General features: G+C 41.8%; 1 protein-coding gene across 1 annotated transcript; it reads right to left on the bottom strand.

Annotated features, from left to right (window-relative positions):
* Positions 1-30,309: 30,309 nt before the first annotated feature.
* Positions 30,310-59,675, bottom strand: MAL2 (mal, T cell differentiation protein 2). The gene is made up of 4 exons (XM_060611205.3): positions 59,426-59,675; positions 45,876-46,046; positions 35,619-35,774; positions 30,310-32,574 (listed from the first exon to the last, which is right to left on the bottom strand). Exons 1-4 carry the CDS (start codon positions 59,555-59,557, stop codon positions 32,503-32,505), a joined length of 531 nt encoding a protein of 176 aa, XP_060467188.1. The 5' UTR covers positions 59,558-59,675; the 3' UTR covers positions 30,310-32,502.
* Between the last annotated feature and the right edge of the window lie 12,414 nt (positions 59,676-72,089).

Below are 72,089 nucleotides of genomic sequence, written 5' to 3'. Positions count from 1 at the left end.
TGACAGATTCATATTATGCGTGTGCTATTCTCTGAGTCAGGACACTCTTCAATCCCTCTTAACCCTTCACTAACCTGCTCACATTGATTTCTTAGTTTAAACATATTCCTGAGAGAAGTTGAGATGACCCTCTGTATTTATTTCCTAGGTATGCTACAACTAATTACCATAGATGTGGTGGCTTAAAACAACAATTTATTTTTTCACAGTCTGGAGGCTGGAAATTTGCAATCAAGGTGTTAGAAGAGTCACAGTCCCACCAAAACTTCTAGAAGAGAATGCTTCCTTGCTTTTTTCAGCTTCCGGGGGGTCCTGGCATTTCTGGGTTTGTGGCAGCTCTTAATTTTCTGCCTTCAGATCTTCATGTGGTTCCCTTTCCTTATCTCCGTGTCATCTCCCTGTTTCTTCTCTTCTAAGTACACTAATCATTGGATTTAGGGACCACTCTAAATCCAGGATGATGATCTCATCTTGTGATCCTTAATTATGTTTGCAAATGCCCTATTTCCAAAAGCCATATTCATAGGAACCAGGAGTTAGGGCTTGGATACACCTTTTGAAGGAGACACAATTCAACCCAGTCCACCCCTCCATGTCTAGGTAAGTGCGCTCCCATATGTCACCCATAAGCATTGTGCTTAGCTCCAGAGGAACAATTTTTATAATATGTTTTAATTGCTTTTGCATTGTCTCTAGATCACTGAGGGCAGGAATTGGGTCTTTACATTCCTCAATACCTAGCCTGGTGCCTAGCACATTAGTGAAAAATCAGTAACCATCATGGAATAAAAATCAATAGACAGAAACATCAAGAAGACACATTTTGGGCCAACATAAGGGTTTAGGGAAGACGTCTGGGATATTTTAAAGCTAGTTACAGTTTGAGCTGGTTACGTTAGGAATCAAGGGAATAGGGTTAATCAACGTGAGAAAATTGTTCTTTTGCACACAAAAAACACCCTATAATACAATTTTACTGTACAAATATAATCTCCTACACCAAAACTAGTCTGAGTGGGAGAAACTAGAAAGAGTTACTTTCCATAATAAGGTAAGACAGAATTGACTATTTTTAGATGTCAGTTCTGGACATTCAAGGTTGGAAGACAGAGAGAAGGAGGGAGGGAAGACGGGAGGGAGGGATAGAGAGAGAGAGAGAGAGAGAGAGAGAGGGAGGACTCATAGAGAGGGTGAGAGAGGTAGTGAAAGACCAGAGACTGAGGAGAACGGCCAGTGAGAAACTGAACCTGTGTGTTGACCAAGTGACTTCATAACTGTCATATCTCATAATTGCTCTCCTTCTGTGACCCCACCAATTTACAATAACAGGTTTCATAAATGGCTTTTAGTAGTGGGTGCTTTGAGAAATGAAATATGGGCAAGGCTATCACATCTGGGGCACAATAATGTGACAAATGAACAGCTGCCTCCAAAAGTAAGATAATGAACCCGGGTGGTGCATTCAATGTGAGCAGGAATCTAAAATCAGAAGGTCCAGGAAGCCCAGTGAACCCACAGATCATCCCCCAGACTATTGTAAGAAAACTAAAATTTTCAAGTATGTAGGATGGAGGCTTGAGTCCTTTTGCTTTTGCATTAATGAAAACTGATGTCCAGAAAGTTTCATATTAGCAGCTTAGAGACCCTTGAATTGCATAAGTAAAAGTTTTTTTTTTTTTAACAGCCTGAAGTGTCTTTAGATGAAAAAGAACTGAGTGTTTTGGCATCATAAGTGTATAAGCATGATCCAAAAGAAAGCTTGGCAGGGACATTGTGTAGAGAATTCATGCTTTTGATTTTTTATATCTATCATCCATGTTGCTCTACGGAGCAATGATTTTAAGATTCTGAGGTTCACTGTGATCAATATATCTCTCTTTTTAGTTAGAATTTTTTTATACAGTTCAACTCCATACACAGATAATCTATGGTGAGTGGCTTCAAAAAATTAGAAAGTTCTGTCCTTTCGTCTACTTAAATGAGATGTGAGTTTCTATCTCATGTGGCCCAAGGTTGTGTTCTGTCCATGGTATGTTCATTCTTACTGCATTTCTTGTTTGTTCTCTGGAGTCTTCAGTGGGTTTGGGATCCACATGCATGGAAGCCTGGGTAGCTATTCCTCCCCACCCCAGCTACCATCCTCTATGAGCTTGTTATAAAGAAATTCACAGTGTTCTACAAATTCTGGCTGGCATTCAATGCAGATTTGAATTACAGCTCCAGATGGAGACACCTACATGAATCTACAAGAACGACTAAGGAAAACAAGTAAATGTCACCACCGCCTTCTATGTTAAAAGCAGAATGGGAGATGTAAACAGGCCATGTAAGTGGCATCTCCCCACATTGATATTCTGTGCCCACCAGAGCTGCCTTGATTATTGCCTAAAGTTTACACTATAGAAATTTATCAAAGAATCTTAGCAATACAAGCAAGATGGCAAATTTGCCTTCAGATGTAGGCCCTGCTATTTGTTTTTATTTGGAATTAAATAAAATTGGACTTTCTTTCTTACACTCTTATATTGGTTTACTGATTACCTAAATCAAATGTAATCTCTGAGACAGCAGGATATTGGTCACCGCTGTATTCTAGTGCCCAGAAAAACATCAGAAACATAGCAAGAACTTGTAAAATGCTTGTAGAATTGATAAATCGTGCTTATATTCCATAAATAAGGACATAGATTATCAAAAAGGAACTGACTGAAAACTGACTAATCACACCAAGAAAGAAACACAAAGAGTGAACGTGTAGTTAGGGTGTGGGAGGAGTGGCCCTGGAGGAGACCTAAACCACGTGCAAAGGCAGAAAAAGAACATCACAGGCAGAGAACGAACTCTGGAAGTCCAGAGAAAGAAAAGGCTTTAGTTGCTCTAGGAATTCAAGAGGGTGGTGTGGTTGGAGCAGAATGAGCGAGAGGAAGAATCAGTTAAGTTTAAAGGAGGAGGCAGGAGGCCAATAGTCTCCACTTCTCTACAGAGGCACAGTGTTCTCCAAATGCTGGCCCGTCTACTCAGTGCAGTAAGATATCACTGAAGAAAACTCATGATCTGACTTAGGTTTTTAAGTTTATTCTGGTTGGTGTGTGAAGATAACATTAGAGGTGGTTAGGGGTATTGGGAGGTCAGAGAGGGATGATTGTCACTTAGATTAGGGTGGGTGGCTTTGCAATACACTTTGGAGAGAAAATGGAACCAATTTACTTATGTATTGGAGTCAGGGGAGGGCAGGGAGAAGGACAGAGAATGATGAGTAACTTTTCTTCCTTTAGCTTGAACAAATAGTGGTGGCTTCTTGAAATAATTTGTTTGTTTGGGGATGTGAGCAATTACGAGCTTTGTTTGAACTATCTATTAGAGGGGTTAAGTGCATAGCTGAAGATACGAGCTGGAGCTCCGTGGGGTACGGGTTGGAGGTGTAATTTTGGGAGCCATCAGCATCTGGATGCTATTTTAAACGAGGTACTAGATGAGATAACTGGAAGATAAATATATATAGGGAAGAAAAGATAAGCTAGGGATGAGCCCGGAGTCACTCTCTCTAGGAACCCACCTTATGAGAGGTCCTGGCCACACCACATGGAACGGTAAGTCAATAAGGGTCTAGTCAGGAGACAGAAACCACACCTGTTATCAGAACAGGGAAAATGTAATGTAGGTAATTGTCATCTAGTAGAGGTGGTCAACTACTAAACGAAGAAAGAGTGGATTTTCAGAGGCCCAGAAATAGCAGGTGCAAACCATCATCTCTAGGATGAGAGAAGGAATTTCGGACTAGGAGAGAGTCCTGTTCCCCAGTGCTGAGATTTGAACTTTTTAGAAGCGGTTGTGACTACCCCAGAGACACAGCTTGTAAGTGGCAAGAAGCTGAGAGAGGAGGGTTGAGGAGCAAGCTGGGGCTGCCCAGAGGAGGCCCTGGTGGTAGCACGTGGCCGGAGTGCACAACAGAGCTACAGCTCAAGCTGCCGGCTGCAAGTACGCCAACGGTGGCCAGGGGCAGAGCCTGATCTGAGGGTGGATCTGGAGCTTGTCCACAAGGACCATCAGACTCTCAGGCTGCATGATAACAATGGAGATCACAACCCTGAAGAGAAGTGTCTTCTTGCCACTGTCACCCAGGGATACCAGGGTCACTCCAGAGCCCCCTGTGAAAAGCCTGACGTTTCACTAGCTGGCAATGAAGAATTGATTGCAGGGTCCAGTTGCGGTATCCCGCCAAAGGGCAGGGAAAGGTAGATTTGGAGCTGAGAGACAACACACTTAACATTGGCATGAGAAGCCACGCGTAGATGCTCCAGGAGATAGCCCCAGCTGAGCCCCGCGCCCCCCCGGCTGACAGACAGCCTGAACCACCAACCATGTGAACGATCCATCCTGTTGGCTCACCCCAGTTAAGCATTCAGATGATGGTAGGCCTAGCAGATATCTGACTGCGTCTGCATAAGAGACTGTGAGCAAGAAACATCTAGCTAAGTCCAGTCAATCCAGAACTATGAAAGATGATACGTTGTTTTCAGTCAGTAAGTCTCGGGGTAGTTTGTTATATAGCAATACATTAACTGGAACAGAGGGAGGCGCTAACTGTACAGAAGGTGGCTGAAAGACCGTTTGATACAAAGACAGACCAGAAGTGTCCATGCAGGGGTGTCTGGGTGGTTCAGTCGGTTAAGCATCAGACTCTTGATTTTGACTCAGGTCACAGTTCCATGGTTTGTGAGATAGAGCCCCACATCTGGCTCTGCACTGATAGCACGAAGCCTTCTTGAGATTCTCTCTCACCCTCTCTCTCTCTCTCTCTCTCTCTCTATGCTCCTCCCCCACTTGCGAATGTGTACTCTCTCTCAAAATAAATAAATAAACATTAAAAAAAAATAACCTCAAAAGCCACACGTGCAGCATCAATTTTTTCCTGGGGCTTGGACATACACATTCAACTCCCCATTTAACATTTACACTTGCTTCTTCCCAAACTGTTTATGTCCAAAATTGAAGTCATGAGCTTCCCTAACCAACTTCCTCCTCTGCTTGCCCTATCTCAGTGAGTGCTCCATTGTGTACTCAGTTGTCCAAGCCAGAGTCCTGGGGGTGACCATGGATATGTCTGTCTCTCCCATCTTTCGCATCCAGTTCTAAGTCCAGATTTATTCTACCTTTTATTTATTTTTATTTTTTTTAATGTTTACTTGTTTATTTTGAGAGAGAGAGAAAGTGAAGGGGAGGGGCAGAGAGAGAGGGAGACAGAGAATCCCAGGCAGTCTGTCACTGTCAGCGCCTACACTGTCAGCGTCTACACTGTCAGCGTAGAGCCCCATGTGGGGCTCAAACCCACGAACCATGAGATCATGATCTGAGCCGAAACCAAGATTTGGATGCTTAACTGACTGAGCCACTAAGGTGCCCCAGATTTATCCTACCTTTCAGCATCTCCTGAATCTTTCTTCTTTTCTCCATTTCTATGATCATTACCTAAGTCTGAAATAGTTTTGTCTCTTGCCTGTGTTGCCTCACTAAACTCCCAAATGGTCTTTTCATAGCCTGTATTAACCCGGTTGTAACCAGTCCGCCCCCAGCCTGCCAGTGTAGTCTTCAGATGTTGCCAACGCAAATCTGTTGCACCTCTGTTAGAAGCCCTGAAGTGACTTTCCGTTGCTTCCCTGGTCAATATTAATGGTTCTCAGATGTTCCAAGTGGCCTGCAAAGATTTTCCCTTTATGGTTTCCTCAGCCTCATGATTTCTCGGTTCCTCACACCCCTCATTTATCTTTATACACTATCATCCTATCAAGGGTTTTAGCTTTTTTTTTTTTTTTTGCCTGAGACACTCTTGTAGATCAGATCAGTTGCCCAATCCAGACTAGGTTAGGTACATTTATTCTTCTATAGAGTGAACTGTTCTTTTCCATTTATGAATTCACTGTAATTTCAATGCATTATATTATCACTTGCCTCCTCTGTTCTACCAAAAATTCCATGAGGGCTGGGAACATGTCTGTATTAGTCTGTACTATATCTCTAGTGCTAACTATAGTATGTAGCATTGAATATGGAATTCAAGATTAATTGATGAATTTTTAAATAAAAAAGGACCTATAAATATGAGAATTTAAGTTTTATCATTAAGTTGCTATTTCAGACTGTGCCCATTTAAATGAAAATTCCACTTATATCCTAACTGGGCACGATGAATTCTATTTATACCAAGTATTAGGAGAGTTTGCAAATACCATCTTTGGTAAAAGGAATACAAATAAGAATGTGAAGCTTCTTCCCCTTATTCTAGGGCTAGAATAAGGCTCTTGCCATAAAGTACAAGCTCTTTGTCTCAGAAAATCTTTTCATTAGGCCTCACTGAAACAATATTGTACTCTTATTAAATGTAGAAATGACAAGGGAAATAGAAAAATTATCATTCGGCAAAACTAACAGCAATAATTTTGCACATAAGAACACTTGATAAATGTTAAAATTAGTGAGCAAAAGTGTGTGACTAAAAGCATATTTGTATGAAAAGATGCTATACATTATATGTCATCAGAAAGATGCAAATTAAAACAACCATGAGATACTACTATATACCTTTTGGAATGCCCCAAATCTGGAACCCCGACAATGCCAAGTACTGGGGAGGGTGTGGAACGACAGGAACTCTCATTCATTGCTAGGTAGGAATGTAAAATGGCACATTTTAGAAGACATTCTGACTATTTCCTACAGGACTAAATATACTATATGATCCAGTAATCTTTTTTCTTAATACTTACACAAAGGACTTGAAAACTTACGTCCATGTGAAAACCTTCGCATGAATGTTTATACCAACTTGATTCATAAGTGCTAAAATTTGGAAGCAACCAAGATGTCCTTCAGTAGGCAAATGGATAGACTGTGGTACATCTAGAAAATGGAATATTATTAGTGTTACAAAGAAATGAGCTATCAAGCCATGAAAAAACATGGAAGTAGCATTAAATGCATATTAGTAAGTGAAGGAAGCCAATCAGAAAAAGCTACATATTTTATGATGCCAGCTGTATGTATTTTGGAAAAAGACAAACCTGTAGAGACAGTAAAAAGAGCCATGGTTGGGTTATAGAGGGATGAATAGGTGAGGCACAGCGGACTTCTAAGGCAGTGCAAAGAGTCTGCATGATACTATAATGATAGATACATGCCATTATACTTTTGTCCAAACCCATAGAATGTACCCCACCAAGAGTGAACCCTAAGGCAAAGTATGGACTTTGTGTGATTAGTAGGAGTCAATGTACGTTCACTGATTGTAACAAATACCCCTCTGTACCAAATACCACTCTGCATCACTCTGGTGCAGGATACTGAAAATGGGGGAGGTTATGAATGTGTAGAGTAAGGGGTATACGGGAAAGTTCTATCTTCTCCTTAATTTTGCTGTGACCCTAAAACTGCACTATACACATAAAGTTGTGTTTTTTTTAAGAAAATTATATTTGCATGCTCTCAGAATATTTCTTCATAATCTAATCATAAATTACAATGGGGGAAAGCATTTTATAGCAAAGAACTCCGACAGGCACCGTGTTAACCAGTGATCAAAGTTGACGTCACCAGTAATCAGGCATATCAACATAGTGTCCACCTGATCTGATGTACTGAGAAAGGCACGGCATCACTTCTGTGACATCCTGGCCCAATTTCTCCTATCTAACATGAGGAAGTCTCAGACAAACCCAAACGGAAGAATATTCCACAGAATAAATGACCAGTATTCTTTGAAAATGACAAGGTAAAGAATAAAAGAAATGACTCATAAACTGTCACTAATTGGAGGAGACAGAGGAGATGTGGCAATGAAGTTCAATGTAGGATCCTAAATTGGATCCTCCTGCAGAAAAAGGACATAGTGGGAAAACCAGGGAAATTTGAATGAAGTTTGTAGGTTAGTTAAGAGTATTGTATCAATGTTGCTCAGGTCATTAACTTGCAGTTCATGAGTTTGAGCCCCACATCGGGCTCTGCACTTGACAGTATGGAGCCTGCTTGGGATTCTCTCTCTCTCCCTCTCTCTCTGTCCCTTCCCTGCTTGTGCTCTCTCTCTCTCTCAAAATAAATAAATAAACTTAAAAAAAAAAAGAGTATTGAATCAATGTTAATTTCCTGGTTTTAATAATTGTACTATTGTTATGTAAGATGTTAACATTAGGGGAAGTTTGGTGAACAGTATATGTGAACTTGCTTTACTATTTTTTGCAACTACTCAGTAAATCTAAACTTATTTCAAAACAAAAAGTTTAAAAAAAACCACACGTGCTCAATCTTCTTAACTGGACTGATGAGCAAGATCTTTTTGCTTGACATTTTCAAATACCTATTATGTCTTTCAAATTCTCTACATCAGAAGTTTTCTCTTTCCTAGTTTAGATTTTCTATTTAAATACACTCATTTTCCTTTTCTAAATGCCACCTATGCCTCTTCCTGCCCTGATGTACAGCTACTCGTTTTTCAATTGTCCTCTCATTTATACTCTACAGGGAAGCCCTCCTGATTTATATATCACCAATTTCCTGCTACATGGAGATCCAAAGCCTCTCCATTATCCTGCATTCATAGTATACCCAAGTGCCTATGGGTGAAGTCACCAAAGCCTTAGATGGTATTTAATCTATCTTCAGCCTTGTTTGAGTGGTTTTCAAAAATAATAATGTCAAATTTGTAGTCTCAAAATTTTAATCCCGGGAACAAAACAAGCCCAGGCTGGTATCCTGACCTTTTATATGGCAGCTTTCACCAAGGAATGCAAAGCATTTTATGGCATTGAATTGTGGTCATTAGGCCTGGCAAGTTGGGCAAGAGCTGCGAGGCTTATTTTTATGAAGGGATAAAATACTCAGCCCAGAACTTGAGTGCTTCATCCAACACTTACAACAAACTGGCAGCAGGAGAGGCAGTGGAGTCTGTCTTCTGTCCTTCATTTTCCTGCCTTCATTTAGAACTCCAACGGCTCTTCCTTTTTTGAGATTTCTTATTTGCCAGTTGACAGGCCGGAGGCTAACTGAGAAGTCAGCAGAGAGGTCATTGCTCTGTCGAGTCTCCCAGCTGTGGTTGCATGAGGTGGGGAGGTAGGTCATGGCTTTGTTGGTCACTCGTGCTGAACAGCTCAGGTCCTCTACTCAGAAAGTAGGCTTTCAATTCATGTTTGCAAGTCGTTTGTTCTTGTTCTCAAGGAGACGGACTATTTTTCTTTTCTCTTCTTTGGTGAAGTGCACTATATTATAGGCACTACTTCAAAGGGAATGCTTGGATCGGGCTACACTGAAAAATCCCCAGTAACCTGCCATAAATTTAAAACTTTTCAGTACAGTCAATATTTTTCAAATGCTAAAGATAGGAAATGTGGCAATTTGAAAAAATTCAGCAAATGTATTCCCCATGGAGAACTCTTGCCTTCTCCCCACTCCTGGCTGCTGGCTTGTTCTAAGGAATCTTTCTTATCTTAAAAATGTTGACCATAGGAGCGAGCCAATAGGAGCCAGCTCCCAGATTGGAGATCTGGATATCTGGAGTGGGAACCCTGGGATTCATATCTGAGTAGATGTATCTTTGTTCATTTCATATCAATTCGGTATACTGAACTCTTTTAAGAAAACATTAGTGCACCGAGGATCCTGAGACTGCAGATACTGTAACCTAATAACTCCAAGGCAAATAACTTCTCACTTTAAAATAGAGGGTTAATATTTCTCTCCACCAGAACAAACCGTATGAGAATAAAGTAAATCTATCAGGTGATCATTGCAGAGATGTAGTTTCTTAAATCCAGACCAACTGGACGTGGGTTGAATAAGAATCACCCAGAAATTTTGCTAAAAATACAGATTCTTTAGCCCCAATATCTGGTAACCCAGTTCAGTGATTCAGATGCATAGCCAGGCTAGGAAATCATTCACCTTGAAGGAAATGAAAACTGAATCATATCAGTGGGTTACAAGTTTGGAAAACAACTTATTTTTTTATCCTTTCAATTACCCATGTACCCATTTATCCTCTCAACATGTATTTATTAAACCTCTATATAAATGCCTCCTTTATAGTAGGAATGGAACTATGTACTAGGTGTTTAATTACAGTAAAGAAGCATCCAATCGGAGGGGCAGATGTACAAGAAAGCAGATGTGCGTGTGATCTATTAAATGTAACCCTAGGGCATGCACATGGTGAAATGGAACCAAAAAAACCATCACTGAATCTGGCCTCAAGGAGTTGGGGTGGGGGGAATTTCATAGAGGAAGTAAACTCTGATCTGGGTTCTAAAGGGTAGCTGGGTGAAGAACAATTGGTGAAGAGAGATGAGATAATGAGAAAGTGTGTATTAAGACCCCAGAAGTGAAAATACTATGATGTAGGGATTTCCAGTAGCTTAGTACAGCAAGAGTACAAGAAGGCCATGGGGAATTGGTGAAGGGTGAGTAGGAAAGTAATGAGCAGGTCATGAAAGGCTCTCTAGTAAGAGATCACATGTCCTTATTTACGTGGGACAGTCCTCATTCATGCCTCTTGTCCCAGGTTAATTTTAGTAGCCTCCCCTTCTCTTTCAAAAGAAGATACATTTTTAAAAAGTGTATCTTATTTGTTTATTTATTTATTTATTTAGGAGCAGGGGAGAGGGAGAGAGAGACACAGAGAGAGAATCCCCAGCAGGCTGCATGCTATCAGCACAGAGCCCAACAGGGAGTTTGAACTCACAAACTGTGGGGTCATGACTTGAGCAGAATTTAAAAGCAGACGCTTAATGGGCTGAGCCATCCAGGCACCCGAAAAGAAGATACATTGTATGGTTGGCCCACTTATAGCCATGGCTAAGGAGTCTGGCATTTTGGTCAGAGGAAAACATATTGTCTTTGGAAGGATCAAGCAGGAGAGTGAGTTGATCTGATTTTTGGTTTGATAAGCTCACCTAGCTGCAGCACAGAGAATAGATTGTAGCCGGACAGGATTGGAGTCAGGGATATTGTTTGGTGAGTGACTATAGGAATCCCGGCAAGAGCTGTAATGGGTTGAAAAGAAAGGATGGCTGTGGGGGTGAGCGGAAGGAATGGATTTCAGCAACGTTAAGAATCAGACTGGACTTACCACTTAACATGTGATTGTGGATAAGTTACTTAATTTTTTTTCCCTCCATTTGAATGAGGGGCTATAACAATTCCTCTTGGGATTCTCCTAAGACATAAAAGAACAAATTTAGCACACATCCTGTGAGGCCCTCATTAGTTGTTTTTCCTTTTCCTGCCAGCCAAGGCCCTCATCTCCATAGGGCACTTCCCAGCTCCACCTCTGGTGGTCTCTTCTGCATCTCCCAAATTAGGTGACGTTAATTCTATTCTCAATTTCCTGGTGCTTCTATCCCTGCCTCTCATTCCCTCAATGCCCAGACACCAGGTGGATGTCTCCAAGAATAGCTTAATTTTGTTGGAAGATGTGCTTATGATTTATAGTTGCTTGAAGGATGCACGTATCCATTAAAACAATGACAGCAACAAAAACCCTATCAGGCTTTAACTTAAAAACATGCCTCAAAGGCTGTACAGGTAAGCAGTCTGACCTATGGACGTGGTAGCTATGCACCCAGAATTTTCTATAGCAGCCAGTCATCTGTCCTAGTGTTTTCGGTTTAGGAAATAAGGTGTCTTTAGGGACACCTGGGTGGCTCCGTTGGTTAAGCGTTCGACTTGAGCGCCGGTCATAACTTTGGTCCATGAGTTTGGCCCCGTATCAGCCTCTGTGCTGACAGCTCAGAGTCTGGATCCTGCTTCAGATTCTGTGTCTCCTTCTCTCTGTCCATTGCCACCCCCACCCCCACCCCACTGTGCTTGTGCTCTGCCTCTCTCTCAAAAATAAATGAACATTAAAAAAATTAGAAAATAAGTTGTCTTTGAAGAAAAATGACAATTTTTTTTGGGATCAGCTTCACCCTCTACTATAAAACACTTCTTCCTTTTCTTTCTCTCCTTTTCTCCACTCCTTCTTCCCTTTCATTTCTTGTCTACATCTTTCCCTTTTACTCACTTTCCTCTTCCTCTGCTGTATATATGTTTGCCTCTAATGACACCACCAGGCACCTTGACCTCTAGTTTGGCTTCAAGATTTGTGTGTGTGTGTGCGTGTGTGTGTATATGTGTGTGTGAGAGAGAGAGAGAAAGAGAGAGAGAGAGAGAGAGAGAGAGAGAGAGAAGAGAAGAGAATCTTAAGCAAACTCCACACTCAGCACAGAGCCTGATGCGGGGCTTGGTCTCATGACCACAAGATCATGACCTGAGCCAAAATCAAGAGTCAGGTGCTCAACCGACTGAGCCACCCAGGTGCCCCTTTGGCTTTAAGGTTCTTTATAACCCAGCTTCTCTCCATCAAGGTAGACCCTTTGTCCAAGTCAGTTTCTTTCCCAAGGTATGGCATACTTTCCCCCTTGTCAGTGTTTATGTGAAGACTTTATCCACCAAGCCCTTGTGTCTGAGTTGGCTCTGCTGAGCTGAATTTCCATCTTCTTCAAGAAGCACTTTCGTTGTCTACTCCAGTCGTGGGTTGATGCCCTCCTTTTCACCTCTGCCTAATTCCTTTAGCACCAACGATCTGAATCTGCAACTCTTACAAAACCTTTTATGTGTGCATGTCTGATCTTACACTATGTCGATAGCTCCTGGTCAGGAGATTTTTGTCGTACAAACTCTTATGTCACCCACCAAACCCAGCATGAACTTTACACACAATAAGTTATCGATTTTTAATTATATGAGAAGTATAGAGAAAAGCTCCTTATTATTCCCTTTCTTAAAACTAGGCTTTTCTTTTCACTAGGCTTACAGACACCATGAGTATTCTTGTCTGTCAGTAGCAACCAGTGGTCTTATCTTCAGAATTTCTGGTTTGGGAAGTTGGGAAAGGTTAGGGTCTCACATCGAAAATACGGATATGAAATGCTTATTATTCCTGTATTCTGAGTTTTCATAAAGTTAATTTTTTTAATGTTTATTTTTGAGAGAGAAAGAGAGAGACTGCATGTGCCTGAATGCGCCCTTATGAGAGGGGAAGCGGCAGAGAGAGAGGGAAACAGAGGATCTGAAGCTATCAGTGCAGAGCCTGATGTGGGGCTCAAATTCACAAACCCTGAGATCATGGCCTGAGCCAAAGTCGGACACTTCACCAACTAAGCCAACCAGGCACCCCTGAGTTGTCATAAAATTAAATGAAGCAATGTATTTATGGTTTCTGTTCAACTTATTTTGTGAGTACACATAGATAGATGGGCAATTGACATATTGTTTTAAATAATTGATCTTACCATGGACAATATCCAGCCTGATATCTTTCCTGTTTTCCATTAAGACTGAGTCACTTCTCCTGCGGGCAGTTAGTGTTTGTCCTTAAACTTAGGGCAAACTGTACTCCTGGTTCATCTCTAAGAGAAGGTCCAAGGTAAAAAAAAATCATAGAACTCATTCTAGTACCCTAGAATTCTGGATGTTTGGTTTTTCCTAATTTGTAGAGACAGTTTAACAGTGTATGGTCATTGGTGAAGCAGTTCCTGATGAAGTATTAATGTTTTTTAGATTAATGTTTTTTGGATCATGAAGTCATGGTTCATGTTGCTTTTCTTAATGGAACTTAATGGAAACTAAACAAGTAGAGAGAAGCCTGCTTATTCAACCTTATCTAGAATAGCTAACATTTGAGCACAATAACCTTCCCCTTCTATAAATAATCCTTTAGGTGAAGGAGCATATTTGCACAGTTTCATCCTTCATTCCTTCACCCTCTCATTCATTCCACAAATATTTATTGTTTGTACACTATGTGGTGGTCACTGTTCACAGCTCTGGAGATATAGCAGTAAACAAACAAAAAAATGATCTCTTCACTTTAGGTGCTTATACTTTAAAAGGGAGAGACAGACAAAAGAGTTAATAAATAGGATGCATACAATTGTTATAATAGCTATGAAGGAAGTTGATAGGATGATATGAGAGAGAATAATGGGGCATGGAGATAGGATGAGCAGTGAAGGTTCTTCTGAGAATATCATATGGACCAATTTGCAAGGAGTCATCAAAAGAGTCTTCTAGATAGAGGGAATGGCAATGCAAAGGCCCCAAGGCATGAAAGAGTTTGACAAGTTCAAGATAGAGAAAGGAGCATGATATATAGCTAAATAGGCGTTAAGAAAGAGGAGAGTGGCATAAGGTTGGAGAAGCAGGCAGCCAAAGCCAAGAATGAGAATAGAAATGAGTAGGCAGGTGGTTTGGAAGCTGAACAAGGGGACTGAAGTCTCCTTTCAAAAGAAGATGTGCATAATCAGTTGCTGTTGGTGTCTTTAAGCAACCATGTCCTTTTCTCCTAAACCTGAAATTGCCTTGCGACTGGCTCATCTCATCTGAGTAGTGGCACATGAGCTGTCTTCTTCATTGATTTTACTCAAGAAAACACCCTGTTTGGGAGGCCTTTCCATATGCAAAGGAGATAACTATTCAATAAAAAGGGCCTAATTTGGCATAGACCAACATGTTAAATATTACCCACTCTCCCATGGGCTTTTTAAGATATCAAAGCTTCCCTTTGGTCTATAAACTTATGTGGATTTGAAGGTAAATTTAATCTGAAAGTTTCTGATTCATTTACATTTAGCTCATATCATGTCATTCTTTTACAGTGGTTTGAAGTTTACGAAACCTCTTAAGACTTATTTATTTAAAAAAAAAACTATGTAACATAAAAAAAAAACACCCTTGTAACTCTTCTTGTTCTTAAGAACAAGAGACGATGATTTTATAAACACAAATAAACAGAAAAGCCCAATGCCAGAGCTCAGTTTGCAACATTAAAAGTTAGGATGCTTGCATACGTTTCAAATTAAGCAAATGGAGTCACACACCCAGCATAAAATGAGAACATCGGACTTTGGTAAAATGTGCAATGCTATCATTTATGTAGAGTAGAAACTATAGCGTATTATCGAGACACAAGTGTCCCTCTGTGTATTTCCTCACTTCACCTCAATTCCGCAAGTTATTGAATTTCAGAGATTCCAGAAATACCAGACCTTTAGAAAAAAATCATCAAACCACAAACAGACAGTATTTGAAGAGGCTTTATAAAAGGTCATTTTATGTGGTAAGGAATTTTTGTTTGCAAGTGACAGATAATCCACTCAGAGTGAGCTTAAACAGAAGAAGAAATTAATTGGTTTATGTGACTGAAAAAATCAGAGGTAGAAGGGGTTCAGGCATGGGAGAATTTGGAAACTCAGTGTCATCAGAACACCCTGTCTTTCCACCTCTAGGCTCTGGCTTCCCTTCTTGGCTTCATGTGATAGTCAGATGGCTCTAAATAACTCTGGGCCATGTGGTCCCAGATGCCACTGAAGTCCAATGGGGATTAAAGAGTGCACATATGCCCTCCTCTTGGTAATTGTTCCAAAGCTTCCCAGATCTCTGTCCGACTGGTTTGGGAGTTTATTTCTGTGACTGGCCTGGCTCCAGTTATTTGCTACCCATGGAATTAGGGAGTTGAGTACATTTGCTTGAACCACAGGGATAAAGATGTGGAAGTGATATCCCAGAGGAAAACTGGAGAGTAAAATAAATAATCCAACAAACAAAGCAAACAAAAGTGTCCACTACAGAACCTACTGCACCCATGCATCTGATGTTTGGCTCCCTTGAGCTGGGGAGGTGAAATAGCAGGCTGGATTGAAGTCCTCACTTGGTCATAAATTACCTAGGCAATGTGGCCAAGTCCCCTCATTTCTCTGCCCCTCAGTGTCCTTGTTTCTACAAGGATGGGGACTAAACACAATGCTCTCTCTGAATTTTCTTCCAGCTCTGAAATGGTAATGATCCCAAGCTTGCCAAATAAGAATGGGAAGAGTCTCCTGGCCTAAGATTTCATGGAAAAGAAAACGGAAGCAGGCCCAGGTGCAGGGCAGAAAAGGGAGCCAGCAGACCCTGGGCCATAGAGCGAAGGAAGCAGAGAGAACGCTCAGGGGAGTGAGGTCAGCTCTGGGACAGGACATCTCTTTGCAAGCTGAGGAGCACCCTCCAGTCTCTGCTGCTATACTCGGAGTGAATGCAGTGGCACAGTGGTGATAGTTGCCATAGAGAGGGACAAATAGACTATTGTTTAGTGCAAGGACTTGATTTCTGCCAGAAAGTTTCACACTCAAAATAAATATTATATATGGCTCCCATCAGAAGTATCTAATCTAGAAAGAAGAAAAATGTCTATTTTCTGAGGTGTTTTAATAAAGTGCTTTAATTCTAGATGTCCATAATCTCGCATCGTATGTGTTTTGGAATTTAATTATTGAAGGGGGAGAGATTTTAAGAAGCAAATAAAGAACACGTGCCATGTATTTTATGACCATAAGTGGGGTACAGTACAGTACGTTATAATCATCTGTATCAATATTTCTGCAGTCAAACATATGAATGTTCACATTAAGAGATAAATAAAGACTAAAAATAACCTCTTATTTGTCCAGGTCAGATTCTTGAAACAAAACAAAACACAGTTTCCAGAGCTGTTTGGAGCTTAAAGTTGTGGATAAAGTACTATGGACCTATAGGTACATAGGCACCTATAGAGCGGACTGAGATCATTTTGGATAAGACAAAGGAAAGACCTGGGATTTTGGAATGTCACAGAATGAATTGAATTGTTTTTCTTCATGTCAAGGGACCTAGAATTTACTCTCCTGTTTTTTTCCTCAACACCCAGTCTCTAGTAGGTGTTCAGTGACTATGACATAAATACTTTCTACCTAGTTTGGCTGCTTGGCTGTGTTCTCATCATTGCTTTGGAGTCTCTACGGAACAGCCAACAACAAGTTCATGCCTCTACAGCATTTGATGGGTTGGTGACTATTCCTAGGTCTCTCTTTCACTGACTATGTCAAGCCACGTTGTATCTAAACCTCTGGAGAGTGCCCTTTGGTTTCTTTTTTGGGCTGTTTTTCCTCCACCTGCTTTGATGTGCCAGTGTTCTCATCCCTTTTCCCTCTGTACATTTCTCCATGGTGAGCTAGAGATCACCATGGCATCACTGACCACTTGTATGCTCACATATCCAAAGCTGTACCTCTCTCTAGCTTATATGGTTCTTCTGAGATCAGGACTTGTCGTTGGCAAGGCATTTCCAAATTCAAACGTGCGAATGAGTTTCAAATAGAATTTATTACTTTCCCTTTCCCCCAACTCCACTCCCATGGATTACTTTAGTGAAAGGTATCACCTTTTATTCAGGTGCTCGAGACAGAATCCAGCTCCATCAATTACACCTAGTTTATATCTTCCCTATGCATTTTTTTTCTCCATTTTTACTCTGCCACTATCTTATTCTAAACTCCATCATCTCTTGCCTGGATTTGTTCCGTGGCCTCCTAACTCAATTCTCTGTTTTCAGTTACCACTTCCTACAATCCACCTATTCTGTCAGCATTCGCGAAATCTTTCTCGAGTGAAAAATCTGATCAAGTTATGACTCTGCATCAAATCTTGTGGCTTTCCTCACCCTCAAGATCAAGTCCAAACTTCTTTACACAGATGCTAAACTCCAAGTGGCCAAACCTCTAATTTCTAGACTCATTTTTGGCTCTCACTCTATGCCCCAATCACAGGAACTATTTGTGGCTCTCCCAACACACTCAAGCCATTTTGCCTTTTGCTCCTCTGCACATGGTGTCCTTACTTTCTAAAACTGCTCATCCCCTCAAATGCCTAATTAACTTACGTTTGTAATTCAGACTCAACTTAGAAACCTGCTCCCTTAGCAAGTTGTTGTAGTCATACCCACCTGGGATTAGTGTCCTCTCTGCACACCTACAGCACTCTGCTTCTATTATGTAGTATAACATGCTTTCTGATGTCTATTCTCTTTCATAAGATCGTTAGCTCTTTGTGAGCAGAGGCCAAGAAACTCATATCTTCATTGCCTAAAAAAATGCTTGACCCATAATATCCCTCAGTAGATTTTTGTCAAATGGAGGAATGAATGAATGAATGAATGAATACACACACACACACACACACACACACACACACACACAGGCTCCTATAAAGCATTCTTTTTTTTTTTTTTTTTTTTTACTTTCCTGAAATGTTAAATGTTGGCTAATTAACTCTAGGAAATTCCTTTTTAATTTTTTCATGATTCAAACAACTAGTATATCATTCAGGATAAGTGAGGTTCTTCTGCAGTAACAATCTTTTTTTTTTTTTTTAACGTTTTTATTCATTCTTTGAGAGACAGAGAGACAGAGCGCAAGCAGGGGAGGGGCAGAGAGGTAGACACAGAATCTGAAGTAGGCTCTGAGCTGTCAGTACAGAGCCCAACACGGGGCTCAAACCCACAAACTATGAGATCACGACCTGAGCCAAAGTTGGCCGCTTAACCGACTGAGCCACCCAGGCCCCCCCACAGTAACAATCTTTAATCTCAGAGGTCATATGACCTCAATTCATTTCTTGGGCCCCAAGTAGTGCAAGCCTACTATGTACTCAGAATCATGGAACATCTGGAAAATTTGAGGACCAGCAGAAATTTATTTATTTATTTATTTATTTATTTATGTTAATGTTTATTTATTTATTAAAAAAAATTTTAAATATGAAATTTATTGTCAGATTGGTTTCCATACAATACCCAGTGCTCATCCCAACAGGTGCCCTCCTCAGTGCCCATCACCCACCTTCCTCTCCCTCCCACCCCCCCATCAACCCTCAGTTTATTCTCAGTTTTTAAGAGTCTCTTATGGTTTGCCTCCTTCCGTCTCTGTAACTTTTTTTTCCCTTTCCCTTCCCCCATGGTCTTCTATTAAGTTTCTCAGGATCCACATAAAAGTGAAAACATATGGTATCTGTCTTTCTCTGTATGACTTATTTCACTTAGCATAACACTCTCCAGTTCCATCCACATTGCTACAAAAGGCCAGATTTCATTCTTTCTCATTGCCAAGTAGTATTCCATTGTATATATAAACCACAACTTCTTTATCCATTCATCAGTTGGTGGACATTTAGGCTCTTTCCATCATTTGGCTATTGTTGAAAGTGCTGCTATAAACATTGGGGTACAAGTGCCCCTATGCATCAGCACTCCTGTATTCCATCAATAGCACTGCTAGGAATTTACCCAAGGCATGCAGAGTTTTAAATATAAAGACTTTTCGTTTGTTTTTTCATTTAGAATGTCACATTTATGTGTAAAAACATGCAGTTTGACATCAGTTTGATTTTTAAAAAGCAACTCCTACACCACTAGGAATTTGATTCATCCATCTTCTTCGACGTCAGCACCTGAAGTCCTGATTCTCTCTGCCTCGAAATCCTGATAACTTCCTCTGAGCACTACACACCCCATCACCAAAGGAATCCCTCCCTCCTTTCCTTCCTTCCTTCCTTCCTTCCTCTCCCTATTCCTCCTACCCTGACCATTATCTCTCCATGTCTGAATTATAGCACTAGCTTGCAGGAGATCTCCAGTCTCTCCTCCTTCAATCTGCCCTTACACATTGCAGCTAGAATGATCCTACTAAAGCACTGCTTTGTGTTTCTTCAGAGTTTACAGAATAAAATATTAAACCTATAGCTTATCACCCAAGGCCTGTTATAATTTGTTCCTGACCTCCACTGTGACCTCATTTTCTCATTATCTTCCTGCAAAAGCCTTTGGCTTATGCAAAGGGGCCCTCCTTGAGCCTTCTCCTTCTTATCTGGACTGGTTTAATAATGACAGCCCTTATCTCATAGGATTGTCATGAAGATTGAATGAAACAATATGAGGAGGGCTTCTAGCATACTGTCCTGCCATACACTCGGCCCATGATATTGTGGCACATGGTTAAAAATATGTATTACACCTTTATAACACTCTTATTAGCAATCTCTTATTAAGTATCAGCACTAGGTAGGATGCCAGTGTCCCTGTCATTCTTTAGGATTCCCTGAGAATAAAGAGTATACTAACAAACACACAAATTCTTGTCATTCATACTGAAAAAACTAGATAGTTATAATTCAGGTTTTTTGCAAAAAATAATCCTGGTTTGTATCACCCAAATGATGGCATGCACTTACATAGTCTTCAGTTTTGCTGAGTTTCACTGTGCCTTCCAAAAATTAAACAGCACTCAAAGTGTTATTATTTTGAAGATGGAAGAATTTGCTTTTTTTTGTTGCCAGGCTGTGTTATAAATCCGCTCTGCTTTGTAGTAGTAAAGGTGGTCAAAAGATGTTACATCAGCTACTTGTGCACTCTCTGAGAATAGGGATGGTACACCTGTGGGTCCCTTATAAATGCACCCATATTTAGATTGCCTGAGGTAGGGCTGTGAAGATGATGCTGTACTGAAGCAAGAGCACTAGACTAGGAGTCTGAAAAAATCTGTCTTCTGAGATCTATTTAGAGCTAATGAACCATTAACATCATTTTCTCAGTAGGATGTGAACCATATCTGCTTTCTTAGAAGATTGTTGTAAATAACAAACTATACCTGTCAAAGTGTTTTGCTCAAATTGGTAGATTGATTTCTGCATGCAATTTACATATGTAAAACGTAACGTAATATGCAAAGCATGTAAGAAAGATTTTCATTACATATGTGGTATTTGTTGAAACATTCTTTCTTTAAGACCAAACTAGATTCCTTTCTAAGAGGAATTAGAATTCCTTCTAAGAGGAATTCAGAGTCAACTACAAGTACTAAAAATGCTTTTTACTATTATTTCTTATTTTTGGTGCTGGTATTCCTGAAGAGAAGGAAGACATAAAGAAGGAAAAGGTTTTATATAAAAAAGGAAATTTGAGAAATATGACCTTATTTGGTGAATGAAAACAAAAATTAATTTATCTCCTTGACATTGAAACTAGGGTTGTTAGATAAAAACCAGATTTCTTTGGGCTACTGTCTGTATTTCCAGAATGAATCAAAGTCTCTGCTACCCTTTGGGAGGATGTCACTGGTTAGTACCTTGCTACTTGGGTCAAAATATCAGTGGCAAAAACAACAGCAATAGCAATTTCTGCTTCAAGTCCTACCGTGCAGTAAAATCAGAGCATTGCACATCTGCCAGACTGGAGAAAAAAACTGATCCAGAAATTAAGACACTGGCTCTGAATCGCACAACTGAGCCAAAATATGAAACAAGTCCCACCTGGCTCCGAACTCCGTTTCTATCATGGCACCACCCGACCAAGCTTGTTGTGGGAATCACAGTGACTTCAATCAAGAAGGCGAAGGTGGAATGAGAAAGTTTACTACAAGATGCAGCATTGTAAATAGTTTTGATTATTGCATGAAGCACAGGACGGCCTTCAGTGTGTGTTGTTATAAACAATTCAATCACCACATGGGTATAAGGTGAAGGCTAGAAGAGCAATGCCCAAACTCAGAAGTCATGGCCAACTTTTGCAAGTGGAGCCCAGTGAGTATGTTCCACAATTGCGTTTTGATGAACAGCGAAAGAGATTGAAAGGTGTTGAAAAGGGGACATTTAATTGTAATATAGTGAGTATCTCAAGGACATGAAAGACACTGATGTTTTTAGTCCCTCTCCACTGTGGAAACAGGCATTCTGATGACAATTATTGCTATCTATGCTTTTTAATGATTAAGTTTTAACTAGTGACTCAAGAGAGGCCTTAGCTCTCAGCTCTTAACTTAGACCAGCATGCTGCATAGAGCCTTACACTTTGGGTTTGCGCGTTACCCTGAGGAAAGGGACTTGAGAGGACATCGTCTTAAAGTGGAAAACCTTTCTGCAGTCCCCCACCCTTAAGCAGCTGCCTCTGAAGTCTCTAACATGTACTCTGACTGCCCTCTCCTGGTTGGATGGAAAAACAGCTAAAAGAAAAGTGAACATGGGTTTTTAGCACTGCATGCTCTTAGACTAACCTGAATTTCATAGAAATGGAAATTGCCAAGGGATCAAAAGCGAAAAACAACAGGACAGAAAGAGAATTCTTACTTGTGACTTTGTAGTGCAAATGTAAACCGAGACTAAACAAATTCCACAAAAAAGTATCCCCATGTTGGAATTAAGTCATGCTTTAGAGTCATTTGATCAATAGGGCTGTCCCAGAGCTATCTAGTGCGTGACCAGAATTCATCCAAGTTCTGGACAGGTTTGTCTCAGATCCCATAAACTATAAGGCAGGACTCAGTGGAGCCGGGGACACCGAAATTGCATTGATTTCCATTCACTGACACACTCATTGCCTGGTGCGCTCTGTAGTACCCTACTGGCAGCTCTAAAGGCTGATACCAGACTGAAATGCAAACAAAGAGGTAGCTGGTGATCCATGGAAATAGTTTGTGTTTCACCGTAAAATACTCCATCATTTCTCCAGTGTTTATCGACCAAATTCGTGGCTATGATAACACCTAAAAGTGTGTATCCACTCAACTCCTTGCACTTCGTTCAGAATTGTAATCTTTAAAAATGTTTTGGATCCCAGTACTTACTGGGTTCTTGGACCACACTGCTTAGGTTTGAAATGTGACTGTGCTCCTTGCTGCATGATCTTACACAAGTCTCAAAATTTCAGGGTCCTCAATTTCTGTGCCTGGAAAATGGTGATCATAAGAGTGTCTTGGGTTATTGGAGAGAGTAAATGGGAAGCATCTAATATTCTTAGATTAGTAACTAGCACCTAATAAATGTTCAGTAAATGTTACCTGCTAGTGTTATTCTATGTCATTAAGGAGGTCCTTTAAAAAATAGAACTGTGGGTAGGCAAGACATTTACAGAGCTTGACTCATCAAAAGAAATAAGGATGATGGAGCCATGATGCAGTAGAATCCAGGTGATACTTAACCACCCAAATCCAGGGCGGGGGGGCTATAAATTTTGGGAGAGGTCATCACAGAGCCTTGACCCACTGGAGTTTATGCAGTTGGTTAGTAGAACGTGGCTCCTGTAGGGGCAAAAACAGATGAGCAACCAATGAGAGTACTGCATATTACATCCAGCCAAAAACAGGAGAAAATGGATGAGCATGAAACTGTTGGCAATTATTCACTTTTCTTGCTCAGCCCACAACCTGAACCTATTTTCAGACCTGGAAACTTATTAACTGAAGAAGTGGCTAATTCCCCACGAGGAAGGACCTCAGATGTACACTATAATAATACCCTTGATCCTTCTCCATGTGATTAATATTGATTAAAGGAGAGTGGCAAGATATTTTGAGGGACTTTGGACAGAAGGGCTGAGTTGGCATGGATGTTTGGAGATTCAAGCATGATTATCATCCCTGTTTGAGTAGGGACATAGGGGGACAATAGATTCCTGGCCAAAATCCAGCTTACAAAGAACCTACTATGTGTGTGAACCAACTTGGTTATCATCTTCCTGGTTCCTAAATGTATAACTGGATTTACCATACTTGGCAATTAGAGTAAACTTCATGTTGGATCCTTGGTCTGTAGATTAAGAGCTATCATAGAAGGAGAGGCCAAGTGGAAGCTTCTGAAACTGCACAGCCCCTCAGCCAATATACGAAATGAAAAAAAAAAAAATATATATATATATATTACATTCTGGGGGAAGGGATATGACCTAGAATAGTGCCATCATTAGGATTTTAAGGATGCAGGGGAGAAGGTCCCTAACATATCTCTAATTCAACAGTTTGGCCTCTGAAGGAATCAGAAACATCTTTGTGAATGACCATAGAATGGTCCTGATTGTGGCTGGCATGCCAGACAAGATGTCAGGCACTTGGTAAGGTGAAGGAGTTCCATCTTAATCAAAAAAGGGGATCAGAAACAGTTGGCTTTCATATGGATTGGATAGTAATACACATCACAGATGTGTCCAGAACTAGAATAAATTTTCTGTTATGTGCCATGATATAGTCTGCAGAGCTCTGGACGATCTTGACATAACCACAGCACATTTTACTGAACATGACATTAATACTACTAGGATGAACACAAGAGCCAGCTTAAGACCTTGGTATGATGTGTGCTCCAGAGGGCATGAGAGAAACCCTGCAAAGATTCAGGGACCCTCCTTTTCTTACAAAACTTGTAGTCAGCAGCATGTTGGAGCACCCTTTCTAAAGAAGTCAAATTGCTGCGTCTTGCTTTCTTAACCACAAAGATGGAAGCACCATGGTTTTCTCAAGCCAATACATTCCATGTGTAGGAATATTGTTCTGGTCCGTATTCTGGCTGACATAAAAAGGATACTTCTTTGAGGTCCAGACCCAAGTTCTGGCACAGCACCCTGTCTTAGTCATCTCAGACTGCCAGAACAAAACACCAGACTGAGTGGCTTAAATAACAGAAATGTATTTCCTTATGGTTCTGGAGGCTCTAAGTCCCAGATCCCAGTCCAGCAGAGACAGTTTCTGGTGAGGACTCTCTCCCTGGTTTGCAGAAAGCCCATCGTCTCGCTGTGTCCTCACAGTGGGGAGGGAGAAGAATCTCCCCAATGTCGCCTCCCTCTAGCCTTTGGCAACCACTAATTTGTTCTCTGTCTCTAGATTTATTCTGTATATTTCATATAAATGGAGTCATACAATATGTGACCTTTTGTGTCTGTCTTGTTTCACTTCGCATAATGTTTTCTAGGTTCATCCACATTTAGCAAGTATTCTTTTTTATGACTTATTAATATTCCATTATATGGATAGACCACATTTGTGTATCCATTCATGCATTGATGGACATTTGGGTTTGTTTCCCAATGTGCTACAATGGCCATTCGTGTACAAGTACTTGTTTGAATATCTGTTTCAACTCTTTTGGGTATATATTTAGGAATGGAATTGCTTGCCAGGTCATGTGATAACTCTCTGAATATCTGCTAAAATATTTTGAGGAACTGCCAAAGTGTCATTCCACAGTGATGGTATCAGTTTACATTTTTTTTTAGAAGTAAGTTATTTTGTTTTATTTATTTTGAGAGAGAGAGCATGCATGAGCAGGGGAGAGGCAGACGGAGATAGAGAATCTCAAGCAGGTTCCACATTGGGCGTGGAGCCCGATGGACACAGGGCTCAATCTCATGACCATTAGATCACGATCTGAACCGAAAGTTGGATGCTTAACAAACTGAGCCAGGCACCCCTCATTTTACATTCTTATAAGTGATTAATGAGGGTTCCAATTTAGTTATTTTTCTTCTAAAAAACATTACAGCCACCCTAGTGAATGTGAAGTGGTTTTGATTTTCATTCCTTGGTGGCTAATGGTATTTAGCGTCTTTTCGCGTATTTGTTGGCTATTTGTGTATCTTCTTTATAGAACTGTCCATTCAAGTCCTTTGTTTCTAAACTGGGTTGCTTTTTGTTGTTGAGTTATGAGTTATTTATATATTCTAGATACTAGACCTTACCATATATATGATTTGCAATTTTCCCCCCTATTCTGTAAGTTGTGGACAGTGTCTTTCTGGACAGTGTCTCCTGATGCACAAGAATTTTGAATTTTGATGTTAAATTTATCTATTTTGTCATATCCACAAAGCCACCGTTTAAACCAAGGTCATGAGGATTTAACCTTATGTTTTCTCCAGTTTTAGCTCATGCTCCTCTTGTGAGAGGAAAAATATCTTGAGGTGAGAATGTTTACAAACTCATGCACCACAACATTATGGAGTGCTGGTCCCTAAGTGTGGAATCCCAGTCAACATAGCATCTAACCAGGGAGAAAGCTCTGTGACGGCGGTCATTGATCATGAGAGACCATGCAGCATCCATAAGCAGCTGGCCTGAAATGGCCTGTGGAAAGCAGAGGTGAAGCACAAGCACAGAGGCAATAATACGCTGTGAGGGTGGGGAGTCATCTTCCTAGATGCTAGATATGCCTTGAATCTGAAACTTCTAAAAGACACTATGTCCTCAAAAGGACTCATGGGGCTGGGGCAAAAGAAGGTGGAACAGGAGTAGCCCCATTTACCATCACTCCCCATAACTCACTATGGACTTGATACTGCCTGCCTTTGCAACTTTGGGTTCTGCATGGTTACTGCTCAGATCCTCAAGAGAAATTCATTCTTGCCAGGGACAAAGCAAAGGTCTCATAAGCTGTGGCTTCTGTTGAGGCATTTAGGATTTTAGAAACCAACAGGCAGAAAGGATTCACCATCTTGACAGGGGTAACTGATCCTGGTCAGGAAGGAGTAGGGCTATCACACAATGGAGACAGGGAGGAATGTGTATGGAACTCAGGTGATACACATAGGTACCTTCTTGGTATTTCCTTGCCCAACAGTGATGGTGAGTGGACAAGGACAGTGACCCATACCTGTAGAAAGTATCGCTGCCAGGAGTTTAGACCTCTTAGGGATTTGAGTCACAACACCAAATCAGTGACCCAGACCTGGAGAGGCTGGTGGTAGCTGCTAGGAAGTCAGAATGGATAATCACAGAGAGAGTATGGGTACCAGTGATGACCCCAAGGCTAACTGCTGTGATGGAGCTAGTAGTTTGTCTAACCTCCTTGTTCTGATCCTTCCCTTAGGACAAGAGGCCCACTGGAACCTCAGAGGAGGGGCGCCCAGGACAGGTATGGAGAAGTGGACTTATACGGCAAAGGGGCAGAAGGTGGCAGTCACCAAGTGTGCCATTCAGCTCTCCAACAGGTTACCATCCACAGGGAGGGCAGTTATTGGACAGCCTCCACTTGCAGGTGCCTTAGGATATTCCTTCAGGTTTTAAGCCGAGGAGGTGAGATCACATTCTTTCTGGGCAATCCAAGGTCAATGACTGAGCATCATGTTGGTACAGGATTCCCTCTTCCTAGCTAGTGTGGGAGTGCTCTATGGGCGATCTTGGTGTGGGAGCTCCCTCCTAAGTTGGTTGAGACTTTTCTCATAACTAGAACACGGTCTGAAACTCTTCCTGCCTAATCTTATTTGTCCTTCTCTTTATCTTTCATAGGCATTACCTCCAATCAATTTCTTGTATTTTTAAATCTTGGGTTCTTCTTCCCAAAGGAATTATTGCCACAGGCTTGTATATATGATCACCACTGTAGACAAATATATAAACTTAAATAAAGTGGTTCAAGTCACACAGCTCTTAATGGAATATTTTTTCCTACTTAAATGTTTAGTTTCATGCTGAATAATATCCATGAAATCATGCCTTTGATGTGCAACTTACACTTTCCTAGTGCACACTGGAAGTATAACTATTTAAAAAAGCTATCTGAGGCAACCCTTACTCATCTCACATTGGGAAAGAGCATAGTATCCTATGCATTTGCTGAGAATATATTCGTTTCATAAAAATTTATATGACCAGAGTATTTTTTGAAAGACGGGCAATTTTCCACTCAAAAGAAATGGAGCAGTACCTATCATCTCGCTAGGAAACCAAAGATATTGATAAAAGACAACGTCTATGGTTGCCAGACCCTATATTAGACATTTTCCTCTCTGATTTTATTCAAAACTTTCATCACACCAGTAGAAGAGATAAATCCAGATAAATCTGACCTCTGGATCAATGATCCATTCATTCCTATGGCCTCCAAAATGAGTATATGTGCCTTAAGAAATATTCAGAATAAATTTATTACACAGCATGATACAAGAAAATACTTTAACTGTATTTTATGATTTAAAATTAAAATGCTTTACTAATAGTTAAAATAAGTTGACACTAATTCACATATTTCATATACATAAATAGGGTATGCATGGTCAAAAATTGAGACAACTGTTAAATTGTCCAAAAGTAACAAATCTTTAGTTAACCACTGTTAAATATTCTATATACTTATGTATATAAACAAATGAGTTTATTCACATTCCAAAAATTTTCCACACAAAAGTTTTAGGGTATTCAGCAAGATGGCATATTTAATAAGCAATAACATGCGCAATTTCATGAAAAGGCAATGTGGCCCAGTACACGGATGCTTTGGCAAAACTATACATTGCCTCAGGACAGAAGACGTACTTAGAATGATACAGGAAACTGTAGATAGAAAATTCAACAATATCCTTCATCTGGAATACCTCTCACGCATATCTGAGGATAAAACTTGGAGTTGGGAGACATAAAAAATCAAAATGCCACATGATATATACAGATATCTCCACCTCTTGTTAGTCTTAGAACAGTGACTATTGTAATTTTTAGCAAACACCACTAGCCACAGCCCTCCACTCCCATCGTAATTATAGAAAAATGACAGCCTTTGACCATTAATTCTTAGTTCTGATGATGCCTTGAGGACTATGTCAGTTGAGTCTACAGTGACATCTTTTGTCATGAAAAAGGCTGGAATAATGACCTAATGAGTTTACATGGGATGCCTCATTTTTATATGCACAGCTCCTCTGCTATAGAAGACTGATTATAAGGCAGTTTTACAATACACATATATTTAATTACTAGGGAACCTGTAAGGTAGAATTTGCCCTAAATACATCCAGAGCTAGGTGAAAAATGCTTAGTCATTTTACACCAGAAATTTGCAAGTGCTAACAAGATCAATTTTTATAGAGTATATTGATTAGAACACAAAAGTAAGTAATGCTACAACATTCATCCATTTGCCAATTCAATATATAGTTACTGAGTACATGCTTTTTGCTATGCTCTTTTCTAGGCACTGGAGAGAGAGCTGTGAACAGATGGCTCCTCTCCATAAGCCTTACATCCTAGTGGAGAAGAGGACAAATACAGTAAGTACGTAAAATATATGCTATTTCTATTGATGCCATATTTAAAGGTATGTCTTAAGTGCCTAGGAGAAAAGCAGGTATGGAGGAGGAGTGTGCCGGTATGAGACTCAGGGTGATGATTGAGCAAAAACCCAAAGAGGGTGAGGGAACAAGTCGTGCAAGTAATTGAGAGAAGAATGCTCCAGAGAAAGCAACTAGTCTTGACCTACTGCCCAGGGCACAGTTAGTACTCTCTCAAAAAGCCAAACTTTCAGAGCATTAAACAAAATGCATACATGTTCTAAAGATGATCACCTCCCCTTAACACTGGACCCGTCCCCCATGAATCTATTCCATTGCCACCTGACACTGGCTCACTCAATGACAAACCTGAAGCATCATGATGTTAGAACCTTCGTGACGATGGCTCAGGATTCCAGATTCTGGCAAATGCAGAGGTGCAAATTCAGAGTTTACGTATGAAGATCGAATGGGGGGGGGGGGTCTCAGACTAGAGACCCTCCTGATGTCAGCTCCAGGGCCGATCAGGAAGCCAGGCCAATTCAGGAAAGAGCTGACTCTTGATGTAAGAGTCAATGAGGAGCTGACAACGTTGATGTAAGGCAGCAGAGGAGACCGAAGCCCCGCAGTCCATGCCAGAATTAACGGACTAGAGAAACAGGCAGTCAAGCACTCTGGGGACCTTTGCAGACCAAAGCTGCCTAACTTTTCCCTTATATGGCAGGTTTGGCCTAAATTCTTACAGCTAAACTCATGAGTCCTTGGTTATGACAAAAAAAGTTCTAAAAGATGGCATCTAACACAATTAAACATTCTGCTAAAAACTTCTTTAGGGGAAAAAAGGGTCATATATATATATGATATGTATCATATATTTTATACATCATATATATATATATTCATACGTAAAATCTTGAACTGAGGGATGCACAGCCATTGAGTGCCTGAACTTTGGAGCCAGACTACTAGGGTCCAAAGGCCAGCTTTCCCTCTTGGTAGGCACATGACCCTGGGTGCTCCTTAGGTCTGTTTTAGTTCCCTCATCTTTTTTCTTTTTTTAATTTTTTTAGGTTAATGTATTTATTTTGAGAGAAAGAGAGCACGAGCAGAGGAGGGGCGGAGAGATGGAGACAGAGAATCCCAAGCAGGCTCCACGTTGTCAGCGCAGAGCCCGATGTGGGGCTAGACCTCACAAACCGTGAGATCACGGCCTGAGCCAAAATTAGGAGTCGGACACTTAACCGGCTGAGGCACCCAGGTGCCCCAGTTCCCTCATCTTTAAGAGGAGATGTTATCTACTTCACAGAGTGGTCATGATGAAGATGATGAGCGATATTTGAAAAAATGCTTAGAGCGCTGCCTGGCATATATTAAGCACTATATAAATGCTTTTAAAATAAAATAGAGCATAATTTTAACTTCCTTTAAAATATGACTTCCAAAGACTTACCTCTTTGACCTTCATCAAAGAAAAAAGGCTCACTGACATTTCCTGAGAGACCATTTTTTACATAGAAAGGTTTAAAGCAGAATTTTTATATGGTATGAGTCTAGAAATTCCAAATCTGTCAAGTTTATATCAAACCTTTAACTGAGTTTCAAAGTGAATTGTATAAAAAATAGATGACCAAAAAAGATTAGCAAATGAATACTTTATTAGAGTCATAACACTTATAAAATAAATTTCTTTTCATCGTGGAGTTACCAGATTTTAAAACCAACCAATACTTTCTCATTTCTACAGCATATATAAAGAATTCTCAAATACCATAATTTTTGTTCAAGTGCTTTGTCACTCAATTCACAAACCCAGAACACGATTAATCTACAAATATAACTATTCACAGTCAGATGAGTTTTAGGCTTGGTTCTTAATGATCTAGAAGCAATCCATTTACAAAAATGCCACCAAAGCCATTTCATGAAATCATTTAATTTAATGCCACCAAGCATGAACCTGTTATACTTTGGAAACAAAAATAAAATCTCACAACTAAATCTAGCAGACTAACTTTAAACGATTCCAACTTGCATGGACTATATATCCTTATGGCACATTTATGACTTTGTAATATACAATTCATAATACAGGTTTAAGTGTGTGGTATGGTGCTAGAAAAAACATGGAAGTCAGGTCATAAGACTGATTTCTTCTTGCCACATATTGAAACACGTCTTTATATCACAAACCAAACTCTAAGAAGATTCTTCTTTTTGGAGATGATTATATAAACAGCATCTGATCACTGAGCATTGATCATGTTACTCATTCAAGACTGTTCTACGTCCATGAAATCTACCAGCATAACTTATACATGGCACTCTTAGGGGATGATTCAGCCACAAAAGCAAAGGGCTGAAGATTTAGCACTATCAAAAGGCTTCTTTTCCTGGAGGCAGCCCTCCTGGGGCAGGACAAAAGTACCCCACTTGGATGTGTCATGGGAGTGGGATCTAACTCTTGCCTGTTTTCCCATTCAAGCCATTTTGGCACTTGCCACAACCAGGATACCTCTAACAGATGCATTCAAATATTTTCTGTGCAATTCAGTCAGAGACAAGTTTTTATGATGGCTATTATTTTAAAATGGATTCTGTACATGTCACCAATGCAAACCAACATAAATGTCGGGGCTACTATTAAAACACATAAGAAGTTACAACTTTAAGTTATATTTAAATATTCTACTGAAATTTAACCCAAAGTAATGTAAAAGAATGAGAAGTAAAAAGTTAACTCTTCAGGGAGTTCTATTTGGTAGAGCCTCACATAGCCACACATGAATATTCCCATGTTCATGCACAGGGACAAACAGCTGTATTCTGAAGCATAAATAAATCCAAAGTAAGACAGAAGTAGAAGAGACCAGTTCCAGGAGTGGTGAAGGGTCTCTGGGGATCTCATTGGAAGGATGCCGGATGACAGGTTTGCTCAGTTGTTAAAGAGACCCTTGGTCAGATTAGGCCACTAGGATTTAGTTCATAAATTACTTTTTCTTGTATCCAAGACTCTGCTTGAATTAGCTTGAGCAACCATCCACCACCTCAAGGGTAAGCACTTGACCATCAACACAAAGGTGATATGATTATTGCATAATGAGGCTAAATATTATGTGGCTTATCTAGTTTTATAGCTTTCAGGATCAGTTCAATAAAATACATAACATAGAACTAAGGTTTTACACCAGAGGTCGGCAAACCGTAACTCACAGCCCACAGGCCAAATCCAGCTTGCTGCCTGTCTTTGCGAATAAAGTTTTGTTGGAACCCAGGCGCGCTCATTCACTGATGTGTGGTCTATGGCTACTTTCACAAAGTAACAGCAAGGCTGAGTCGCTGCAACACAGACTGTATGGCCCACAAAGCCTAAAATATTTACCATCTGGACTTTTACAGAAAAATGGTGCCAATCTCTGTTTTACGCTAAAAAGACAGAATTCAGTGGGAAGACTATTTAAAATGTGTCTTTTTTCTTTTTATGAAATTTTAGTTACCTAGTAATATTAAGGTTTAGGTGACTCAATAACCAAACAAAAGATATACCTCTTTTTCATGAACAATATCGGTATATTTTATGGATATAAGGGAAAATTTTCTTAAAAAAGGAAAGAGGCAGCTGTAAAATTAAAGGCCACTTCTCTGTTTATCATCATAATAAAATTAAAATTCCATCCATGCAATGAACCAAAACTTGTCCTTAGGTGCTCTCTCTATATAAACAAGTTGCTTTTGGAATGTTATTACATTTGGACAAAATGGTATCCAAATTGATCAGACACGTAAAGTAGACAAATGAAACCAACACATAGACTGTTAGTTTCTCAGGAGTGTCACGGTCGCCATCTTCGCAACGCCAGGCCCAAACTGCAACCATAACAGGCTGTCGTCACAAAGGCAAAAATCTAAGAAAAAGGAAACAAAAGCTCACATCAGATTTATAACACTGACTTTAATTTTAGAAAAACCCACTCATCCCAAGGAACAACTATCTGAAGACTGAAGTACCTAAAGATACTTCAACACTTACGAAAATGGTTTGTATTCATTCATCTTTTTGATGATTGTACTACCATCTAATCCCCTCACACCATTAACCCTTCCTTTCAACATTCTAGCCCCTAATAATGTTTTGGTTTGTGGACAGGCCTAGCTTTAACGTTTGTTCACATGCTGGACTCACTTGTTAAGTATTTATGAAACTCTCAACACCGTATTCAAAAATTCGCTGCGATGGGGCGCCTGGGTGGCGCAGTCGGTTAAGCGTCCGACTTCAGCCAGGTCACGATCTCGCGGTCCGTGAGTTCGAGCCCCGCGTCAGGCTCTGGGCTGATGGCTCGGAGCCTGGAGCCTGTTTCCAATTCTGTGTCTCCCTCTCTCTCTGCCCCTCCCCCGTTCATGCTCTGTCTCTCTCTGTCCCAAAAATAAATAAAAAACGTTGAAAAAAAAAAAAATTCGCTGCGAGGTGTCTATTCATACAGTGATCTCATGGCCAAGAAAAGTGCAAGTATGAGAGCTGGAGGATGTATAAAATCCTACCGGTGACAGTGGAAAGGGATTTTAGAAGTAAACAAAGAAAACCCATAGAAATGAGTCAACAGATTCATTGGGCGTGGGAGATACTTCTGAAACCCGCACTGAACTCTGAATTACTGTCCTTACTATTTGACAAGGATTTCTTTAGCAACAGCTACGTGTACATCAGTGCATTTGGTGCATATAAACAAACAGTAGCTATTCTCCTCATCCTTTTTGAATTCACGATCCATAGAAAAGTATAAGACGAAGCAATTAAATGTGATAAAACATTATGACTTAGTGCAGCAATCCTTTACCAGAAAACTCCAGCTCTGAGACGGAATATTGGATTCACCTACAGAACGTGACCATTCTCTAATTGCCATTCTGCTATTCTCCCCAGCCGCCTTCTGCTGGTTGTCTCTCTGATGCATCTCTAATCTAGACATCGTCTACTGAATGAGAATGACCACTGTTGATATCTATTGTTAACAAAAATGAATTTTCCTCTCTCAGGTATATTGAAATAAAAAATAAAGTGAGGGACTCAATATAGTGTTACAAAAGAACAAATCATACATTTAGGTATGATTAAAACTCAGAAACTAAAGGTTTACTTCTATGAGAACATATGGATGAGCTGCTATGTAATGCAGAAGGAAAGCATGTAGAGGTTTACTGAGGCAGTTTCACTTAGGCACAGAGAGAGGGAAGGATAACAGGGACAAAGTCACAGAAGAGCGTCAGCCACAATGGAATCACAACATGGCAACACTGAAAACTGGGCTCCTGGGACAAAGGAACGTTAGTGAGAAATTAATGACATGGATCAAGTCCTTGAGCACCTGCTACTCTTATGAAAGTAGGATCTTAAGGCGACTATAAATAGACCAATTTGGTGCTAGTACAAGGATCTGGCAGGTAGTGCGAAGACAGCCTGCAGCACTAAAAAGGAGGGGACGGAAGTAGAAAAGGAAAATTCTGTGAGAATTGAGGACTAATAGGAAGGACACCTGGTAGGAAAAAAGTCAACTCCAAGGCCCTGAACTTTTCTTCACTTCATAAAATTGTTAAAAGTCCAGTGGCTTTCTAGCTGTGGTCTTTGGTAATAAGGATCTCACGAAAGTGCCTCAGAGATGATGAGGCCGACAGAGGTGGCTTAAGAGAAGGAAGAACGTCTTCTCCCAATCCAACTAGAGCATCTGTGCTCTTGCCTTCTATATTCATTGGGTTTTCAGTAAGGTTTCATTACGTGAGACAGTTTCACTTCCTATAAAAGAAAGTATAAAAACACTGATCTAAACTATAAGCCTGTCAAAGCTGGAGCCATGCTCCTTTCTGTTGCAATCTATCATCAGTCTAATCATTGGAGATGCTCAATGAATTCTGACAAATTGTCACAGAGGTTTGAGAACCCGGGGGATGATAGGAGGTCTTAGAATCATCACAGCTCTCCCCTTTGAAACCCAGACTCTAGACCTGTGCTGTCCAATAGGATGGCCACAGCCACATGTGGCTGTTCAAACTGAAGTGTAAATTAATTAAAATGAATGGATTAATTGGATTAATTAGTGGCCGCTATATCAAATAGTGCACACACAGAACATTTCTACCATTTTAGTAAGTGCTGCTGGACAGCGCTGCTCCAGAGAGATTTTAATGGCCACATGGGGAGTCCTGGGATGTCTGTATGTGCTGTCTGCATAGAACAGTAAAACTTGAGGGTCACTAACTTGCTATATAGTCATATTAAATATCGGCACATTTTAGGGAGTAAGTTGGATTTCTGGCATTTTCAAGATTATAAAAACAAATAATATGTCTTCAAATTCCCCATATCAACACAAAACAACAAACTCACTTAAGTGTTATGAATTAAGGAAGATAAAAAAAATCAAAATATTTCTCCATGGCATGTATTTCATCTGTCATATCGTACTGGCTGGCGTATTCACCCCCTCACTCACGGGGACTTTCCCCAGTGGCAGGAACTGGACCTTGTTCATCCCTGTCCCCAAAACCCAGCAAATTACCTACCTTGTGCTAGGCTCTCCATAAATATTCACTGAATTGAAAGGAATTACAATTATAATTAAGATGAATTACCACGTCTGGAGTTACAGGAAGTAAAAAGCACAAGGAATTCTTTTCACAAAGTAGACTTGGTTGTACCATGCCAGCCACAACCACGGACTGGCTGTCATCTTACACGGACGTCAGCCTCTGTGCTTCAACGTCATTGTCTACAACACGAGGGGTAACAGCGGTACTTTGCCCAGCAGGTTATTACATAGATACTTAGCTAGTATATGTTTAATGCCAACGGCTATTATTAGAGAAAACTACTGCTGCCTGAGGAGCTTCTGGGAGACCATGACAGCGAACGCAGGGCAGGGGTGGGTGCTGGTAACCGGGACTCCTCGACACTCACTGTGGCTGCTACATTTATGTTATACTGGTTATCACTCAAGAGTGGCTGCACAGCCGTGGTCACATTGCAATGCAGGTCATGCAGGGATGTGGCTGCTGCCTCCAGTAAAAAGGCTCCAAAGTAGAAGACAAACACGGTAAAATGATACGCAAAATCCTGAAAGAGGAAAAAAAAAAAGACAGCTACAATTTAAAGTAGTACTTTTTCCCCCCTGTTCCTTATTTCAGTTGATGAGGTTTAGGTTCCGGAAGGTTAGAACATGTAGTCAATCCTTCACCATACTCACCATTTGCTTTGGCTGCTTGAGCAACGTCAAGCTATCAAAATCCAAAGGAAAATCAACCGACTCACCGTAATCGGTAGTGGCAAACCTTCTGCTACACTTAATTTTACAGTAAAATATGTAATTTCAGCATAGAGTAAGGTGCCACAGAGATCAATATTAACATAAAAAAGGAATAATGTATGCTGTTCTTAAAATTCAAGTAAAACAACATTTAAATTACACCTTGTTTGAAGCATCTGGGTGGCTCAGTCCGTTAAGCATCCGACTCTTGGTTTTGGCTCAGGTCATGATCTCACGGTGTGTGAGTCTGAGCCCCCGACCGGGCTCTGTGCTGACAGTGCAGAGCCTGCTTGGAATTCTCTCTCCCTCTCTCTCTCTGTCCCTCCCCCACTCACACACACACTCTCTCAAAATAAATAATAAACTTAAAAAAATTACACCTTGTTCTTATAGTTACTAGATAATAATTATATTACTGTAGTACATTATACAGTTATGTAATAATATACACACATTTATAATTAAGTCTTTTATTTCTGAGCAATTATGATTTTCATCCGCGAGACTGTCACCTCATACACTGAAAAATGCAGGCGACCTATGACATCACACAATTCAATAACGTATCTCCTGATATTCTAACAAAGCAAATATTATATCATAGGCTTCTACAAAAAGTACAGGAACTTCTCACACAAAAGTTAATTGTCATCAGGTGATTTCATACATTGCTGGCACTGTGAGGCGCGACTCTACTGGAACTCACATCGTCTCACGTGAACGGATGACATCCATCAACACATTGCTGTGTGTGTCTGTCAGCAGCTCCCAGGTACCAGGTACTTTACACTCATTATCATCCATCCTTACAACTACCATTTATTATTCCCATTTTACAAACAAGTAATTTTTTGTTTTTTTAATTAACTAAATGTTCTTTAAAAACAATTTTTTTAATGTTTATTTATTTTTGAGAGAGAGAGAGAGACAGAGAGACAGACAGCCAGCGCATAAGCAGGGGTGGGGCAGAGAGAGAGGGAGACACAGAATCCGAAACAGGCTCCGGGCTCTGAGTTGTCAGCACAGAGACTGACACGGCACTCGAACCCTCGAACTGTGAGATCATGACCCAAGCCCAAGTCTGATGTTCAACCATTTGAGCCATCCAGGCACCCCTAATTAAATAACTGTTCTAAAATCATACAAAGATGAACTTCTGAAAGGAGAACTCAAAGCCACATAAGTCTGTCTGGTTCCAAAGTCCACTTTCTTTCCTCTATCACATGGTCTATTACTGATACAGCAACGTTACAGAGAAAGAACACAGCTCTGCCTTGGTAAATGCCCATTCAGCAAACAAAATTATCCATAGGAATTGTTCTTACCCTGCCTAGAATAATAAGGAAAAGTTAACTCATCAGGAGTGAGAATTAAAGGTACACGCTAAAAATGCTTTCTACTGAACACCTAATTCATAAGCTAACTCACCAGTGCCTTCAAAAGTTTTAAGAACAGTGTTACATACTGACCATGTGTTTAGTCCAGAGGAGAAATGCTCAGATATATGTAGTTATTCAACAACGTTAATTGATGAAAGTCAAAGTCCACGTGTGACTACTTTCAGGGATTAAAAATAATAGAGCTGGACCTCAATTAGTAACAAAGATTGAGAGGATATGTTTGAGATCATTAGGCACTCAACTAATTTACTGCGGTGGATCCTCAGGAGCAGCTCATGTTACCTTGAAGAGGCGAGGAGTTTGGTGACATGGCCTGCCACTCTTGGTCCGATGAGGCCTTTATCATCTTCACCAACCTCATCTCCTGCCACCCTCACATCTCTGAATATCGGCCACTTCGGCCTCAAGGTGGTGGCCTTTGGTGCTAGGAAGCACTCTATGCCTCAAGGCTGATGCTCCTCACACAGTATTGTGTGGCTGGAGAGACTCTTCCCACAACCAATTACCACTTGCACCCTTCCCCACCTCCCACCAACTTTCTATTCTTGTCTAATTTTACCTTCTCCCTCCTTTTCAGGAGTATCAGAATTGACCTGTGGTAAAGGCTTCCCTGTCCAACCCTTTTCCTTCCCTCTTCATCTTTCATGGTGTTAACCATCCAGTAAACTTCGTGCACTCCTAACTCTGTTTGGCTTAGGCCATGTTGTCCAGCTACCCATATTATTCTAGGGCCACATGTACCCTAAAGTATTGGAGGAAAAGAATTGAATTCATGGCAACACTGGAGAGAAAATCACCACGCAGGCGCTTGGAGTTCTAGAGTCAGGCAGGTAACCTGCAGCAAGGGGTTACATGTCCTTGTAAAGCAAGTTGCTCCTGATGTTCTACGGGGCCCATGTGGAGAAGGAGCATTTTGACTTGAGACACCAAGGACTAAGTATTCAGAATGTCCCACCATGAACGGAATTCTGTCAAAACTACCACCCAGTAAGTCAAACAGGTCAACAGCAATCCTTAAGATGGGGTGGCACATCAGAGATCAATCTGAGCCGGGCTAGAGGGCACATCAGGTGCTAGCCTGAACCCCCAATCACCTACCACAGTGGAACTGTCCCCCTTCCTCACTCACTTGTGGCCACATGAAGGAGGGGGTCCCTTATGTCTAGCTGAAGGAGAAAGAAAACACCTGCGCTTCTTTATGGTGGCATGATTCGTGGCTGCAAGGTGACAAGGGACAGTGGCTGTATCATATGTGCACTGTAGCCACAGTCAGGGTTGGCTTTGAAAGACAGTGGTTAGGGAATATTTTCCTAATGGGTTGAACTGTGAATGGTGCATTATGCCATGTACTTTGTTTGGAAAACAAAGTGGCCCAGAGTGAGGATATACAGAGACTCATGGTCAGTGGTAATGGTCAGGGCCCTGGGAGAATAAAAGACTGAAAGTTCTGAGACAAGGAAGTACAGAGCAGGGAGATGGACATATGGGATTTGGTGTGAAGTGTGATCTGTCTGTCACATGGTGATGCCCACCAGCAGCATCCAGGCATGGAATGACACACAGAAAAAATGGCCCAGCCAGTTGATGCAAGCCAGGCTTTGTCACCAGCCACCTGATTACTGGCATTATGGGCCCAAGAGCAGAACGACCATAGTTGGGAGAAGGCTATGTAACGCCCAGTAGCATTGACTTCCAATCGCCAAAGCTGATTTAGTTACTGCCTCTTCTGAATGTTGAACCTGCCAACAGCAGAGACTGAGACTTTGATATAGCACAATCCTTACCTGGTAGCAAATTGATGAAACTGGGCTCCTAGCTTCCTGGAAGGCATATGGTTTATTCTCATAAATCAAACACTCATTTTGAGTTTGTATTAGCTATTCCTTTCCTGAAAGCCTCAGCCACCACCACTATACAGGGACTTACAGAATGCCTGATTCACCGGCATCTACTCAACAGAGTATGTGACCAAAGGACCAACTTCTCAGCAGAGGAAGAGTGGGAATGGGCCCATGACCATGAGTTGTGTCATAGTGCACCATTTAGAAGCTGCTGGCCTGGGAGCATGACGGAATGACTGGCTAAAGGCACAGTTTGGAGAACGTGTGGCCATCTTTTGGGATGCGGTAGGTATAGGGCACATGAGTTTTCTACATGGTGTTATATCCCCACTGAAAGAACGGGAAACGAGGGGTAGAAGCAGGAATTTCTCCACTTACTATTACTCCCAATAACCTGATGACTTTGTGATTGCTGCCCCTGCGACTCTGAGCTCTGCATGTCCAGAGGCCCTGGTCCCCCAAAGGGTATACTCCTGCTGGAGGATACAGCAAGGGTCCCACTGAGCTATAAGCTATGCTGCCTGCCTGTGAATTTGGGGAACAAAAGGCAAGAGAAGGAATCACCATCCTGACAAGGGTAGCTTGCCCGTATCATCAAGGGAAGGGAAGGCTGCAGATACATAGGAGGGCAGTGCATGTGGAACTCAGGTGATCTTGCTCTTGGAACTCTCATGCCCGGTTGGGACTAAAAATGGACAGCTGCAGCAAAACAAGGATATGGTTACCAGGGGCTCAGCCACCTTCAGGAAGGAGGGTTTGGATGACACCGCCAGGTAAACCACCGAGACCAGCAGACCTGAGTGTCGAGCAAGGGCAGTAAGACGGCTCGTGGAGGAGGGAGATGATGAGCACCGGTTGTGGCCCTGAGACCAATGCCAGTTAGAGGGGCTGTGCTTTGTCCATCTGGCCTAAGTGCTCACTCAGGAAGAGAACCTTGGAGGAGCAGTTCCTCGGACACAGAGAAGTGGATCCACCGGTGCAAGAAGTGGACAGTAGCCTCTGTAATCACGCACTGCACGCATTCCCCGTTAAGAAAGAACCTGGCATTAGCTGACAGCTTCGGCTTCAGTGGGGTGGGGACCTACTGCTGTGTTTCAGCCAATGCCACATTCCTCCTGGCAGCCCCCAGCTAATGATGCTCCAGTGGGGATGCTGGATGCCTGGCCACTTTTGCCCAATACAAGACTTTTGAAGGAAGGACTGTGCTCTTCAGCTTCTCATTAATTTGAACAAGACTGCCAATCTACATCCCACTCTAAGACTTTCCTGCTTTATCCTACTTCCTTGCCCATTACCTTTGACAGGTGTTATCTCTTCCCCTCCTTCTAAAAAAAAAAAAAAAAAAAATCTTGCACTTTTAAATCCATCTTATAGTCCGCTTCCCAGTGGACCTGAGATGACAGATATGTTCTTCTAGTACCCTGAGCACTCCCTGCTTGGCCAATAACATCATTTTGATTAATGCATCAATCGTGTAATCATTTCTTTAATGCCACTGCCTGCTACAACAAACTCTGAGAGCCACTGCAGGCCTGTCTTGTTCACCACTCTATTGCTAGGGTCTAGGATAGGGCCAGATACGTATTAGGTGCTCAGTAAAGGTCCTCCGCCACTGGAGAGCCACGCCCATGTTTATATTTGGCCATCCTTGTCATCTTATTCCAACTGCTGTTCTGTGTGGAATGTGTGCAAGAAGGTCTTCCACACGTTTTGCTCGTTCTGGACAACGCAGATTGTTTATGCAAAACCAGTGGTTCTCAAAGGTAAGCATGCCTCAAAATCATCTGAAAAGCTTGTTAAAACACAAACTATGGGGCCCCACCTTCTGAGTTCCTGACTCAGTAGGTCTGGGTAGGATGGGAGAGTTTACATTCTACCAAGTTCCCAGGTTGACGCTGCTGCGGCTGGTCAGGGACCACCCTTTGGGAACCACCTGTCCTGAGTCCTTGGCACATCCCCATCAGCAGATGGCCCCATCCTTCTTGAGTCTCCTTTGCATACCCTTGCTCTTCTGCCAAACTTTCCAATATTCATACACCCCAGAGTGCCGCCCACTTGTCTTCACCTTTTGCTCAGGTAAATGGCCTCAAGCATAGCTTGATTTTTTTTCAGCAACAAATGACCCCCCCCCCCCATATTCTTATCTTAAGGCCATGTTTTGCTCCACGCTTCAAGGTGAAATTTTTACTAGTTAAAAAAAAAGCTACATCATAAATAGGGGAATCCTGGTTTCTGCAACAGCAGCATGAAAAGGGGTGATGGCCACACAGAGCCTCAGCCTTCTCATCTGAAAAAATGAGAAAATGGTATCCCATAGGAATCGACCTAAAGATCAAATAAGTAAATGAAGTGTCAGGACAGAAAATACAGATCAAGACATTCACAGTATTAAGTGATGTCCATAATGGGCAAATGTGGGTCAACTGTGTTGGGGGAATAAAATGAATTTGTTTAATTGTACAGGACTTCTTTTTGTAGCTTTTATTTTCCTAAAATATATCTTTCCTTCACACCCCTCCTCTCCAAAAGTGGAAAATAAGTATGGTATCCCTTGTTTAAAGTTAGGCAGAATGGTGTTATTTCCTCTACACACACACACGCACACACACGCACACGCACACACACAGAGTACAGAAAAACCATTTCAAAATGAAAACCTGCTTCTTTTCTCAGAATAGGGCAAGCTGTTCGCATTTAATATAGCTTATTACATATATTACATATTATATTTTTATTTCATCATTTATACCAAAGCTAGAAAGCTTGGGGAAAAATACTGAGGACATCTACCACCACGGATGTTAACTCAATCTCATGATCAACAACAGTTAGAAGCTATGAATATTTTAGTCAATATCCCACAACAAATACTTTTAGAAAATAAATTCTTCATCAAAATGTATTTCTGCTTCCTTTGTGCATCGTATGCAGGTAGCATTAAACTGTCACCACTAGGGAAAATGATTATCTTTTGAGCAGTTAATGTCTAACAGTTCCAGAACACAGCAATTGAAAGTTGTTACCATCTGGTGGCAACTCCCACAGTACGTTTGGCTCAAAACTCTTTCTGGCTAGGAGTACACAACATAGGTTATGAAACCCACCAAAAGCAGCCATGTGGTCAAAAAATGACTGATTATGTAGAAAATCACACAAGAGGAGAAACAAAAGGAGCCCTCTGGAAACATGGCAAGCGTTTAAGTCTGCTCCTTGAAGGCGTGAGCCAGGTCTGTAAAACGTGGCTACCGTCACCAGGCTGCGCAGTGACCCCGCTGCACCGTGTGCTGTGTGTGGCCACCACCGTTCGCTCCCTCAGGGTGGACGGCCGCAGCTAAGAAAACCACAGGATACACTCTGCAGGGGACCATGCAACAGACTGGGAGGTCTTCCAATTTCAACGGCCTCTTCCATAAAGTGGTTTAATTAGGAAAAACAAAAAACCAAAAAACCAAAACCCACTCTTACATTTTATTGCCCGAACAACAGATATAACATTACAGACTGGGGGGAGGAACACAAGTTTAGGAAACCTAATACATTTATAAGAATATTAACAACGTACTCAATATCAAAAATTAGACTCAATATAAACAAAAGGAAAACAGATGTTTACAAGTCTTTCATGGTTTGTTTCCCTCTTTCTCCCCTCCCCACCCCCATCCCATATGTTCATCTATTTTGTTTCTTAAATTCCACATATGAGTGAAATCATACGGGATTTGTCATTCTCTGACTTCTCTCACTTACCATAATACACACTAGCTCCATCCATGCTGTTGCAAATGGCAAGATTTCATTCTTTCTGAAGGCTGAGTAATATTCCATTGTGTATATATACCACCTTTTCTTTACCCTTTCATCAGCTGATGGACATTTGGGCTGTTTATATAGTTTGGCTATTGTTGACAATGCTGCTCTAAACATCAGAGTGCATACCCCTTTGAATCTGTATTTTTGTATCCTTTGGGTTAAATACCTAGTAGTGCAATTCTGGATCATAGGGTAGTCTATTTTTAACTTTTTGAGGAACTTCCATACTATTCCCCAGAGTGGCTGTATCAGTTTGCATTCCCAACAACAGTGCAAGAGAGCTCCCCTTTCTCCACATCCTTGCCAACACCTGTTGTTTTCTGTATTGTTAATGTTAGCCATTCTGACAGGTGGGAGGTGGTACCTCATCGTGGTTTTGGTTTGTATCTCCCTGATGATGAGTGATGTTGAGCATCTTTTCATGTGTCTGTCAGCCATCCAGAGGTCTTCTTTGGAAAACTTTCTATTCATGTCTTCTGTCCTTTTCATATCTGGATTATTTGTTTTTTTGGACTAGATGGGTGATGGGTATTAGGAGGGCACTAGTTATGATAAGCCGGGGTGTTGTATGCAAGTGATGAATCATTGAATTCTACTCCTGAAACCAATATTGTACTATATGTTAACTAACTAGAATCTGAATAAAATTTGAAAATAAATTAAATAAATGAAAAAAAGATTGTATGTCTAATAACACCAGGAGTGATGTTGGCAAAACATTTAAACATTGGTACAGCATGTGCATCAACCAGTTAGAAGGAACGCTGGGCAGTGCAGGCTCCTGGAGACTCACTACCTTTCCAGGCATTAACCTTTTAGTTGCTGAGCTATTCGGCAGTCCGGGAAAGTCCCAGAGGAAGGGCCAGGATGATGGGGAGCACAGCACTGGGGAAGAGGTAGCAGGGTGGGGGCAGTGACTGTGTATTAGCTAGGACTGAAGGCTATACTGGTACATGGTGGCCAAACACCATCTTTGAACCTAATACTAGAAGAGGCTGCTGCTGTACCAATGTTAGGTATCGATGGTTCATTCATACATTATTACAGGAAAGCCAGGCAATTAGGGAGAGGAGATTAAGTGTCTATCTATAACTTAGACTGAGATTTCTGATCTTCATCACTTGACCATTTATTAGAAATATTTTCTCATCATTAATGAGAAATCAAGGCAAAAATGTAGGAACACACTGCAGCAGCAACCTCAGAAATAGGACTTCCTGTGTGTGTGTGTGTGTGTGTGTGTGTGTGTGTGTGTGAGAGAGACAGAGACAGAGAGAGAGAGAGAGAGAGAGACAGAGACAGAGAGAGACAGAGAGAGATTGAGAATATGTTTTTTTCTTAAGTCTTTATTTAAATTCCAGTTAGTTAACATACAGTATAACATTAGTTTCAGGTGTACAATTTAGTAATTCAACAGAAGGGCTTTTATTTATTTTTATTTCTTCTTCTTCTTCTTCTTCTTCTTCTTCTTCTTCTTCTTCTTCTTCTTCTTCTTACCATTTATTTATTTTTGAGAGACACAGCATGAGTGGAAGGGGCAGAGATAGAGGGAGACACAGAACGTGAAGTAGGCTCCAGCCTCTGAGGTGTCAGCACAGAGCCCGACGTGGGGCTCGAACACACAAACCATGAGATCATGACCTGAGCCAAATTCGGATGCTTAACCGACTAAACCACCAAGGCATCCCTCAACAGAAGGGCTTTTAAAGTTTCAAACTGCAAGCCTTGTGTATTTATGGAATTATGACAATTGCTGATCACTTACTATAAATCACAAAGCTGATGAGCGCTTTAGAATGCATTCGTGCCATTATTCCTTAATGGTATCTAAGGGAGGTAGGTATCATTATTACCATTTTACAGAGGAAGAAATTGAAAGCCAAAGAGGTTCAGTATTTTGCCCAAGGCTACATAGTTATTAAGCAAACCAGACTTAAGTTCAAAGCCTGTGCAGGATTATAACCACTGTACCACACTTCCTCCTTAATTTTTTACACTAACCATTTGCCCCTGGGCTGGGTTAATGGGCAGCCACATTCACTAGACTTCACTGCTAGTAACATTTGGGATGATGGTTCTTCTAAGACTCTGTAACAAAGAACATTTTTTAATATGCCTAGCCTCTGTCCTAAAGCTGGTGAATACAATGTTACCATACTTGAAAGGAACAATATAAGCCTGATTTAAGGCTTGATTTAAATTTCTAACTACCGACTGATTGGAATTCAACCTCCACTGGCCATTATGAAATAGTCCCAGAGAATGAATAAGCATAAGCATGAAAAAGGACCCCTATGTTATATGGGAAAAGGGAAAGTAAGTGGATCCAATCTAATGGTGTCATAATTTTTAAAGTTACGTTGATTGTAAATTCATCTCTTAAAATTGACCAATTCTTAATAATTTAGGACAGGAATTAAAAATAAATACAAACTATCCCCTTTTGTAAGTATTTAGAGAAGAGAATATACCGCTCCTTGTTTTCTGAAAAGGATATATATATTTAATATCTGAAGCAGAAATCAATGGAAAATTTCAAGATGTATGTCATAGCATCCATCCCCCAAAAGCATCTCTTTGATAGTTCAATAACTGTAATGCAATTCATTTACTGTACGAAATAAAAGAGTCTTTGAGTAAAGGTCACCCAACTCATAAAGGAGTAACAGATTTCTCGGCTCTATTGACAGAAATTTCACAAAGAGGGACCCTGCTGTCCAGCAAGGCACTAGCACAGCAGACCGGTGGTCAGACCTCTCTCTCTCACTGGGGATCGAAGAGGAGATCAGGCATTTCACGACAGAATAAGATATTTATACGTCTCTCTCATTTTCCTGAAATAGACTTAAAAATCCCTTACCAGGAAGTTCCAGTTGGCATCAATCTGAGTCACCATGCCAGAGAGGAACACGCCCAGGAAGAGGAGGGAAAAGATAAAAGCCGTCACGGACACGAACATGACCCATCCTTGTAGCAGAGGTAGAGGAACGTTGGAGGAGGCAACCAGAATCCAGACGAGTCCCCCGAACAGCTGAAGGAAGAAAGAAAGATGTCACAGGAGTGGGCAACAGAACTGAACGTCCATGCTTACACCTCTACCTCTACCTTTGCTTCCCCCCAGACCCCTGTACACATGCTGCAAGCCCCCTACACAGACACCTGCTTTCCTCAAGGGCAAGGCCAGAGCTTCCATGCACAGGTCTGACCTGGAGCCACACCTGTTTCTGTACCTGCCTCCGTGGTGGATGCTCATCCCCAGTCCATGATCAGACACAGAACTCTTGCATCACCTAAAAATATCCTCCTTTGACCCCGTGGCCTTTCTAACTATTTCCTCTTCAGTCAACCATTTTTGCAAACTCATCTGTGCCTGGTCCTCACCTCCTATCCTAGCTGTGATCCTTCACACCTCTGGCTTCCGCTCTTACCACTTCTCAGAGAGTTTACTAGCACAGATCAGCCATGACTTCCTAACCTGTCAGCGCTAATGGCCACGTGTCCATCCTTATCATGGCCTATTTGAACATGTGAGATTATTGCCCATCTGTCGAGTAAAAGCCGCAGCGTTTGTACGTGGTAGTGAACAAGGTCTACCTGATTTTTGATACTCTTCTATGTGCTGGGCACAGACCTAATATTCAGTAAGTAGCTGCTGCCTGTCAGGGACTGTTCCAGATGCTGGGAATAAGATGGTCAACAAGCTACACCTGGTCTCCGCCATCGCAGAATTCCTGGCCTCTTACAGGAAAGAGACAAGTAAGTGTGTAAAATGCTGCTTCACACCTGTCACAATTGGGCAAATACTGGGCACTGCAGGTTCACCGAGTGAGGGCTCTAAAAATCCAGAGCTGAAAAGACAGGAAATACACCCCAGTAGCAGCAACCCAAAAGACAAAGCTAGGGAGTGTAGAGGTGGGAGGAGAAGGCTGTTTCCTGCAGGAGATGAGCCCTGACTCGGGGGGGGGGGGGGGGGGGGGAGCTGAGGGGCGGAGCCCAGCACTACAGGGGCAGCAGGGACCACATAGGGGGTGGCCACAGGCGAGGGCTGGATGCTGAGCTGAAGGGTCCTGCGTTCTCCCAAAGGCAATGGGAGGCCACAGAATGCCTGAGCAGGAGTGAGCACCATCTAACGTGTATTTAGATGCTTCTCTCTGGCCAGAGAGCTGGACAGGGCTGGAGAGGAATGGATGCAGGGCTGGGGGACCACAGAGGAGACTGTGACAGCCACAGAGCACAGTCCAGACTCGGGCACGGAAGACAGAGGAAAGTGAGTGGATTAGACAGATACTAGAATGTTTCCAGTTTCTAGTTTCATGCCTAGAAGTAGGCATGGTGGCAGGTAGGGAACATGTCAGCAAAAGAACAGATAACGAAGAAACCCAGACTTCTGGTTTGGGCAACTAGGGGTGAGTGAGACATCATAGGAGGAGGAATGGTGTTGGGGTGAAGACGGCCAGTTTCACGAACCTAACCACAGCAATTCTCCTCTATGCTAGTGCTAATAGAGGCTACCCATCCTTTGCATGGCATTCCAGGCCCTTTATGCTCTAACCTGTCTTTCCCATCTTTGTCTCCTGCCACTAAGCCCCTCACATTTTATATCAAAGAAAAAAAATCCATAGTCCAAAGACAAAGCACTTTCACATTTGAGTGGCCTCACATATGCTGGCCGAGAATGTCATTCCCTCCCCATGAGTATTTGAGAAACTTCCACTCACAGCTCATCTTGAAGAGGACAACACCCCAAAGTCTTTCCTGAGTCCCACCCCATGCTCAGGTACCCTGTCCCCTGGGCAAGCTCCCTGTATGGATATGTTATACTGATGTAATTGTAATTGTAAATGTTCTGGCTTCCACGCCAACTGCACGATGAGACCTTCTTGGCAGCCAGCCGCCTTACAGGCCTCTGCATCCTAAGCCATTCATCCATCAACATAATGATCCCTTCCTAACTGTCAGTCAGGCAGTGTGCTGGACTTGGTGACCCAAAAGCTGAGGCTGAAGAAACCTGTTCTGAAGAAACCTATAGGCAAGTGGGAATCAGCACCCCCTCCCTCCTCCACCCCCCCCCCCCCCCATATACATGGAAGTGATATCATAGAAACATGTCTGTCTGGCAGGCAGAAGGCTCTCCCATATTTGTTTAGTAAAAAAGCTCCAAGTTTCCAAGAATAGCTAGAGCTCCACATATTAACAAACAGTAATCCCATGTATCTCGCTTAAGTGTGTAGATAATATCCAAATTGCACAAGTCGCTAAAAGTCAAAACCACAAGTTTAATTCAAGTTTCTCTACAAAGGCCAAGTCATACAATTCACTACCACTTTGAAAAATATTTTTTTTTTATTTTTTTTATTAAATTTTTTTTTTTAACGTTTTTTTATTTATTTTTGAGACAGAGAGAGACAGAGCATGAATGGGGCAGGGGCAGAGAGAGAGGGAGACACAGAATCGGAAGCAGGCTCCAGGCTCTGAGCCATCAGCCCAGAGCCCGACGCGGGGCTCTAACTCACGGACCGTGAGATCGTGACCTGAGCTGAAGTCGGACGCTTAACCGACTAAGCCACCCAGGTGCCCCTGAAAAATATTTTTGAAAGCATAATGAATTATCACTTGAGTATGATAACTAAAGCACCAATCATTACATTTACAGTTGTGGTTTCTGGTATACCTGAAGTCCTGATTTCAAATTAAAAAAAAATAACAATAAACAAATTAACAATCAACCCACAAAGTTTTATGAAATAAATCTAAGTCATGAATATTAATGTACATTAAAAAATTTAACCACAAACTGATTAGTTGTTACGAAAGAAATAATGTTCCTCGTAAAAAGATTCTCTACTCTTTCATACTGTCTACTAAATACCCGAAGGTGATAAGATCTTCAAATTGTTTCCTTTATTCTCAGCATCCTCTTTCTGGTAACCTTTTCTTACTCTCCCACCACAAATAACTTATGTTACTTTAAATACTATTTAAGAAATACACATCACTAATAAATATCTATTCATTCAACCAGGGTAATAAAGAACCTGTTTATTAGGGGCAGGCAGACTCAGATATTAAAGCATAAATATATGCTACAGGGATTATGATAAATTTGACACTCTGAAGAAGGGCTATATGATCCCCCAGAATTAGGCATAACATTTAATAAACCCAGACTGGATCTCAAACTAGTTGACCTCAAATCTACTGCCAGGTACTGCAGAAGAATACTCGGGGAAAAAAGACAAAAAGGCGAGGTTCTGTATCCTGGAGCTCTAGATTAGGGAGAAACAGACACCATCAAAGCTGATTCCGGAGCAGATTGTGGCGAGTGCTATAAAAAGAGCTCCATGCAGTGTGCTCTGAGAGGCTGGGAGAGGAGAGAAGAAATCTAATGGGAGGCATGGAGAAAGAGAGGCAGGGAGGCGGGTTTTGAAGCAGGTTTACAGAGCAGACCAGGGCTCTGACAGCAGATGCTTATGTGAAACAGTACAGATAAACTGTTCTTACTCAAAATCAGAGCCCTTCCAACACCTCAAAGGCTTGGGAAGGAAACCAAGCACTTACATGGAAAGAGAACAGATTCGCCTCCTCATTCGAGGTGTGTGTTGTGTGGGAAGGGGGCAGGAGAGGGAGGAAGGTGTGCGAATGCCCCTCCCCCACGTAAACATACTCCACATCCCGGGTTTGAAAAGTCTGTGAAATCCGGATTTAAGTCCTGCTCACCACGGTAGCTTTGGGAGATACCGGAGGGACAGGTCAGAGAACTCACTACAGAGTTCCACCTTCCTCACTGCACAGACTCACGTTGGCATATAGGTCACTAGGGCTCTGACACAGTTTTTTCTTCCTCACTTCATGACTTCCTTCTGCCAAAAGCTTCCCCTTCTCCTGAGCTTCCCAACCTGGCTGCAACTGTAACGACTGATCTTTTAATAATATTACCAATGCTCACTACACTCACCTCTTCTAATCCTGGGTGTTACTAAGCTGAGAGCATTTACCAGCCATACTGTAAATATTAGCATCCCTGTTTAGTAGAGATGACTCTGGAGGGAGACTTGATTGTAGAGGTGAAAAGCAGAGTCAAAAATGGTTAAAATCTGAGGGAGAACAGTTGATAAAGTATCGTAGCAACTGCACAGTACACACACTGTGAAGAAGGATGGGGTGCTGTGTCCGCCCACGTTTTCTCTTCTTGGATCTGAATCCACATTCTGACCTCTTGTCTACCACTGCCTTCCATCACTCTAGTGTCCTGAAAAGTCTGATAATTACACACAAAACTCCCCAATGCACCACATTTTGACATTTCTCTCAGGAACAAAGCTGGGGCGCGTGACTCTGTACCTCAAGCTCTAACAAAAAGACAACCAGACTTCCAGGTATGTTGCAAAGGCAAACATTTCCTAGAAGTAGGTGTCAGCCTTCCCCTGTGTCTCAGTTTCCCCTTCCCTTCTGCGCTCAAATTCAGGGGTCCCTGGCAGCCACCTGGAGTGTTCATGTCTGTGTCGAGTTGCAGTTGTTAAACTGCTACACATCCCTGAAACCACAGATCTCCTTTGTGGCTTCCCATGTGTTGACCACTTCAGCTTGGCTCCTGCAGCCCACGAGGGTGTGAGTCGATTGAAGCCTTCCCATAAGAAAGTCGCGGACGTTTTCATCCGCCCATCACACTGAACTGAGCCCTCCGAGTTGGACTTAAAACGTGTTTTCACTAGAAACCGTGGACGGGTGAAAACCCATAACCCTGCAGGAAAACAGGGTGTTGTGCCAGAAACAACTCTGGCCACATCCTGGCTGTGCGATGACACACTTCGCGACTTGTCTCCTATTTGGATGGTTTCGTGTCTTGAAAGGATTCATTTTGCAAATAGCCTATGTCTTTTCAAATGTCACTTATTTCCTAATAGCATGCTTTTAAACATGCCCTCCAACATCTTAGCTGACAGTTTCCAAACCAATCTGACACCTTCACCTTAGTGCACTGCACTCTTATTATTGCACTAAGTAAACAGGCCAGTCCCTACTCTGACCTATTTTTAGTCAATGTTTGGAATGAGAACAGGGAAAGGTAAGTGAATCTGAAGGTAGGAAGGACTGGTTAGACTACCCCTAAGGAGAAATATTTAATTGTTTAGAACTTTCTGTATATAACAGAAAGTTTCCAATTTTCCTGCAATTTATATATTGAGCATTTCAGGGGTGCCTGGGTGGCTCAGTCGGTTAAGCGCCGACTTCGGCTCAGGTCACGATCTCGTGGTTTGTGAGTTCAAGCCCTGCATCGGGCTCTATGCTGACAGCTCAGAGCCTGGAGCCTCCTTCGGATTCTGTGTCTCCCTCTCTCTCTCTGCTCCTTCCCCACTCGTGCTCTGTCTCTCAAAAATAAACATTAAAAAAATTTATATATTGAGAATTTCATCACTGTAGCAGTGAGAATGAACACACCAGCAAGCCTAGAGGAAAAAAAATGGTCTCTTAGTCTGGTTTATAGAGTCAGTTTGACTAAGAGGTTGAAGCTAATGAGGATAAAAGAAATACTAGCCAGCATTTATTGAAGGCATATGTTCCAAGAACTGCTCTAAGGGTTTTATTTGTACCAATTTAATCTTCACAAACACTGAGAGATAATTACTATTATTACTCCCATTTCACAGATAAGTTGAAGCAGATAGCCATTAATAACTTGCCCTAAGTTACACAGCTAATAAATGTTAGAATGAGACTCGAACTGAAACCTGGCTTCCAGAGCCTATGCTCTCGATACTATGCTATTGTGTCTCCCCCAAAGGGTTTCTATCCTTTTGCTGTGGAGTCGCTTGGTGGATGTGGGAGCGCTGACTCCCTAAAGTCATATCCAGCTGGGTAAAGTGCATGTGCAGTTTTCTGAGGACACAACTTTCATCAGGATCACAAAGGAGTTTGTGCCCTCCAAAAGTTCAGAATATCGGGGCACTTGGCTGGCTCAGTCAGTTAAGGGTCCGACTCTTGACTTCAGCTCAGGTCACGATCTCACAGTTTCGTGGATTCAAGCCCTGCGTCAAGCTCCACGCCATGAGCTTGAATTTCTCTCTCTCTCCCTCTCTCTTGGCCCTACCCCACTCATGCTCCCTCACTGTCTCTCTCAAAATAAATAAATAAACTTGGTTTAAACATGGTTAAAGAGTGTTTAGTATATTGGGACTATTTATAGTCTAATGAATAGATGACCTACAGTCAGCTCTTTATGCATAACCTGTATTCCAAGATTTTTTTTTTAGCTGGGAACATACTTTGGTCAGCAGATAGATGTGCTTGCGAGGCAGCCCATAAGTATATAAATTCGTTCACCGTGGGACTGTAGTCAAGCTCACCTTCTTCCCGGCACCGCTGCTTGCCCAGCCACCCTCGCCTGGCACTCCGGGCTCTGGTCTCTTACCCCCTGCACGCGAGTCCATCACACTGGTTCATGCTTCTGCCTAGCATGCTGCCATCAAAGTTTTCTCTGGATAACTAAACTCTGGCAGCACGTCTTCCACATACACTTCCCTGGCTGGATGCCACCACCTGGTCCTTCCATGGTTACTGATAGGTGTATCCTCTGTAGCACTGACATCTACGGGTTTGAAATCATGGGTTCATATGGCTGTTTGCCCACCGGATTGTGAGGTCAGAGTCGGCAGCATTGCCTTAAATATCTCTGTACGCTCAGAACCCAGGACAGTGCTTTCTACAGGAGACGTTCAACTGCATTCTCCCTGAAAGAAACGGAAACCAACCGGTATGTGTAATGAATGGTTCTAGAAGAAAATGATCCAGAAGTGCAGCTTGAGATGCTAAGAACACACTGCTGTCTGGAGCCTAGCTCATTCGCTGGTACATGGTGGGTGTTCAAAAATCGGCATGAAGTCTAGTGAAGCAGGAACATGTACTTCTCAATTTTTAAGTTATTATTGGCAGCACCCACCCAGATCTTGTACTAGCAAGATCTCAGGAGGCGGGGATGGAAAGTTATGGGGAAGGTGGCAGCTTTTGCCAGTCTAGCTCATGACACTCCATTTTTACTCTTCTTCGAGCCTCAAATGTGTTCAATTCACCTGTTCTCCTGCAATTGCGACTGGAACTCTTGACCAGGGTGGTGTTTATATTGTGCCTTACCCGAACCCCTCCTGAGCCCTCCATCAATCCCCATCTGTTCTCTCACCATGCGGACATCCATCCAAACTGGTCCTGGCCCCGGACTAGCCCTGGTGCAGTTCTGATTTAGAGCTACAAGCTGGCAAGGTGTTTTTGTTTTAAATCAGAGAAAGGAGAACAAGACAAGTTCTGGGAAGCAATGGGAAATAGCATATACGGAAGGGGCCTAGGTACAAAACACACTAATGCAAAGGAAGTTTTACTTTTTAGATTCACATTTGAAAATTTCAAAAGTATGTTTGAGGATGCTGGGAAGCATTTGTTACTACAGGCCTTTCCTCCCCATCTGCCCCAAATTTCCATTTCAATTTCTTAAGTAGCTGAGGCTACTTAAGGTCCTAAAATGGAAAGCGCATCTTTATAGGGGAGAAATAAAGTCTGGCCTCTTTTTATTCTTACTTATAACTGCCCTTGATTTCTTTTTTTTTTTTTTTAATCCTCTTTTCCTGTTTGCAGGTAACTAGTTATCACCTAGGTTAAAAACGTTCATGCAGGTCAACGCCTTGATGTCAGCAAGAACCACACAGATCAGTCATGCCTCTTTTCTTGCTTTTTACCTCCCTCCTTCTGAAAGCCATTATACAAAAGTTAAGAACGTCACATATGAAAGGACATGGCCCCTTTCATGTTAGAGAGGGCACAGGAAATTCAGGTCAGACTGCAGATTCCTGGAGAAGAACCATGATGTTTTAAGAGTTGCTCAGGACATCTACCTCAAAGCTGCCCTTGTCCACTCCAGCCAGTTTCTCTAGAATATCTTCACACACCGTCCAGACCGTCCTCCAGATCAGATAGCATGGGTCAGGTGCTGCGCATGCACAATACTGTGTATGACAGCCCGGTCCCTGTCCTTGTCATTACGCAGTCTTTTCTATGCGGACACATCCACGCAGACATGCCACGGCCACGGCTCCTACCACCACGTCCAACATTTCTGTAGGGCTCTGCAAAACCAATCTCCTGTCCTTGACCTTTTCCTCTGGAGCTCCAGGTGAAGAGTTTCAGGAAACTGATGTAACTTTTTCTGAGCTGTAGTTCTTCCTATTTTGTAAGGGGCTGCTAGTCAGGGCGAAGCAAGTGCCGAAAATAATCTTTGGCAAGGGCATCAGTTCCTTTTCTCTTATGCAGTTTTAAGGACTCTTTTCACACGGCTGGAGATTTCTAACCCAGAGGAAAAAGGAAAATCCTACTTAGAGAATTAAAACCCCCACAGAGAAGGAAACATACCCACAGAGAGCCCCTCTTCACCGCTGCAAACACACAATGTCCCTGTGCAACTCAAATCTATTTTCTGGGCAAGAAAAGAAAACCCTACACATCTGACTGTTTATATGTTAGTATAATGTCAAAACTTTGGGTTGACAATAATCTGAAATCTCTTCCATAGGTTTCTCTGTGCACGCCTGCTCCAGAGCCCCTCCCTCCCCACCATCCTCTAACTTTTGTGCTCCTGCCGTAATTCCTCTGAGTTACATCTTATATTTAAGTTTACCGTAGTTTCACTTCAGAACATGTCAAACTTTACATACTTGATTGACCTTCTAAAGGTCAGATCTCTCTTCTTCTGTACTTCTGTCATTTGTCATTGTCATTATCCCTCATTCAAACCACTGACATAAGTCCCTTAACTGATCTGCCTTCAGCCTCTGTTTTATCAGCAAACTTCACCACTTAAAGATTTTTTTGAATGTTTGTTTATTTTTGAGACGGGGTGGGGAATGAGTGGGGGAGGGGCAGAGAGAAAGGGGAACAGAGGATCTGAAGCTGGCTTTGTGCTGATGACAGAGAGCCCCATGCAGGGCTCAAACTCATGGACCACGAGATCATGATCTGAGCTGAAGTCGGACGTTTGACTGGACCAAGCCACGCAGGTGCTCGTACTCAAAGATTTCTAAAACACAAGTACGATCACATTTGCCCTGGACTTCAGCAGCTCCCCATGTGATGCCTGGTCCAGTCAGTTCTCAGCAAATCACAACTCGGGCCTTTTCTGCTCTTTCTCCTTCTTCTGCCACCTTCCCATGAGTCATGTGAAAAAAATAAAAAACCAGAGGCACCTGGGTGGCTCAGTCGGTTGGGCATCCGACTCTGACTTTGGCTCAGGTCATGATCTCGTGATTCATGGGTTCGAGCCCCACATTGGGCTCTGTGCTGACAGCTCAGAGCCTGGAGGCTGCCTCAGATTCTGTGTCTCCTTCTCTTTCTCTCTGCTGCTCCCTTACTGTCTCTCTCTCAAAAATAAACATTAAAAAAAAAAATTAGAAAAAATAAAAAACAAAAACAAAAACAAACAGTTGCTGGAAACTTCGTACCATGGTCTGTCTTGTCTCTAGGGTTTACACATGCCCTTGTTTCTACCTGGAATTCTCTTTCCCACTTTTCTTGTCTACTGAATGTCTACTCATCACTTAAGACTAAACTCCTGTGTCACCATCTCATGCAAGCTGCCTGGCTCGGACTCCCCAGTGGCCGGATGTGCTTTACCCCGTTTTTCAATAGTACTTTTCATGACCAATTTTATCACTTCAGACACTGGAATTCTTTCTTGACTGTATACTTCACTATTCACGAATTTAAGGGCAGGAGCTATGTTAATTATCCTATTCCCAGGGCATAAAATAAGGCCTGATGCATAGCAGATTCTTAATTATTTGTTGGATGAGTGAAAGTTATTGGGACATCCACACCACTGCAGGTCAGAGCATGTGAATAGGAGTCCTAGAATATCTCCCATAAAGAAAAACGCTAGTGAATATCTTGGGGAATGTGGATAGTTTCCCAAACACCGAAACCATGCAACACACTGAATTCAACATATTGACCTTTCTTCTTTTCCAAGTTTAACTGTAACATCTGATCTATCTTGCGGATTATACAAGGTAAGCTCACTGAGGACAGGGACCTCAAGTATCTTGTTCGGCCCCATAGGACAGATGCTCTGACGTTCATTTTCTTATAAACAGACCTGCCTGGAAAACACTTTAGCTGTAGCCCACTCTCCATATTTACATCGTCCCTGAATGGCAGTTATTTGTATGCAGATCATCTCAACTAGGTTAGATGTTTTTTTCAGGTGAGGAAGGGTCTACCACCTTTTTCTCCCCCCAGACGAGTGTCTTGCACTCAGTAGGTATTCAATCAGTACCTGACAAAAGACTTAGAAAACACTAAACCAGGAAACACAGAGAATTTGAAAATGTAACTTTGAAGGTGATGTTTTCCATCCTAAACTAAAAGACTTAGCATTGCAAAAATAACTTAGTATTACACTCTTCAAGGCAAGCATGCATTGGTAAGTATAGCTCAGGGCAAAAACATAGGAGCTGACAACCTAAATCTCTGGGAGTGGACCACATTTGTCTCAAAAAACCATGCCACGTCTATGTGGTTGCAATATTCTCCACCTATGAAGCCAGTGCTATAAATTGCCTTACCTGGTGCCATTAGGCAGGCACTGTTTGCATCTTTTGAATTATCTCTCAATAAACGGCTTACACTTGAGAGATTATGCATGGATATAATAAGAGGGACTGAAAATGAATTCTTAATGTAAAATTTGAGAAAATTTATTATTGAAGTATAGGTGACATACAACGTTCTATTAGTTTCAGTGTATAACACAGTGACTTGACAATTCTATACATTACTGAGTACTCACCACAGTAAGTATAGGCACCATCTGTGACACTGAATTTTCTGAGCCAAGTTTCCAGTTAGTGTGAGAAGTGAACTCCAAGATCACGGTTTCATTAGCTTAGTCAGCTGCTGATAGCCCAGCCCACTTGTCAATTGCTGTTTTCCCACATCAAGCTTTAGATGGCAACAAGACGCAAAAAGAGAACTCACCAAGACAAATGCATTTGAACAGAAGGCCAAAATTGAGAAGGAGTTTGGGGATATCCAGAAACACTGGAAGAGGCCCCCAGAAAGGAGATCACCTGGAGTTGAGAACTGCTCCTAGCAAACTGTCACGTTTCATTCACAGGCAGAGGAATTTCTGAGGAGGAGCCGTGGGAGACTGAACACTTTAAAGCAACAAGAAAACTTGAAGAGATAAGGGGAACAGTCTGGATACTTCTTTGGGTCTGGGTCCCTATTAGAATGGGGAGGGGTAGAAGCTCTGGCTTTGCATGAGGGCTGTCTTGTCCACAGAGCCCTGGTAAAGGCCACCCTCGGGGGTTCCCAGCCATGTGTTCACTAGACCCTCTGGGGAGCTTTTAGAAGAACCTAGCCGACTCAGGGTGCTTCCCCAGAGATTCTTATTTAATTAGTCTGGGCCAGCCACCGTATTTTTAAAAGCTGCCCAAGTAATTAAGTACAGCAGAGTTGAGAACTAACTCCTGGGCTAGATAAAGAGATATGGGGGCAGGGGAGAGAAAATAAATCACTTCCACTTTTTTCCCACAGAATTAGGCAGTGTTTCCAAAAGTATGACAAGACCATAGATGGCCCTTGGCACAGTATTTGATGTGATGGCACGTGTTTGAGCCTTCTTTGCGTATATATGTACACAGGTCCCTATATACATACATGTATCCTTACATATCTTTACATGTATGCATACATGTATGTAAACGCGAAAGTATATATTTGAGTAAATATTAAAAAAACATACCCAGTATATCAAATTCGAGAATTCATGTATATTGTTGCTTAGGATGAGGCTAAAGTAGGTACTGAAGTTTAGAAAGTGAATCGAAGTGAACATTCTGTAAATCCTAGAACAGGTGGAATGCAGATATGGCAAAAACTCCTAAAAGCGATATGCAAATGAGTAGAGTTTGAGGAACATGGGACTAAAGCAGCCCAGAACTTATACAAGCTTTCTACCGTTCTAAGAGTGTCTCCCCCTCCTACACACACACACACACAACGGTGCCCGGGCCCAGTGCCATCCCCTCTCTACTCTCCTCACATGGATGCCCGCGCCTCATCCCAAGCATTCAGATGCTTCTGAACTGGGCTCAGACTCAAAACCAGCCTCTTCCAGCCTCGCAGTCACGATCCGATTACTGATGTCGTAGCCTGTAACTCACTTGTCTCCTTTTGCAGATTCAAATCTGAGCTAAACTTAACTTAGCACGCCTTAGCCACCTTCACACAATAGGGCAGAAAACCAATGCTCACAAGGCGTTCCGGCCCCACAAGCACAAAAGTGAAACTGAAGCGACCAAATCCAGGTTATGCAAACTCAGAGGAGGTGAGAAAAGAGAGATGAAAACTCCATAGGGAACAAACAACATCAGCCTACAGGAAGGGCAGGGACTGGCTAGCACTGCACTCTGGATCTGCCGTTCTCAGGGCATGATGCAACCTGGAGTTGCCCAATTTATGTTTGCACATTCCCCCTGGTCCACAAAGAGCTCCAAAATCTTCCAACTCCACAAAATAGCTTTAAAAAGGTTTAAAAAATCTCTAGCCCAATAAGGCGCACGGCAGGGCAGGTGACCTCACCTTCACCTAGGCCCAACAAAGTGGGCTGAGAAGTGTCGACTTGCACAGGTCGGCTAGGAAGCCAGTAGGCACAAAGGCAGGCAGCGAGGAACTTGACAGCCACCTCTGTACCTCCCCCACCAACGCCCCCGCCACTCTCAGGCCCACTTTATTAGAAACTGCCAAGGGCACGGTTCACTTGACCTTTTTCCCTGCCCTGCCTCCAGAGCTCTGCTCCTCTCCCCAATCCAAAGGGCACTAACAATGGAAAGGGAAGGGGGTGGGTAGGCTCAGGTCTTAAGCCCGCCTTCTCTTCCTGGCACCTCCCGCCTCCGGCTTTTCACGTCGTGGCAGCCTTCAGGTCACTCAGTCATCGGCTACACCTTTGCACCACCCAACAAAATGGCAGGTTAGCAACAGGCGAGGCCCAGAGAGCCTACTCTTGCCCTAGCCAAGCGCGGCCCCTGGCCAAGCCACCGGGGGTCTTCCGCGGCGCCCCAAGCCCAAGCACCCTTCCCCTCTCAAAGACCCCAATCCTTGGCCCCGGCGCTGGGACGTCTGCTCGCTCCCTCGGGGCCATTTCTGTCGCCAGCGGGAGAGCAGGTGCCAGCGTAACAGGTGCCAGGCGAGAGGGCCCAGGTTCGGGCTGCTCTGGGCATGGAGAGGGCAGGACCCCGGGAGGGACGCAGGTAAAGGCCACGTCGAATGTAAGGGAGCTGGGGCGCGGGCAGAGGGAGCCAGCCCCGGGAAGCTAGGATGCCGCTGCCGGTCCTCGCTCCCCGGGCGACGCGCCGAGGTTGCCCCACTTACAATCTCCAGGCAGACGAAGGCACCCGAGTAGGTCCGCAGGATGTCCGGGCCGGCGGGCAGGGTGATCCGGGGCGCCGGGAAGGACACGGCGGGGTTTGGGGGCGGCGGGACTGGCGCTCCGCCGGCCGACATGCTGCCGCTGCCGCTCTGCGTCTCTGCGCGCCGCCGCCGCCTCCCTCCGCCCGCCTCCGCCGCCCGGGCTCCCGCCGCCGCCGCCGCCGCCGCCGCCGCCGCTGCCGCTGCCGCCGCCGCCGCTCGGGTCCGCGGGGTCCCGGCGCGCCGCGCGGGAGGGGGCGTGGCCGCGCTGTCTAGGGCCGCGCGGGGCCCCGCCCCGTCACGTGGGTCCAGGTGAGCGCGCCGAGGCCGCCTTGGCGCCCGCACCGGTCACGTGCACAGGTGCGGCAGCCACCCGGCGCGGTCCTTCCCGCGCCCTCCTCGCCCCTCCGCGGGCCAGCGCCCTGCCCTTTATTTGTTTCTTTTAGCTCCCTTCGTTTCCACCTGTTCTCTTCCACCTGCCCTACCCCTCCTCCTACTCTCACGACTTCTGTACCCTACTTTCTTCAATGTAACTGTAAGACAAGTCTTGAAATTGTGACTCGGCAGGTAAAATGAAGGTCACTAGGCACACCTAAAAAGTGGAGTAGATCTGCCTTAAGTGAGACTCTAGTGGGATTTTTTAAACACCGCTAGGGCAGTCAGATGGCTCAGCTCCAACACCTGTTGGTGGTGGGTGCTGCAAAGGCTTCTTGGCGGGCCTGTGGTGTGTTCATCTGTGAAATGGGGTTAAGGATAGCTACCTCCTGTCATTACCGAAATTACATTAACATGGAAAGAGCTTAGACCATGGGAAGTGCTCTTTTAATGGTAGCTTTATGACGACTGCTATTTTTTTGAATTTTTACACATGTTCATATCGTGCTCTTGTGTACATATGATGTTGCCCAGGCTGTATTTTCCGCATAAAACTTTAATTGATTTTACCTGTTCCAAACTTTGAATTGCTGTTGCCTTTTAAACACTTACGTGGATTTTTTTAAAAGGATGCTATGTATAGTTTAGATTCCCTACCCCAATTCATCCCCGTTTTATCTTTGATTTTAATGTCAACATTTCGTAAGTGAAATGAAGGATAGGAGATTAATCTTCTCAATGATCCACTGAAGATAAACAAAAGTACACACACCAGTATGCACAGATAGACCAAGCTGGAAAAAATATTAGCTAACATCATCAGGCATTCCCCAAATTGAATACTGATCTTGTCTGTTGGTACTAGCCTTTATGGGACTGTGTATAGCTCTATGCATTGTCAGCAGCTTTTAGTCATTCTACCTCTTTATTATGTTAATAAGCGAAACTCATAGGTGTGGTGGCAGGATGAGGGCAAACACCACAAAACAGGGTGTGGGTGAAACCTTCTGTATATTCCTCCCATCTTCTCCACCTCTTCGTCATTACTTTCTGATATTTAATGTGAGCTAGTTATTTCATAGGAAATAGAAAGTTTTCTCCTCTGACTTGTTTCATTAGTGAACTCTCTCTGTGTTCAGACCCTGACAGTAGGGAATAATCTTCCTGTGTATCATATCACATTGTATTTTCTGCCTAACGTTTCTCCATAAGCACTTGAAGAACATTCAAAAGGGAGCACTTGGGTGGCTCAGTTGGTTAAGTATCAGACTTCGGTTCAGGTCATGATCTCCAGCCTGGCATCAGGCTCTCTGCTCTCAGTGCAGAGCCTGCTTTGGATCCTGTCCCCATCTTTCTCTGCCCCACTTACAATCTCCTCTCTCTCTCTCTCTAAAATAAATAAACATTAAAAAAATGAAAGGAAAATTCAAAGGGAAGACCTCTTCAAAGAATTTCATTAGGGAGATGCTCAGCAACTATGATGGGCCCCCCAAATTTTAGCAAATAAACTTAAAATGACTTTGGAGTTTCCAGAAATACAAATGACCCAGAGAGCCTCAATTTCACTTATTTTAAAAATTGCCACTGAGGGGAAAACTTTTTACTGTGTCCCTTCCAGCACGTTCCTTGCTCTCCCATGTATCCCTGACCATCCCTGTTTTCCCTCTCCTACCTGCTTCCACAATGACCAGTGGAATGAAAAGAAGTATCCTCGAGGTTTCTTCTATTATTGTAACATACTATTTGCTTGAAAATTAATCCCTTCCTAGAATGGTTTTCCCTGCTCATGGTCGCCACCCATACCTCTTTTCTCGTGATAATACCGGTTTCCTTCTAATGAAAGTAATACCTCTGGACTCAGGAAGGAAAGCACTCACCCCCACCTCCACCTCACCACGGTGTCTCTTCCTCCACACAATTGACTCTGCGCTCTTCACAGTTTTACTTTCTGCTCTTTCCCTGTCCTGTTTCCATAACTGACTTCCAGCCTGACTTTTACCTTGTTCATAGACTTCCTGTGGAACCCCTATTTTGGAATGTCATCATTCATATTCATGACACTTCTAACAATCTTGCCTCACAACCACTTGCTGCCTTCTATGAAGTGAAATCACATCTGCACACACCTTTTGGAATTTCACTACTGCCATTCCTTTCAACGCTGACATTCTCTCTGATGGCTGTCTCCTATTCATCACACTCTCCTTCATTCTCAGTGCATTGGCCTCCAGACTTTCACTTTGCCTTTATTCTCCCATTGGCCCCATTCTGGCTTCCCTGTCCTTTCTATGCTCATGGGAAGGCATTTTAGAGATGCTCATGTTAGTCCCAGATATTGCCTTCCATCTTGTACTTTACTGTAAATTTACCCACACTGCCCCCATATTCTGCAGCTTGGCTTCCACCTGCCATCAATATCTGCTTTCTCTGATGCTACTTTCATAGTGTCCAGGGTTACTGAAAGAAGATCATAACCAAGCCTCTTGCTTCCACTAATTCATGTTATCTAACCTTGACTGGGACTTAAGGATTCCTGAGGTTGTCACTTTCTGCCACCACCCCTCCCCACTACTTATCTTGTTTATTATCCCATAGCTTCTTTCACTTTCCCCATCTTTAAGCCTGGCACAGTAGACACATATGTCCAGTGAACGAAAGCAAATCTAAACCATTCCAACCGTCCCTACTATCTCTTACTTTACAAGGAGTTTTAGGACATCTAACCAGTTATACTTGTTTCATTGAAAACAGGGCCGTCAATCCGGTTACCCAAGGCAAACATCTGGGTGTTTCCCCTGGTAGCTCCTCTTATGCCACATATTTAATCACTTATAAGATCTGGCAGTTCCACCATCTTATTCTCGAGGATGTATCACTTCTGTCCATCCCTACTATTCTCCTTCTATCTCAGGATATGATAGTATCCCTTGTCACAGTAACTACTCTAACAGTCTTGTTCCTTCCCTTATAGTCTCTACACTGATATCAGAATGATTTCTGACCACAAAATTGATTGCAGCCACTCCTCTACTTAAAACTCCTCTAGGATTCCCTACTGTTCTCAGGATCAGTTCCAAACACCCCAGAAAGCATTCAGGGTATTTGTGGGGGTGTAGCTTCTGATGAGCTCTCTGACCTCACCTGTCCTATTAATCCACCTGCAGTTCCAAAAATTCCTGCCTCCAGACCTTCACACATTCTCCTCCCTCTAATGGATCATCCTTCCTTCTTACCACTCCTACTCCCCTTATCTATCTGGCCTTTGAATATTATGTAGGGCCCCGGCCCATCCACTGTATTTCCATAACCTGATATGCAGAACACTTACAGAACAGAACACTTGCTTTGCTAAATTGAAATTGTATTTTCACTTGTCTCATACCCCTTAGGTAATGTTATATCACAGGATTTTAAGTTGAAAAGATCAGTGGAGGCACCAAAAGATGATAAATACCAGATACCAATGTGAGCTGTGAATCAGACCACCAGAAGTTTTAAAGGAAGTTGGTTAAGAGCCCATCGGGTAATCTACAAAACACTCACTTTTATCAAGAATATGGAAAGCTCAGGAGGGAGGATTTGGAATGAGGGTGATTTGGGGGAGACATGTACTGGGTATCATGCTTCGCTCTCCTCCTCCATCCCCTGACCCACCCTGCAGAAAAGAGCTGAGATTTGTTCACATTACATAATAGGAGTGCACATAGTATCAGTTGACCACATGAAGCCTGCGTCTAAATTTCTATGCCTTATCACTATTGCTCTCCTACTTTCTTCCTGTCTCAGAAGAAGTGGGTTTTTTTTTCCTTATCCAAAGTTAAGTCCCATCCCAGCTTTTCATTATATCTGCTTTGTACTTCCTTTAGGAAATTCATTCATTAATTTTTCCTTCTCTCTTCAATTTCAAATTCTACTTTACAATCTTTTCCCCTCTATGAGCACTTACAAAGTTCCTTTATTACCAAAAACAGCAACACGTGACTTCTGCCCAAAATAAAATATCCAAGACTGGATTCATCTTTGTGGCTGAAACAAATTCCAGAAAAAATATGTGAAACACTGGTTTTCTGACATTGCACATCAGACAGTGCAGGGTAGTGATCGCTTAGGAATAAGAAAAAAGTCATGTGAACCCTATTACTTTCTCACTGAGGAACAAGTTTCCAGAGTATGGGGGAGAAAGACCCTTGTGGAGGCTACCTGTCTTCATGAGTTGAGATGGTGAAGCTGGGTTTGGGGGGTCCAAAGGAGTTAGAGTTCACAGAATACTAGAGGAAAGAGCTGCATTCAGAGAAAGCTTGGGAGGTCAGCAAAGCGTTCTCCTTAAATCTTCAGATAAATGCTGATCAGCACATGAAGGTAAGTAACTTATCTGAGGCCAAGGAAGAAGCATGCCAAGGGAGCAGAGGAATAATTCCAGGAGTTCATACATGGCCAGGAACAATTTTTGTTTCCAGGAACTAGAGCAAAAAATTGATTAATTAATGGAGCACTGGATAGAGTACTCAGAAAAGTATTGTCTTGGTACTGGGACAAAGTCAGCCTTAGGTGAATGGCTGCTCTGGTCCTGCCTTACAAAGCTTTTTCAAAAGCCTCAAAATGCTCAAATTGTTTCTAGATAACTCAGCTGAATCACAGAGCAATCCTCAAGAATATTAAGGTATACAAAAATGTCTAGCACCCTAGAAGATAAGATTCGCAATGTCTGGCATCCAGTTAAAAACTACAAGGCATGCAAAGAAGCAGAAAATATGAAACATAATGAAGATGATATCAACCACCATAAACAAATCCAGAAATGGTACAGATGATAATTTTAGTGGAAAGATTATTAAGACAGTTAGTATAAATGTATGCCACATGTTCAAAACATAAGGATTGAGTATAGCATGTAGAAACAAATATAGGGTGCCTGGGTGGCTCAGTTGGTTAAGCATCTAACTTCAGCTCAGGTCGTGATCTCGTGGTTAGTGAGTTCGAGCCCTGTGTCGGGCTCCGTGCTGACAGGTCAGAACCTGGAGCTTGCTTTGGATTCTGTGTCTCCTTCTCTCTCTCTGCCCCTCCTCTGCTCACACTCTGTCTCTCAAAAATAAATAAACGTAAAAAATTTTTTTTTTTAAAGAAACAAATATAAAACACATAAAAAGGACCTAAATTGAACTTCTAGATATGGAAATTACAATGTTGAAGATGAAAAATACTCTGTGGAGTATTAACAGATTAGACACTGCAGATGAAAAGATTTGTTAACATGAAGACATAGAAATAGAAACAGGAACTAAAATGAAACACAGAGGGAGGGAATACTGGACAATGAAAGTATAGTGATCAGTGGGAGAACCTTGTTTTAATATTTCTGCAATTAGAATCTCAAAAGGAAGAAAGACATAGAGAAAATTTTGAAGACATAATGGCTGACAGATTTCTAAATTTTATCAATTTATATCCACAGATCTAATAAGTTCAGTGAACTTATGGACAATGGACACATGAAGAAATATATACCAAGCCATATCATAATAAAATTTCTTAGCAGCAATGATAAAGAGAAAAATCTTCAAAGTTACAAGCCAAAAAGATACATGACATACAGAGATGCAAAGATAAGAGTGGCAACAGACTTGTTGGAAACAATGCAAGCAAGAAGAGAGTAAAATATGTTTAAGTTACTAAAACAGAAAAAACAAAACAAATACTACCAACCTAAAATTGGTTGCCTTTCAAAGTGCCTTTCAAAAATGAAGGTAAAATATGCACTTAAAATTTTTTTTAATTTATTTTCTAAGGCTTTATTGGTTTTTTTTATTAAAAAAAATTTTAACGTTTATTTTTGAAAGAGTGAGAAAGAGACAGAGCACAAACAGGGGTAGGGCAGAGAGAGAGGGAGACACAGAATCTGAAGCAGGCTCTAGGCTCTGCGCAGTCAGCACAGAGCCCGATGTGGGGCTCGAACCCACAGACCATGAGATTATGACCTGAGCTGAAGTTGGACACTTAACCGACTGAGCCATCCAGGCGCCCCTAAGGCTTTATTGTTTTAGAGCAGTTTTTGGTTTACAGCAAAATTGAGAGAGACATAAAGATTTCCTATGTATACTCTGTTCCCATGCATACATAACCTCCCACATTTTCAGCATCTGTCACCAGAATGGTACATTTTATACAAAGAGTGAACCTACGTTGTCACATGTTAGTCACCCAGTCCATACTTTACATTATGGTTCACTCTTACTGAACTACACACTGATTAAAAATGACTACTTTAACTATAAAGACACAAACATATTAAAAGTAGTAGGATGTAAATAGGCATACCATGATAATAGTAATCAAAATAAAGCCTGAGGGGCTATATTAACATCAGACCGAATAACTTTCAATCACAACAAAGTTATTAGGATAAAGAGGGTAATATCATAATGATAAAACGTATCCCTTAACCAGGAGAACTTAAAACTCTTAAAGGTTTATGCAACTTATAACAGAGTTTTAAAAATCAGTGATGCATAAGCAGTAGAGTGTAGGGAGAAATAGAGAAATCCACAATTAGAATCAGAGATCTCATCACCCCTCACTCAAAAATTGATAAAACAAGCAGGAAGAACATCGGTGGCAATATGGAGGACTTGGGCCACATTGTGAGAACAACTCCCTGTGTTCCTTCTGGTTCCCCAGAGGCAGGCCCTGAGAAATGGATTCATATACAAATGATTCAGTGAAGAAGTGCTCTTATAGGAGACTGGAAAGGATTAGAGCAGGACAGGGAAGGGAGGAGGTCAGGCAAGGGTGTGATCTCAGGCATAAGTCAACCTGATTTGCAGAACAATTGGAGTGTAAGGTACATCTCAGTGTTGCACAATTCAAGGCAAGGCTTTCATACTTCTCTACCTGATTGGCACCAGAAAGGGCTAAGGACAGAAGAGAAGAGCACGTAAACTCCAAACTCTTGTAGCAATCTGCACACGCAGGTAGTACATCTCCAGTAACTCACAGCTGTCCTCCAAAGTGGGCCACAGAGGCTGATGCCTGAACCCACACTGAACTGGGGAGAAGGGTACACAGAAATGATGTAAAGGGAGTTGAGGGGACCTAGAAGACCACGGACAGCATCTGCTTCTGTTCCTAATCTGGACCTCTAACTCTGATTTCTCTCTTGAGCTCCAGACCTCTACTTCCAGTTGCCTGTGGGAATGCATCTGTACCTTAAGCTCAAAATACCCTACAAAAAACTTTGATCTTTCTCTATAAAACTTCACCTTTCCCTATGATTTCTTTCCTCTGTTCTTGGTAGTACCATTTTCCTGGTTATCCATGCTTTATTTTCCCTTTTAAAAAACTCTTCACTTTTAAAGAAACTTCCCATATCCAGCCAGTTTCCAAATCTTTGCAATTCCACCTTTTTGGTGGCTCATAATTTGTCTCGCTCATTTGTTTCTACTATTTACAACAGTGTCCTATTACCTCTCCTTTGAATTATACCCACAGCTTCTAAAACCTGATTTTTTTTTTTTGTCTACTCTTTCTACTCTGTTAAATTTTAAATAATTCTGTAATTTTGACTTTTTCATAGTGCAGCCTAGACATGCCATTTTCTTCCCTAATAGCTTTCCCCTTCCGGAATAGCTGTTAGTAGGGTGCCCATTACATTGTATGCATTTTGACCTCTGTGCCTTTGTCCATCCCTCCAACTGTCCAGACTTCATTGAATAATCCCTCTTCCAAATTTTGAATATCAAAATTTGATATACACTTCAAGATCCTGCCTGAAAGATATCTCTTTCATAATGCCTTCATTTCTTCTCCTTTTGACTTTTCTGTCTTTCCCACACTTTTCACGTTCTATCTTACATAGTGGTCATTCATTAGTTCATATGTATGTATACAGTCATTAGTATATATATGTGTGTGTGTGTGTGGCTGTTTATAATTCATTATAAACAGATCCTCTCTATTGAGTATCATATATATGATTTTCCATTGTTGAACCTTATTATCCCCTCCCCTCTCTATCATTTAGGCACAGTGCTTTGCAGATATTAATTCACTGTTTTCATGCAGCAGATTGATTTTGTCCACTATGTGACAAACCTGTGCTAGGCAGCTGTGGCTCATGTAATAGACAAAGTACAAGTCTTCCAGCTTATAGTTCAGTTGGGGAAGCAGACATCACTGAAATATGTACTCCTTTTAAATCATAAGATTAAAAGGGAAATAGTGTTTTTTTCAGGGTTCTCAGTTGCAAGCAACAGAAATTGAACCTGGCTGCTTGAAACAGAAATATAATTTACTGAAAAGACATGTGTTAGTTTATAGATTTGTCAGGAGTGTTGGGAAACCAAGCTGAGAAATTGGATAAGGGTGGATGCATAGCTGGGTCACACCCAAAATTAAGCTACAAAACTAGTCAAGTATGGACACTACCAACTACTCCACTAATCACCAGGATCCATGACTTGTACTCCTTACATTGCCAGAATGGGATCAAGGATTCTACCATCGACAACAATCCTGTTGATGTCTCTGTGATTTCTCAAAACTGGGTGTCAGCACAGCCATTGTCACCATACTGGGGATAAATTCTCTTCTGTCCATGCTTCTTTCAGTCACGAGCTTCTCATTTGAGCTTGGAAGCAGGTGCATCTAATTTTCCATGCATCTGTGTTCTAGCTAAAAGACAGGCGAGAACAAGTATCTGCTTTTAGCCCTCCATAATGGGAGGTGGGCTCTATCCTTCACTATAACTTATACTTTGGGAAATTGACCAAATAAGGAATCAGTCCATCTTCAGGACAGCCAAAAAGACTTTGACAAATGTTTTCTTTATATATGGAATGTATGTGAATGAATAACAGGGTCTTCACCTAATGTGGAAAGTTGGGGAAAAGTTTGAAGAGGAAGCTACTTAAGCAGAGACCCAAAGGGTGAATAAAAGCTAGCCTGATTGAAGGGTGGAGGAGGAAGGGGTGTCATAAACAAAGGGGAGAACAGACATGAAAACTGGTATTTAAGAAGGAGCTTGGTGATAAGAACTGAGTGAAGTCCATGTACCTTGAAATGAAGCCAGGGAGTTAGGTGAAGGTTTGGTTCGTCAGGGCCTTCTAGGTCACACTTAAGACTATGAACTTTATCCCAAGAACCTCATAAGGACAATGCAAGGTTAGAGGAGAGCGAACTTATAAAGCACAAGTTTTACAGAGATAACTTGGGGCTCAGAGATAAATTGGCACTCAAATATTGAAACCATCCAACAGTGAATGGGAAAGCAGTGCGGTGAGGGCTTCCTTATCTTCAACAAATCATTTAACTTCCCTGAGGCTCATTTCTCACCCATAAAATGGGTTTATTTTCCTGTATTTGTTTCCTGTATTTATCTACTTTTGGGTTATTGTAAAGTGAAATGAAACAGAAGATGTAATTTTTTATTGTAAAATGCTCTCAGATATGATGGTGTGATAAATATTTAGTGAGTGCTCAATTATTTTGCTAAGCATGGTAAAAGGTATACAAGTTTATGAAACTTATGGAGAAATATTCTAGTTTCACATTTCACAAAATGTCATTTATTCTCATGAGTCCTTGGTCTTTATATTTTTAACTACACTTCTATAGGGAGGCAGTATTATTCTGTAGATTGACACCTATCTGGAGAGCATTTATTGCTTTCCATGCTTTGTGCACCTAACACAAAGTAGGCACCTAATGAACGTTTAACGTCATTAGTAATAACACATGAGTCATGAAATTATTCCTGAAATATACACAATTTTGTTCTTTATTTTGGTACTTATTTAAATGTATCCAATAGAAAATGACTTTCAACCCATATAATAGAAAAATGGGTTGATGTTTACAAAGGCAAGAGAGAGCAGGTGTTACAATTATTTTTATAGGGAAAAAACCCAAACACATTTCATCTGACCAATTTTACATTGAGCCCCTCATTACCCCAGAAGAGAGGAAAAAATCTTTCCCCAGGGAATTTGTACTAGTAATTATTCTTCAAACCTTAGACATAATCAGATCTGACCTCACTAGAAGATTATCCAAGGATAGATATAGCCTATTAAGCGAATTTTCCTCTAATTATCTCACATATGAAGGCATAGACTTTCAAGAAATCATAGCAGAAATCAGTGACTTGTGATTTTTAAGGAGACAAATGAAGATACATTTTTTGAAGTGAGGAAAATAATTTACAGAAAAGTTAGGTAAAGTAAATACTTGGCATGTGTTACACTACCTATTACGCCCTACCCATGGCAAACATAAGTAATAAATCATAGCATTCTTTTCCTCAGAGAAGTTGGCACTTTTGGAAAAAAAGAAATCTTTTATCCTTGTTCTAGGTGTTCAAAATTGTCCTTCTTGTAGAAGGATGAGATATTCTAGAAGACTGGGAGATGGGAAGCTGAAAACCTTCCTGCTTTAAAAAAAAAAATCCTTGAACTTCGCATCTAATAAAGGCTATTAATCTGTGTTGATGATCTCATCTATTACATTCTCAGAATCTCTTGGAGGATCCAGACAGGGTCACCTTTTTGCAGCCCTGGATTGAAACCCCCAATTCTGCTCTCCTCCACTCGCTATGCTCTTCCCTGTCCATTGGGCCACCAATGATTGTGTGACCTAAATAGGATGTGAAAACATGCTTTACATGTCATTGCTAAGTCCCACTACAAACTGGATCTGTACACATTTGGTTAATGTTTTGATTCTGTGAATGGATTTTAACACTATCCTGAATGAAACTTGCTATAAGTTGCATTTTCTAAGAATTTATATTAAAATACATTTTTTCCAAATGTATATCAAAATGTATTTAAATGATTCTCCTAAGACTTTCTTTTATTTCCAACTGGGCATTGCCCTCAGAAATCAGGGAGTATTACATGAAAAGAGCCTAGGATAGCTAGAATGCTTACTTTAGACCACAGTAGACACATTTATTTACCCTTCTTGTGTAAACCTTCCTTGTAGCCTTTATATATATCGTCTTTAGCTGTCTTTGGGGTTTTCCAAACTGGTTTACAGTCAGTATAATCATTAGGAAGCAGACTCATTAAATGGAATTATCTATCATTTTCTTCTAAACATTGAATTTGTTTCACAGCCTTATACTGTCTCATGGATCCTCCCACGCAGAGTACTTATTAACTTTCTCGATTCAAATACATCCTTGCTTGAACATTAATGAGCTCAGCCCTTTCTTTCTTTCTTCTTTCTTTCTTTCTTTCTTTCTTTCTTTCTTTCACCAATATTATCCAAAAAAGCAGTTTCACCCATTCCTTTTGGCTTGTAGGACAGTTTAGCTCTGGGATTTTATAGAAACTGGTTTTTCAAGTATTGCTTCTAATATCAAGATACCAAATGTATACAGTTGAGAATATATGTACATGTATGTATATTTTTTTTTTAAATTTTTTTTTTTAACGTTTTTATTTATTTTTGAGACAGAGAGAGGCAGAGCATGAACAGGGGAGGGTCAGAGAGAGAGGGAGACACAGAATCGGAAGCAGGCTCCAGGCTCTGGGCCATCATCAGCCCAGAGCCCGACGCGGGGCTTGAACTCACGGACCGTGAGATCGTGACCTGAGCTGAAGTCGGACGCTTAACCGACTGAGCCACCCAGGCGCCCCTGTATATTTTTAATTATACACAGGTGGTGATTTATTAGCTGTTAGCAAAAACAGTTGAAAAATCAATTTCTATAAATTCCTAGAGTTAAATTCTATATATAAGTTGAATGTCTCTATATAATCAGTTACATAGTTTATGTAATATATATATATGATATCTGCTACTTATAATGCATCCTATATATATATATATCACATAGTATCGATATTATATATGATATGTATGATATATACCATCTATATGTACTGTAATGGCAACTATATAGTGCCTGTCTCTCTATATCTTCTGTTATGGCAGTCTATTATGATAGTTAACCAGATATTAAGTCAAAAAATTAGTATGGATTCAAATCTTACAGTACTCATCAGGTGTATGACTTTGGGAAAATAATTTTCCCTCTTTGTGCCTCTTTCCCTGTGAAGTAGGAATAATAATAGCACCTCCCTCCTAAAGTCAGAATGAGTGTGAGTTAATGTTCAATCAGGGAGTAGAAACCTTGCGAGAGCATGGAATAAACAATAGGAGTATAAACATGTAGGAGTCCCAACTTCCACAACAGTGGGAGGAATCTAGAGAAATAAAGGTCTGAAAAGATTGGGGGAAATTCACCAACCAT

Source organism: Panthera onca, chromosome F2 (assembly GCF_046562875.1).
Source record: "Panthera onca isolate mPanOnc1 chromosome F2, mPanOnc1 haplotype 2, whole genome shotgun sequence".
Lineage (NCBI taxonomy): Eukaryota > Metazoa > Chordata > Mammalia > Carnivora > Felidae > Panthera > Panthera onca.
The sequence above is the reverse complement of the archived record's forward strand: the minus strand, read 5'-3'. Positions and strand labels throughout refer to the sequence as shown.

Excerpts from the sequence above, each read along its gene's own strand:
- MAL2 (XM_060611205.3), bottom strand. The coding sequence starts at position 59,557 with ATGTCGGCCGGCGGAGCGCCAGTCCCGCCGCCCCCAAACCCCGCCGTG. Across the intron at positions 35,775-45,875 it reads ATGCCAACTGGAACTTCCTG|GATTTTGCGTATCATTTTAC; the intron begins GTAAGGGATTTT and ends TTCCTCTTTCAG. Across the intron at positions 32,575-35,618 it reads ACATAAATGTAGCAGCCACA|ATTTTTGCCTTTGTGACGAC; the intron begins GTGAGTGTCGAG and ends CCTTTTTCTTAG.